This window comes from Leopardus geoffroyi, chromosome C1 (genome assembly GCF_018350155.1).
Source record: "Leopardus geoffroyi isolate Oge1 chromosome C1, O.geoffroyi_Oge1_pat1.0, whole genome shotgun sequence".
In the NCBI taxonomy this organism is placed as follows: domain Eukaryota; kingdom Metazoa; phylum Chordata; class Mammalia; order Carnivora; family Felidae; genus Leopardus; species Leopardus geoffroyi.
The window spans coordinates 104908781-104965742 of NC_059328.1; the positions used below are offsets into that span (position 1 = coordinate 104908781).

At 42.6% G+C, this 56962-nt stretch overlaps 1 protein-coding gene across 1 annotated transcript; it reads right to left on the minus strand.

Moving 5' to 3' along the window:
* Positions 1-344: 344 nt before the first annotated feature.
* Positions 345-55502, minus strand: OTUD7B (OTU deubiquitinase 7B). Its single transcript, XM_045478990.1, has 12 exons — positions 55259-55502; positions 25238-25387; positions 20321-20509; positions 18279-18506; positions 16721-16822; positions 15787-15914; positions 11940-12052; positions 9678-9805; positions 9224-9373; positions 8518-8632; positions 6186-6270; positions 345-5207 (listed from the first exon to the last, which is right to left on the minus strand). Exons 2-12 carry the CDS (start codon positions 25320-25322, stop codon positions 3999-4001), a joined length of 2532 nt encoding a protein of 843 aa, XP_045334946.1. The 5' UTR covers positions 25323-25387; positions 55259-55502; the 3' UTR covers positions 345-3998.
* Positions 55503-56962: the final 1460 nt, after the last annotated feature.

Genomic DNA, 56962 nt, shown 5'->3' on the forward strand with positions numbered 1-56962 from the left:
AGGACACAAAGTCCAGAGTAACTGGTGTCCAAGGAACGCAGGGACAATCATCTTAGAATCTCTAATGGGAAAGATGAAATGGGACGAACCTTAGATGTGTGGTTGTTTAGAAAGGAGCAAGAATGGCAAAAGCTAGGTTCTCAGAGATCATTCAGAACCAGCTCCATTTTTCCTGCCTAGGTGTCACCTCCCAAGTGCATAATACGAAGTCATGGCTGATTTTTGTTTTATTGGTCTGTGAGCTTTAGTTTCTCTTAAGAAACTGAGCCAACAGGAGAGGGCTCTGTACAGCACCGAGTTTAACACCATCCCCACTCCATGAAGAGATTGAATCTTTAAAAAAATGTTTTTATATAATGTTTTTATTTTGTTGATAGAATCCTGTATGAGGGAAAAACTTTTGATTAAATTTTTTAACTCTCAACAAAATGAGCACAGATTAAGGTAGGAATCTGGAGGCCTATCCTATAGTATACTTGCTGCATCAGGGCTGGGGTGGAGAATGTAGGGTGGAGGGGTAGCGCTGTCTTCAAAGGGGAAAAATAACCCTAAGTATTTCCCTTCTCCAATAAAAACCTCAGTAGACACCCCCCGTGCCCTGGATTAAAGGAACTAAGTGCACTTATTTAAGCCTGAGAGATACCATCCCTCAGCGAGGGTTACGGGATCTGCCTCCCCCTTCACCCACGTACCCTTCCTTAACCAAGGAATTCTTGCTCATTTTGGGCCAACGTCACGGACCCCTCTCCTCCCTTCTCCTGAGCACAGTAATTGCATGGGCCTACCTCTCCCCCACCCCCTCATCTTCCCAAAATACCACAAACCAACCAGAGTCTGTTTTCATTCCCCAGGCATTATTCCTTCACCCTCCATCCCACACAACCACCTCAAAGAATAAAGCAAAAACAGTCTACTCATCCCTATAGAAAAACATCCATGGACTCAGGGTCCCTCATCCTTAGAATGGAGAATTTTTTTTAATGCCTCAATAAATAGTTACCTTCCCAAATTAAACAAAAATAATTTATTTCTGAATAAAAAGCCATAGGGCCTAAATAAAGCCCTGTTTTACCATACTCACCCCTAGGCCACCCCCAGAATTTCCACGGTTTTTATTTGAAAAGAGGCCAAAAGGAATTGAGATTGGTTAGTTTATAAATCAAAACAAAAACAAACATGACACAAAGTTTCTGTTTTTGTTCATTTGTCCTCAGTTTTTAAAAACAAAAGTATTAACTAGAATCTAATAACAAATCAAACCCAAACACAGCAGTCCAGTGGAGAATCAAAACTTTCCTGGTTTTATTCTCTGGGAAAACCCCTGGTCTGTTTCCACTTTTATTGGTCCAGGCCAGAATCCTATGCAGTAGACGGCACCTATGGGAAAGCAGGGTGAGTGTGCAAGGTGTGAGCTGGAGCCACCTGTTGTTCGGGTGCCCTCAGGGGACAGTGTTTCACGAGGTGGTAGTCTCACCAGTGTTGTTCTAACCCCAGAGACGGAGTGAGGTGAGCAAGGCACTCACTTTGGGCACAGAATTTAAAGGGTGCCCCAAAACTCAATAAACCAACCTACTATCTTAGTGCAGTATTTTTTGAAAATCAAGACCAACGTAAAAAATCCACAGTATCAAATCCACTAAGTACCAAAATTTTAAAGATAGGATTCAACCTGCTCAATTCAGCTTATTTCCCTCACCCTAATCTCAGTCCCGTTGGATTCTGTCTTCAAGATTTTGGTATTTTATTCATTATGGATATTTTTGCATTATTTTTGAAACACTGTGTTAAAACAGTATTCGTCTTAATTACTGAGTTTTTCAATACCCCTTGCATTTTGTACCCAAGGGAAGCGCTCATCTCCTACTAGTCCCAGCCCTGCCCAGAAATATATACATCCCTTCCTTTGGAACCTATCTCCTTTGACCTCATTGCTTCTTTAAAACCATCCTATTTTCAAATAAAAGCCTAAGTATTAATAGCTATAGGAAATTATTAAATCAACAGACATCAGATTTAAAAAATAAGTGACCTTCAAGTTTGCTGAGGAGAGAGTAACCTTGCTAAATTGTGAGCAGTTCCAATGAAGAGGATGGTCTTGATGGGCTTTGTTACCAAGGGGTACAGTGGGATGACAACTTTCCTGATTGGGCAGAAGCAACATATGGCAATTACAGGTCTCCAACACACACATCCAGCCCTCGTCCGGTTTAGAGCAAATGTGGGGATTACAGTCCATGAGATGGGTTAGGAGTACATATCTCAAAAGAGAAATCCACGTACAGAAAAATAGCCCCAATTAACACTCTGGACACTTAAGTACACTTATTCCCCTTCTTCGTATGCACCCAGGAGTGTATACAATTGCATAGTTGATTTTTTTCCCCCAGAAAAAAAAAGAAAGAAAAAGGAAAATTGGCCCAGGATAGGTTCTCCAGTTTAAAGCTCTTAGAAATGGTGCTGGCCAGAGTGAAGGCTGGCGAGATTTGTGCTTTGTGCAAAACGCAAAGGGGCTTCCCCTTCTGTGTCCATAGGCCCACTCCACCCCCTGGGGAAAGGGGTTGAGTCAGGGGAAGGGGGAAAACCCAAAGAACATATCAGCTCATTGGGAGGAATCTGTGATCTGTGGTTACAGTTCACTAAAATATATTTCTCTAACTACCTTTTTTATAAATTGCCCCTAACCCCTACCCCCCACGTTTTAACATCAATCCTATTATCAAAAATATGTCTTCTTACAAAGTATTTTTTTTAATTATTTTAATAAACTAACCACAGATTAAGGTCAGCTATGGCTTAACAAAAGAAGCCGGGATGTTAAGTTCATTCTCCAAAAGTAGAGAGGAAGGAGAAAGAACCACTTAAATAGGAAAAAACAAAAACAAAAACAACCACTTTTTTAAAACGTTTTTGCTCACTGGGGTCTTTTTCTTTTCCTTAAAAACAAAAAAGTCAAAATAAGTTGCTTTCTACAGAAATGCAGCAGCAGAGGATGGTAGTGTTCTATTTAGGTTTTTGGTTTTGTTTAAAACAGTCCGGCCAGAGGTCTGTCCTGCTCCCACCCTTCCCGGGGTGCACTCAAACCTCACTGTGTGGTTATTGCTAAGTAGTTTACAAAAGGATCACCTGTGCACCCGCTGCCTGGCGAAGATTCAGCCCACACAGCTGCTCTTCTTGTCACTCCTCCCTTCCCCAGAGGGAACTTTTTTTATTTAAATAAAATTAAAGTCGTTTAAAAAAAAAAATCACAATCTTAACTTAGCTGAGGCTCAGCCCTCAAAAAGGATGAGGAAAAGATAGAGGGCGATCAGCAAGACTGTTTAGAAGGAAATAAAACTCGAGAGGAAAAGGATTCCCCTTTTAAGTTCTTCCCTTTCCCATCTCAACAAACCAATTTCAACTAACCCCCTCCTAATAAGCACCTGTGAGCACACATTACTGCCTAGTCTTTCCAGATCCTTCAGGAGGAAGAATTTATCCAACCCTAATTCCTACCTTAATTCAAACCAATAGCAAATTTATCTAATTTCCCAGTTTCCCTCCACACTCCCAACTCCACCGTCATGTGCTTTTTTCCAACCTACAAGGACTTTGGTCTGTTTTTTCTTTTATTGACTGAGAACCTCCTTTGCCTGCTCCCCCCCCCCCTTCTGCCCACCTCCCCACTCCCACACACTAAACCTTCCCCTCTTTCCCTTAGGTCCTGGGGTGTACCCAAGCAGTTATGAGACAGAATCAGCATCTCCCCGCCCCACCCCATACTTCCTCAGTCCCATCAAGATTGGCAAAGGACCAGTGGAGCCCTCCAGGCACCGTCTGGCCCTGCCCTGCTCTTGCCAGCCTGGCAGCTCTCGAGCGCGCACCCACTTCAAAGTTTCCAGCCAGGCTCCCACCAACGTTACTGCATTTGCCCCATTTGCATGGGGGCTGGGTCTTGATGAGCCAATTAGTGGAGCTTAACTCTCTTTGTTTAGCCCCCTTGCCCTCCAAGGTTCCCCCACTCAGAACCTGTGCACCAGCAGCTCCCCACCGGGTTCCCGCTCCCTCCTCCTCAGTTCTTCCCTGTAACAGCAGGAGCAGAAGTTGTTTGTCTCCGGGTGTCCATAGAAGCTGCAGTTCGGTTGTTTGCATTTGGTCTGGGCCGGAGGAAGCCCCCGGGGACCTCCAGCCCATCCATCTGGCTCCGGGGGCTCTCTGTAGCCGTTGCTATAGGAATCAGCCACGCGGAAGGGGAGTGGTAACAACGCACCCCTGTGACCGCCATCCTTGGAGTGACTGCCTGGCTCCAGAGAAGGGATGCAGTCCTGATGGGGGTAGGGTCGCCCTGGAGGGCACTGTCTGGGGAAGGTGGCATATGGTGGTAGGCCTCCCCCACAAGGACCCCCTGCCAGCTGCCGCCGGGGCTCCTGGCAGTGGACCCCAGCCCCTGTAGACCGAGGGACAGTAAAGCCCCCGGGGTAGCCAGCAGAGAATGCCATCGCCTTGGACTCTGCTGGAGGGGCAGTCAGCAACTCCTCCCCACCATCTGGCTCTGGCTTTTTGGCTGGAGGAGGCCCGCCGCCTAGCCCTCCATTCAGGAGCTTCCTCTCTGCTTCCTTCTGCTTCTGCTCTGCCAGGAATCGCTCTTCGGCATCAGAAAGGTAGCGCTGGATCATTTCCTCCTGATACTGATGACGGTGACCCATCTTCAGGGTTCCAACAAAAATAAACTTCCCCTCCCCTTGCATTGCAATCCTCATGATGCTCAGGCTTTGCATCACCTCCTGGCTATACTTGCTCCCTCCGTTACCGACAGACTCTGCCGTGGGCTTCTCAGACACAGGCCCGTCCCCAGCTGCCTCCTCCTTGCCCCCCTTCCAGCTCTTCAGGGAGTTCTTCTTCTTCTTCTCCAGTGTCTCAGTGCCGCTGCTTACCCCCGCCCCTGCTCCCATCCCTCCGGGTTTAGAACCCTTGCTGTGCATCAGGCCGCCCATGTTCTTCTTGAGCTTGCTGCCCAAGGTTTTGCCAAAGCTGCCCAGTTTGTTAGCCACGGAGTCTGCTCTCTTCTTGTCTTTCTCTCGACCTCGTTTTGCCTTCTCTTTCCGCTTGCTGCCCTCATTGCTCGTGGAACTGCTGCCGACGGACTCTTTGTCTGATTCCCCAGACTCAGGAGTGGACCGGGGCTCATCTCCAGCTGAGGCTGTGGGGGACTCAGGTTGGGCCAGAGGAGCCTGAGGGGAAATTAGAGCAGTGTTATGGTTGTCCCATTGGTCTGGTTGAGGGAAGTCCCCGGGGACCCCTAGCTCATACCTCTGGCTCATGGGGCTCGCTGCAGCGTTGCTACAGGCATTAGCCAGGTGGAAAAGGGCTGCTAACCCCCCTATAAACCCCATCCCTGGAGAGCCTGCCTACTTTCAGAGAAGGGCTGCTGTCATGGCAGGCGAGGGGTTACCTAGGAGGACACTGTCCTTTCTCAGCTCCAGTCAGCTCTCCCATGGACCAGGGAGCGATGTGTCTACTAGCTAACTTTCACCTCGCCCCCGCAATTTGACTCCCTCCTGTAATAAGGAGATGTCAAAGTGAAGCCTGAGGCTCTTCTGCAGCAATGAGCAACTAACACAATACACGGCCTCTGGGTAAGGAGGAAGAATATCCATAGACACTAGAGTGTGTCCTTTGTTATAAATTTCTCTATACCAGATTCTGCCCAGAGGTAATCTCAACAAAGTCTTGACTAACCATAGCCAGGTCTGACCATTCTGCATCCCCCAAACTTTTAGACAGTCAGCACTGGAGTCCGTCAGTTTTCCTTTGCTCCTGTGTTCCTGCTCTATGCATAATGATGACAGCCTCCGAACCTCCTGGATCGAGATCTCTTAAGCTATTCTGTCTCCTCTTGTACCCACCACCACAGAGGTCTATATATACAAGGCTTGGGACAAAGTAATGACCATCTCAAGTTCACCAAAGTATCTAGGAAACTTTTCTTGAAGAATGTGTTTTAGTATCACAAAGTAGAGCTTGGCTGGAGAGGAGCTATGGAAAACAGAGGGCACTAACAGAAAGGAAGGAAAAAGTGTCTTTTGGAACTTACCCAGTTATTCCTAACCTTGAATTACAAGCTACCATTCGGAAGGGATTCAGAAGGAGACCACCACCAGGTCTCCTTGGCTTCCCTTCATTGCAAATGAGGGCACAGAAGTCCTCACCTGTGCATCAGAGGACACTGGGATCCACTTCACATTCATGTAGCCATGCAGCAGGTGCAATTTGACCTCTAGGGACAGGATTACACTGTGAGGAGGAGAAAAAGAATTAAAAACATACTGTGACCTTTAAAAGGCAAAGCAGTATGAGCCAGCTGGGAGATAGGATGGGAGAGGGCTACATGGCTTGGGACTCTGATGAGGTTGGGTTTGAATTCTAGGTCCACCAATTAGTGTTTCTATGGCCCGGAGGCAAGCCACTTCACCCTCCCTAAAACTCAGTTGGGGTTGATAATGGGTGTAGATAACATCTACCCTGTAGGGTTGTTATGAAGATTAAAACAGTATTTGGAAAGGACCCAGGATAATGTCTGGAATACAGGAAATACTAAACAGTAGCCATTATTACTGCTGCTAGAATAAATATGAAGAGGGAGTTTTTGATAGGTAGGTGAGAACATACTTTAAAAGCCATAAACTCTGAATTTTTCAATCAAACCCTCTCAATTGGATCCCCAGGGTCAGGGAACCCAAAGAAGGAAACACTGTGTCAGAGGGAAGGGCAGAACTTTTTTTTTTTTTTTTTTTTTTTTTAATTTTTTTTTCTTTAAATTTTTTTTTTTTTTTTCAACGTTTATTTATTTTTGGGACAGAGAGAGACAGAGCATGAACGGGGGAGGGGCAGAGAGAGAGGGAGACACAGAATCGGAAACAGGCTCCAGGCTCTGAGCCATCAGCCCAGAGCCTGACGCGGGGCTCAAACTCACGGACCGCGAGATCGTGACCTGGCTGAAGTTGGACGCTTAACCGACTGCGCCACCCAGGCGCCCCTAAATTTTTTTTTTCAATGTTTATTTATTTTTGGGACAGAGAGAGACAGAGCATGAACGGGGGAGGGGCAGAGAGAGAGGGAGACACAGAATCGGAAGCAGGCTCCAGGCTCTGAGCCATCAGCCCAGAGCCCGACGCGGGGCTCGAACTCACGGACCGCGAGATCATGACCTGGCAGAAGTCGGACGCTTAACCGACTGCACCACCCAGGCGCCCCAGAACTTTTATATTCATACACTGTTCCCTGGAAGCTGTGGAGGGCTCAGGTAGAAGACTAAACCCACTGGGGGGCTTGGGGGAGGGTGACGAGCAGGGAGAACAAATCTTTCTGGCTATTTAAATTCCAGAAAGGCAACAATCCAGAGCAAACCACTTTGGCCAATTATTTAAAAACCCCTCTCATGGGGCACCTGGCTAGCTCAGTCAGTACAGCCTGCGACTCTTGTAAGTTTGAGCCCTATGTTAGGTGTAGAGATCACTTAAAGGGTAAAATCTTTAGGGGCGTCTGGGTGGCTGAGTCAGCTGAGTGTCCAACTCTTGATTTCAGCTCAGGTCATGATCTCATGGTTCATGGGTTTGGGCCCCGAGTTAGCCTCTGCACTGGCAGTGAGGAGACTGCTTGGGTTTCTCTCTCTACCTCTCTCTGCCCCTCTCCCATTCACTCACTCACTCTCATAAATAAATAAATAATCAATCTTTAAAAATTTTTTTTTAAAATAGGGGTGCCTGGGTGGCTAAGTCGGTTAAGCATCTGACTCTTGATTTCAGCTCAGGTCATGATCTCATGGTTCATGAGATCAAGCCCCGCATCCAGCTCTTCGTGGCATAGGGCCCGCTTGTAATTCTCTCTCCCTCTCTCTCTTGCCCCTCCCACACTCAGGCACAGGCACGCTCTCTCTCTCTCGCTCTCTCAAAATAAATAACCTAATTTTTTTTTTAAATAAATAAATAAACACCCTCTCACTTGGGCTAGGAAAAAAGTGTGATTTGATTTTTTTTTTTTTTTTAATGTTTATTTTTGAGAGAGAGAGTGCTGTCGGGGGAGGAGCAGAGAGAGGGAGACACAGAATCCGGAGCAGGCTCCAGGCTCTGAGCTGTCAGCACACACCCCGATGCGGTGCTGGAATTCAAAAACCGCGAGATCATGACCTGAACCGAAGTCAGACGCTTAACCGACTGAGCTGCCCAGGCGCCCCATGATTTGATAATCTTGATTTTCTGATCACTGTTTGGGAGACTGTGGGGTGTAACAGCAGAACACCCTTCATAGTATAAGGAAAGACCAAGTTGAGATCCCAGATTCCCATCTCTTTCGTGGGAAGACAAGGCAAGCTGCATGTTGCAAGACTCCTGGTGCCCAACACGTCCCCCACTTTTCCATCTTCCCCAAAACACTGGAGTCAAGATGTAACTGTCTTCCCTGTGGGCTGAGGAGAAATTCCCAGGGAAATGGACGCTTTTTGTGGAAGAGACTGCAGCCACCTAGGAGGTGGGCCTGCCTCACCTGGCCAATCGGACGTTGTCACTGTCATCTCTGCCCCACTCCCAGCCCTTTCCAGGGTCCACAGCAAAGTGCAAGGGCAGCAGCTTATGCTCCGAATCCGTGAGTGGGATCACAGCTGGGGAGGAAGAAACATGTCGTCAAGGAGTCTTCTTGAGGAGAGAGGAAGGCAACTGAACACAAACGAACTTCATTAAAAAGGAGGCTGAATTGTATCACAGGTCTCTAATGAGCTCGCTTCTCAGGTTTCACAAGTGAAATCCCCAGGCATTAAAAATGAACAGACTGGTTTCCCCTTACGAGCCAGCACACAATTTAGGCCACTAATCTCCATGACTCCCCAGCAGTCAGTCAAGGAACACTCACGATGTTCTTGCCAGTTAATGTGGGTTCGAGGAATAAGGCAAATACAGCAAAGCATCACTTGGAAGTTTCTGTGTCCTTAATACATTCACTCTTTACTCCAGAATGGGGAGCAGTAAATACAGGCAGGTTACTGTGTTCTCCCCAAAGCTGTTCTTAAAAACAGTATTTATTTTTAATTTAAAAACCCCGGTTTATCTTTAGCTTAGTAAAACCATATCAATGTGTGTGGTCTGGGTTTGTGTGTCACTTAATTCTTTCCTGCTACATTCTCTCCCATTTCAGTTTCTCCAAGTGAGAAGAAAGCACCAAAAGACACCACAGACACCAACACTGCATTCAGCACCTTGTTCCTTGGTGGTCTCCTTCTGCTCCATGGACACAAGTGCAGAAAAGTGGGCCTGATCATAGGCGAGCACCAGAGGGGAGCGGTGACACTGGCTGGCTGGGACCTCCAAAGGCAGATAGATTCCCCCAAAGGGAATAGGGGCAAATGCTGCAGCAAACCACAAAGATTGTTATTCAGGATGTGTTCCTGCCTACAGGGTAATCCCCACACCCACTCTACCAAGTGAGTTCCCCCCTTTCATTAATTCTAACCCCTTGTTCATCATTCTTTCCTAAGAAGCCTCATCAATTAATCCCAACCACTTTGCTCTTAATCTCTTGAGAGTTTTGCACTGTTCTCATGTATACCTTGCTTCTCCCCAGGGGTCTACGTAGCCCCTTCCTTCCCTCCTCCCACTGCTCAGCCAAGGCTCTGCAAACAGAAGGTGCTCAGGGCATGAGGACTGACTCACCTTCCCCACCAGAGTCCCTCAGCATGGTGTCGGCCACAACAACTATGGGCCTCCTAAGTACATGGGCAAGGACAAAGACGTGGAATTCTTCTAGGCTCTCATACACGGGCTCCTCTGAGCTCTCCACCCTAGAGTTACAGAAGAGGAGATTGTGGAGGGGAAGGGGAAGAAAACACAACAAGACGCCCTTGAAGATCAGTTGTGCAAAGACAAAAAAGAGCTGGTTTTCTCATCTTAAGGCTGCCACGGACATACCTGATTATGTTATGCTACCATGGCTATTTCTAATCCCATTTCACAGATGGGGAAATCCAAGAAAAGAGATCTGAAGGCCCTAAAGTTAAAGTTGTATTAGGAATCTGGAGGTAATCCCTCTGCTAAAACCAATCTTGTTCAACAGCCTTCCCCAATTCGCTTTACGCTATAGCTCAGTACACAGCTGTGTAGTTCCGCTTTACCCACTACAACCACCCACATACCATATGCATCATGTCCTACACAAACAAAAGAAACAAAAATTCCTCTTCCAAGGTCCATTCCGTGAAGAACAGTATCTCACTTCACCATCTACTAGTAGCCTAATCAGAAATCTGGGAAATATTTACCCTTTAATCTTCAGTTAATCACCTGTCTTGACCAATTCCATCTCTTCCGTGTCTCTTGTATCTACCTCCTCTGGCCTGTCTGCAGTCCACTGCTTAGTCACACCCATGGCCCTCTCTCCTGGATTCCCACAACTGTACCCAGTCTCACTGCCCTCCACTTCTCCACCCACTCTGCTGGCAGTATGTTCAAATACACGACTTTGGCTCCCGTCACTCGCATGCGCACAATACAGTGGCTTCCTGCCCCCTGAAGCAATGTTATTCAACACTGGGTGCTTGGGACAGATGCAGATTTCTGGGCCTGAGCTCAGTCCAACTCAACTGGACTTCCTTAGAGTGAAGGTCCCCAAATCTGCATTTAAAAAAATTCTTTAACGTTTATTTATTATTGAGAGACAGAGAGAGACACAGCATGAGCAGGGGAGGGGCAGAGGGAGGGGAAGACACAGAATCTGAAGCAGGTTCCAGGCTCTGAGCTGTCAGCACAGAGCCCGACGCAGGGCTCGAACCCACAAACCGTGAGATCATGACCTGAGCCAAAGTTGGATGTGAGTCACCCACCCAGGCGCCCCTCCCAAATCTACATTTTAACAAGTCTCCCAGATTATTCTTATGCACAATAAAGTTTGGCTAGGTTATCATTTTTAACTTTGTGTTTCAGAAAATTTCAAAATTTTAAACATTCACAACTAGAAAGAATATTACACCTAGACTTTCATGTGTCCATCACCCAGCTTCAACAATTATAAAACACACGGTCAAGGTTGTGTTCACCTAGACCTTGATCTATTTCCCTGTTAACTCCCACCCACACCCCCACCCCACCAGATTATTTTGAATCAAATCCTAGACATATCATTTCATCCATAAAATCTCCAGTTTCTATCTCTAAAAAATAAAAGACATTTAGGGGTGCCTGGGTGGCGCAGTCGGTTAAGCGTCCGACTTCAGCCAGGTCACGATCTCACGGTCCGTGAGTTCGAGCCCCGCGTCGGGCTCTGGGCTGATGGCTCAGAGCCTGGAGCCTGTTTCTGATTCTGTGTCTCCCTCTCTCTCTGCCCCTCCCCCGTTCATGTTCTGTCTCTCTCTGTCCCAAAAAAAATAAATAAAAACGTTGAAAAAAAAATTTTTTTTTAAAATAAAAGACATTTAAAAACAACCACACAACCATAAATACCACATTTCAAAATTTTAACAATAATCAAACATGTAGACATTGTTTACATTTCCCCAACTGTCATAAATGTCCATAGGTTCCCACTAGTTGATTTGTCTAAGTGTCTTTAAACTTAGGTTCCCTTTCCCTTTCTATTTTCCTTGCAATGTATTTATTGAGGAAAGAGAGTTGTCTGTCCTGAAGTTTCTCAACATCTGGATAGGATATGGTTTTAATTCCTTAACATGGCACAACAGAAACCTCAGCATAGCACACGAAACTGTGGTTACCCAGCCTAGTCTATCACTCTATACTACATACTCTGTATTCTGGTAACGCCAAACTGCTTGTAGTTCCTAGAACATACCATGCTGTTACACCCTTCTTTGCCCTTGCAATGGCCCCTCTCTTTCCTTCTAACAATCCTCTTAGCCTCAAGTTCTTTGGACACTGAGGACTCAGTAAAGATTATTTTCTACTCCCCCACTTAGCCATACTTACCCACCACAGTTGGCTCCGTTGGTACCTAGATGCATGCGGGGTTCACTCGAGGCAAGCTTGATCAGCTCATTCCATTCCTTCTGCCACTCATCCTCTGTGTAAACCAGCCCTGACTGTGTGAAAGACAGGCAGGAGAGATGAAGCAATTAGAGGCTAGGTTCTCAAGGCAGTAGCTGTTCAACTCAGTCACACTGTCCCACTGCCTATTCTCTTGGCCTTGGCTTATAATGTGTACTACAAAGTCACAACTCTTCTCCCTTTCCTAGTCAAGATCCACAGAAGTTTCGGCTCTCTCTCACACTTCTTCTTCTTCCACTCTTTTCCAGCCCATTGCGGTCTAGCTTCTGTTTCTTTCCTCAGCCTACACCCCTTACCCCATTTACATGACTTCACCTAACCAACTCTGGCAAAGGATAATGACCTTCTAATTCCCAAATTCAGTGGATTCTTTGGTTCTCATCTTTCTCAGCCTTCACACAGATTTCAACTCCTTGTTAAACTTCCTTTTCCTTTAGCTTCCACAATACTACTTTCTCCTATCTCTCTCAACTCTGTCCACCCTAGCAATATTGGTGTTGTGTCAACAATATCAGCAGCCTTGCTCCCTTCTGGGTGATTTCTTCTACTGCCATAATCTCATCTACTGCCATCTATATGCTCAGGACTCTAAAATGTCCCCTCCAGTCCAGACTTCGTCTTAATTTCTATATTCATATCCAGCTGCCTACTGAAGATGGCTACCTGCCCATGACTATCTCAAACTCTATGGAGTCAAAACTGAACTCCTACCTCTTCCAACACCACACTCTTCCTCCTGTATTCCTGCCTTAGTGAAGAGCACAGAGTAACAGCCAAACACCCAAGCTAGAAACCAGGGAGGGTACCAAAGACTCCCCTCCTTGTACCCACTCCACACCTGGATTCCTTAGTCAACAATTATAAAGCATGAACTACTGTGATAGACCCTTAAATGGTATCACTACTCTAGTCTGCATTCTTCTCATCCACCTCCTACAAGGCTAACAGAAAGATTTTTCCAAAATTAAAATCTGATGTTTGCATCCTGTCACAAATTCTTTTCAGAACTATCGTTACCTACTAGATATAGCTCAAACTCCATAAGCATAGCATACAAAGTCCACTTCCTGGCCCCTACCCACCTCTTGAAGGCATCATTTAATTATCTGTAATTCCTTGAATGCACTGTGTTACTTTGTGCTTGAGCCTTCGTCTAGCTTGTTCCTTCTGTCTGGAGCAGCCTACTCCCTGCCACCTGGTGAACAGTTTCTCCACTGTCAGGACAGAATTCAAGTATTTTCTTCTCTGTAGCCTTTCCTAAATCTTCTGGGTAGATCCACTCCTGCCTTTGTGGTCTCCCTCCTCAACTGCTATATAGACTTCATCACAGAAACCATAACCTGTTACCTTGGTGCAATTATGTATTTACATGTCGGTCTCCTACTACTACTCTTACGGGCCAGGAGCACATTTTAGGCAACATGCTAGTGCCTATGATGTGATCAGTAATCGAGAAATGCATGCTGAATGAAACTATAATTTTTAGCAAAGGAATGGGAGAAGTGATACAAATAATTTAAAAATATCATTTGGCTTTAGAGTATACATGATAATTTGGGAGATGAGTCTGTGTTGTTAATTGTATTTGGCTTACGCTAATATTTACATGAGTTTATACTGCTTAAACGCACATTGACAGAGTAGAAAGAATCACACTGGAAACATGAAGGGCATGAGGAACAAATTTTAGAATTAAAGAGCTGTTATAAGCACATTTAATCTTAATTAACAAAAAAGTGACAAAGCTATTTTCTGTTTGTAAAATTCTGTAACAAAGTTTTCTATTAAAAATAAAAAGAACAATGCACAGGCAATATATACTGGGTGCTCTGGTTACTCTCCATCTTCTTCTCACCTATTTCAGCTTCCTGTTTTTATACACACAGCCACTAGATGGTGTACCCTTCTAGCCTGAGAATGTACTTACTGGTTTGTTTGATTTTTTTCTTTTTTTAAGTCTATTTATTTAAACAATCTCTACACTCGACGTGGGGCTAAACTCACAGCCCTGAGATCAAGAGCCACATGTTCTACTGACTGAGCCAGTCAGGCACCCCATCCTCACTGAATTGGTTGACACCAATTTCAACACAAAACAAGAAGCCCTGAGAAATCAAAACCAATTTAGTTTGTGTGGTATTTGGTCCTGATTACCCCCCAGTCCCTCACACCTCCCTCCATTCCCACGTCCAAGATGCTGTATAATACTTTAAATGGTCTCAACTAAAACACTTTTCTAGGCCACATTTTCAGTATCGAACTTTTACTTAATAGCTAAATGCTCTAGTCTGGCCTTTTCTGGACTCTGGAGTAGGCAAATGTAAGGTTCGGGTATGGAGTGAAGCCAATGGTGAAGAAGGCCAACTCGAGACCGGTTCTGGCTCAGGCCAAAAGAGCTCTCCACGAGGTCCGTGTCAGCTAACCAGGGAGCGTGGGATTCGGTGGTAGTGAAGAGGGCCGTCCACTTGGCCTCGCCCCTGTGCATCTATTTCCCCTCAGGAATCCTCTGGGGAAGACTGGGTGATCAAAGACAGCACTCTGATCTTAATACTATCCTAATTTTAACGACGGTTCTTTGTTTTTAAGAAAGAAACATGACACGTTCTACCTACATATTTTCATCTTCAGGACATAAAATTCTAATAACTAAAAACAAAACAAAACAAAACCTCTTAGTTCTATACAATGGCCAGTTATGACACAGCAATAAAAGGTGACAAGAAAGAAGATGGAAAGAAAAAGGAAAGTTTCTGAAAAGACAATCCCATATTTAGGCCAGAGCACCCAGCCATAAAAATGGCAAAAAAAACAAAACAAAACAAAAAAGACACACAAAGAGCATGAGATAAACACAGAAGACAGAGAAAACCAGAGGAAAAGGAAAGAGGGAGACCTGTTATCTTTATGGAAATGTACAGAATCATTATTATATTAAAGTGAGGGGTTGGCAAACTCTTTCATTGTTCTGTCATAACTGCCAGTCAATCTTTTAGGCTTTGTGAGCCATATGCAACTACTCTATTCTGCTGCTGTTCTAGTCTACATGAGGAAAGCACTTAACATAAACAAACACACATAAATGAATGGGCAGGGCTGTGTTCCAATAAATTTTTCTTCTTCTTTTTTTTGTGTTATAAAACCGTGGGTGGGATTTGTCCCATAGGCCATAGTTTGCCCAACCCCTGTTATGGGGATGGAAAGTACACAGAAAATACAAACAGTCCATTGTTACTTTCTTATACAAAAGCAGTCTCAACATCTGCTGAACCCCTGAAAAGTACAATTAAAACTCAATTTAACAGGCATGTTTTTAAGATTTTCAAACAGAGTACATGAAAAGCAAATAGTACATACAGCCAACAACATTTTTAAGCATTTACATTTTTATAAGGATTGAAAACATAGAAGTCCTTAAAAATTGGTCTAGCCTTATTAGAGGCCAAAAAACCCAAAACAATACAAAAATCCTGTGGACTTGTCATTATCTTATTTTGCAAAAGACTGCTACTGAAGGCTTCCTGAGCACCTACCCGATGAGAAGCACAACATTAGCTACCTCCTCTATAGGTCTCGGCTCCCCACACTAGTTCTCGTGACTGTATCAGGCAGGCATCGGCCCTATGGCATCGTCTGCATTTTCTATAATTTCCAGGATTACAAGAGGAGCGCCAACTGATTAAACCCCAGAAGACACTGCCTACTGGGAAGCACAGAGCATTTTGTGTAGCTAACTCTGGGGAGTAAGATGCTCCCACCCAAAATCCTTCACCTCCTTATTCTGCTGTGTTTGCTGCCACCTCCAGCGCCGTTTTAATGCTTCCTTCTCAGCTCCTTTCTCCATCAGTGCGTACAAAGCTTTACGCAACATCAAGTCCCGATCATGGAAACCCCACATGCCTGTGGCAAGGAAACATATCAGTAGGACACTTTACCATGACTTCACACCACTTATTAATTATGATGCACATACCCTAGCATGAAGGAAATCAGGCTGAGGGCCAGGTTCAAAGAACCCACTGTGACATAGGGGAGAGCGACTTAATCATGAAAGAAAAGATGTTCCCACTCTGAAGGTTCAGGAACCTCGAGAACTTAACAGTGGGGGAATATACCACGTCCTACAAACTCCTGATAGAAAGCCCCTTATTCCCGACGTAAGTCCAACAAACTAAAATACAGGGTAGCAGCAGATAAGACGGGTCTGGCACATGGCCATCAGCATCAAAGCTGGAGGGATGGTTGGAAAATGAAGACTTTTTAAAGATCTAAGGCAAAAGACATTGAATTATAAATAAGTTGTACAATTAAAGTAAGCAAATATCCCAGAAACCGATGAAAACACATCTTTTTCATATACCAGAAGAGTAAGCATTAAGTAGAATGATATCCACACATAGCTCTATAGCGCTTGTATGCTTGCTGCTCACTACTTCTGGGGGGCAGCTCTTGGAGCGGGACCCATGCTAAGTCCTGGCTTCTCCATATGTCCTCTGAACAAGGCTGAAAATCCAGGGCAGAGCTCTCCTCCATCCCGTCCCGCATGCCCATGTGCATGTGCACACACACTAGCGCGTACACGAGCACGTACACACGCACTGTATCATTACTTCTGCCTAAGATCAAGGTTAGCCGGATCAAGTCCTGCACATGAGATTTAATTTTATTGCTTTCGGAGGGTATGGAACACCATCTTCAAGACTCACCTAGGGAGGCTGCATGGAGAAGGCAGTTTCCATCCCCAGTAGTTGCCAAAGGAAGCAGCCTCTGGCAGGTAGGGTCCACACTCACCCACCAGTTCAAACGCCCTACAGAAAAAGGAGGAAAAGGAGAGGAGCAGATTATCCTTCCCACCCCCTTGCCCTCAAACAACTCCCAACTTGCCTCCACCCAAACTTGGGTAGGAAGCCTACCCAGAATAAAATCATCTCTGTTTGTCTTTATACCTTCGTCACTTATACCTAGTCCATCAGAAGCTGGAGAGCATGATTGGTTACATCAGCAGTTGTTACACGGGGACCACTGATCTCATCAATACCCAAGGGACATTTGGCAGTATCTGGAAATATTTTTGGTTGTCACAATTGGTAGGGGGGATGCTACTGGCATCTAGTGGGTAGATGCCAGGGAGATTGGTAAACGTAATATAATGTACCAGGCAGCTCAAACAACAAAGAATTATCTGGTCCTAAATGTCAACAGTGCTAAGATTGAGCAACTCTGCGTTAGATGAGGAGGCCAAAGTCACAGGTTGAAATCTGTGTTGGCTACTTGGTCTGGCTCTGATTCCTTCACTCTGCTCCAGAGACCAGGGAATATTGTGCCAGTGAATCTCAGCACAAACCCAACATCAGTAAAAGAAAAACCAAAGCATGTAGTCCAAGTGTCATGTAAGTATCATCTGCATATGTGACAGTCAGCGTTGTCAGCTTGTCTGCGGTATGACTTCAAAAACATGAGCAACAAGCAAAGTACATGAAACACCTAAGAAAATGAGTCTCAGTCCTGTACAGTCATCCACAATTGCCAACCCATTATTCATATGAGGACAATATTTTATGAATCATGCTTAAACGTTTTCCTGAATTACCGAAAAGTCTACAGAAAGAAAAATTGGCCTATAATGTCACTAAGCCAGATAACGTGCTAACTTTTTAAAAAAGTATAAATAGATGCACACAGTTACCGAATGAAAAATGAAAGCTTCTTACCCATGCCCCTACTTCCTAGCCCCAGTTTTTCTTCCAAGGGAGTTAATACCTGACTAGCTTTTCCCAGAATTGCCAGCAGCCCCAACCTATCATATTAACTAATTTTAACAATAATTTAAGACAAACACAATTGTAAAGGCAAATAAATCTTTTGGGAAAGGTTCATGTAAACAAATGGAACTTCTAAATTAATCACCATCGTACATCATCTATAGTTTGGGTCTTTCTGGTCACAAGGAGTTCCAGAGCCAATTGTAATTCGTTTGTATTTTTCTCCCCATGTCTGGATTTTTAGGCATTGATTACTGGGCCTTTCATGTGTATATCTGGTTTCCCTTCCATCAAACAGGAAATTTCCAGAGGAAAGTGTCTAATATGTGTCCTGAGAAGAAGCACCTAGCTCGGTGCATGTTTATCTGACTGATTCCTGACTCTGACTGCAGTCAGATCCCACACTTAGACTGGAAGCTATTGGTCAAGGCCAGCCCCTCCACGTGGCTGCCTCCAGGTGGAAAGCAGAGGGAAGGGCCTGGGAAAAGAAGCACTCACTGACCTGCCTGTTCCAAGGCAACCAACATGGACTGTTCAATAAGGTCTCTCTCTATGAAGCTGCGGAAGTCTTCGTTGTACACAGTGAGATCTGGAAGCTGGAAGGCACAGATGGGCATTTCCAGGGGGTGCTCACTGCTCCCCCCACCCCCACCATTGGAGGAGACATGGGATCGGGCCAGGGAAACAATGCTGGAGCTGGCGTGGGAGATGCCCCTAGACAGGCGTTTTTCTGCAATGAGAAATGGAGTTACCTTAGAACATACACAGCCCAGAGAACTTTCCACTCACATGGTGATAGTTACCTCTTGACAAGGGTTACCTCTTCTAGCACACAGGGGCTAACTCTGAATCTAACTGGCTGCCACATTTCCCAACCCTTTTTCTCAAGCCAAATACAAATGGAGAAATATAGAAGGTAGTATTTTTGCAAGCACTTACATTAGCACCAAATATATATTCCTCTTTCTACCCTTTTTAAGAGAATTTGCCTGAACTTCTCCCCATGATTCTATCTTCTTTCAATTCCATTTCCCAACATAATAGGGACTCATTCAGTTGGCAACTTGGTCACTGTTTGGTAGGAAAAAGAGGAAATAAGGGAAGTGGGGCTTTGGTTTGGCTAGACCGAATCAAATAATCACTCTGATAATTCTCACTGTTTGGAGAACATAGGAAAGCGTTTCCATTATAGAAAATTAATGATAAATCACCCGGGAACTTTCTCATCTACCATCAATATCATTTACTTACATTATTTACTACAACTTTTCTCGATACTCATATTTATCAGAACTGTAGAGGTACAGTCATTCTCACTTAACATGCTACAGAGAAAGACAATAACATAGACAGTGCCCCCAATCATTTCATTTGTTTCAATTACATGGCACTTACAATTCCCCAGCAGATATTCTGTGATCACAATCTGCTCAGTGTCATGTTACAATTCCTTTGCATGGCTTGAGTTATATCAAGATTATTAAAATCGCTAAAAATTATGTTGGGAAGTAGTTCTTAATACAATACTTGCCAGAGATGACACACAAAGTCAATCAAGAGTTGTCTAAAGTTATTTCATAGTGATGTTCTTTTTTAAACCATTTTTTTCAAGTATTTAAAAAGTACCAAAAAATAAAAATAAAAATAAATAAAATAAAAAAATAAAAAGTACCATAAGCCCATGGTAAAACATCAAAATACCATCAATAGGTGCAAAGTATTACAAAGAAAACTCCCTCATATTCAAAATTTCTGATCCCTTCCCCCAAAGCAAACTTTTGGATCCTTTTAGAATTTTTTATGCACACAGAAGCACATACAGCTTTTAAAATCATTTTAAAAAACACTAACAAGAACACACCATATAACTCTACCACATCTTACCTCTCTCAGTAGATTTTAGAGATGCTTCAAAAACAGCACATCAAGTTCTACTTAATTCTTTCCAATGGCTGCCGAGTACTCCACAACATAGAAGATTTTAATTTATTTAATGGACATTAAAGGCTGTTTTCAAGCTTTAACTTGTCCTTTTTTTTTCAAGCTTTCATTTCCAAGCTTTATGCTACATACGTGTATGTGTCTATTTATGTATGCATGTATATATTTATTTAAAGGACATATATATACACCCACATGCACATACACATATATGATAAATTTCTAGAAATCAAATTGAGTCAGAGTACGCATGCATTTTTAAATTTTGATAGACACTGACAAATATTAACCAAAGAGGTAAATGGCCATAATCCTTTGAATTTTACCTTTATGTACCTTATCACAACAACTAGATTGTTCTCCTTCCTCTAGTTCTCTCCCAGTATCTGCAAAGGGCCTTACTACAGAGTAATATTCAAGATGCAGTGAGACAGTGCGGTACCTTCATACAGGGTAATCCCCGTAATGCACCGAGACACACTGAGGCCACCTCAGTTTGGCAGGGGAGGAATAGGGTCATTTCCAAAGGATGACTCCATTCAGCAGTCCCCTCTCTTCCTTTCTACTCCATCTACAGAAACACCCCCTCAGTTACCCCAGTACCTTGAACGATGTCATCCTGCCGCTGTAGGGTGGGCCGGGGAGGGTGGGCAGACTCTCTATCAGAAAACCCTCTTTCAGGGGTCCTGGAGCCACCACTCCCTTCACTAAAGGGTGGCGGCAGGTTCCCAGCACGAACTTGACGTAGCTGTTCAAAATCACTGAGGGCGGCACTCACGTCCCAATTCTTTCCTGGCAGGAGACAAAGCAAAAAGGGAACTGGGTGCTCAGAGTACAGGGAGATTGAGGAAAGACCTAGAACGATCACTCAAACCACCTTCTCAAAACTAGCAAGCATGTGCTCATGAGCGTGTCCATCATTCTCCCAATCCTTACCCTGCTTTAATTTTCTTCATTAACACTTCACTGTGCGGTATCACAATTTATTTATTTACTTGTTGTCTATTTGCTAAGTCAGCTCTGTGAGCACTGACACTTTGTCTCTGGACTAAAAGGGCCCACGCAGACCTAGTGACCTTGTTTGACAGCTAACACAGAGGAAGCCTAAAGAAAGAATGAGCTAGTCTGCACCAGGGACAAGTACAACGAAAGCCCAGGTCTCTTAGTTCTGAGATCCAGAGAGTTCTTAGCCTAGACATGCTCTAGGACGTCCTAGACCATCTGAAACTGTGTATGTGCATTCTTCTATAGAAGGAGCTGACAGCTGTCATCAGCTTACCAAAAGGAATTGTTAACTGCCCCTAAATTTAAGAATCACTACTCTACTGAAGAAAAGACCCTAAACGGTAGATTTGTCATAATAGATTTTTCTGCTGCTTTCTCCAGTTGTATTACTCAATAAATCACATTGAGACATAATCGTTCACACTTTTTTCTCTTCTATTCCATCTGCTACCCACTTAATTCAATTCCTATCACCCAGTGTCCCATCAATCCACTCTAAAGTATCCCATGAGATTAATCTTTTTAAAGCACAGTTCTTTTTTTGTTGTTGAGAGAGAGGGCACAAGTGAGCAAAGGGTGGGTGTGTGTGTGGGGGGGGGAGAGAGTGAGAGTGAGAGTGAGAGAGAGAGAGAGAGAGAGAGAGAGAATGAACCAGGGCACACCTGAAGTGGGGGCTCGTGGGTTTTTTTTACCCAAAGTGGGCTCATGTTCACCTGAAGCGGGGCTCGAGCTCACCCGATGTGGGGCACAAGCTCATCCAATGTGGGATTTGAACTCATGAACCATGAGATCATGACCTGAGCCAAAGTCAGATGCTTAACGACTGAGCCACCCAGGCGTCCTAAAGCACAATTCTGATCATTTCAGTTCCACAATCAAAATCGCGAATTTCTTGCCACTGCCTACAGAATAAATTCTAGACTCCTGTGTCGGACATTCAAGGCTTTCTATGACCTGGCCTCCTTTTTTTTTTTTTTTTTTTTTTTAACACTTATTTATTTTTGGGAGACAGAGCGAGACACAGTATGAGCAGGGGAGGGGCAGAGAGAGAAGGAGACAAAGAATCCGAAGCAGGCTCCAGGCTCTGAGCTGTCAGCACAGAGCCCAACGTGGGGCTCGAACCCACAAACCATTGAGATCATGACCTGAGCCGAAGTCGGACGCTCAGCCGACTGAGCCACGCAGGCGCCTCTATGACCTGGCCTACTTTTCCAGGTTTTTCTCTGTGCTTCAATTTCCCTGACTATGAAAATGGAGATGATTCCATGCAGGGCTGTTATGAAGATAAATGAATTAAAAGCCCTGGTACACAGAAAGCTTTATATATGTATTTATTGCTGTTGCTGTGATGTCTTGATATTATAATTCTCCAGTTAAGCTGCATGAATCATTAATGCCTAATGAATTTACTTCTGAACCATTACATTCACTATTTCTTCCAACTCCCTTTGCTCACACTGCGTCAGTCATACTGGCCTCTGTGCCGTTCCTACAAACAGCTAAGACTGCTCCCACCTTTAGACTTTCCACCAACTATCCCCACTGCCTAGAAGGCTCTTTCCTCAATTTTTTCTACACAGACAACTCCTTATCTCCTTCTGGTATTTGTTCAAATGTCACATTCTTAATTAGGCCTGCCTTGACTACCCAAGTAAAAATCACAACCTATCTCACCATTTCCCTTATCATTTTCCATAGCACTTCACACCTTATACTTTCCAATGACTTGGTTATCATGTTTATTATTTATTGACTGTGTTTCCTGCTATAATATAAGGCCAGTTTTGTTTTATTCAAGCACCTAGAACCTGGCACATAGTAGGTATTCAATATATATGTGTTGAAGAACGAGGACTTTTTTCCTGACTCAACAAACGAACGAATGAAGGTTTACCACACAGTTGGAAATACAGAACACTGTACTGAACACTGACTCTGCATTTCCAACTCTGTGGTAGACTCCTTAAAATCAGATCCTCCTAACAATCAGCTTGTCCAAAACTGAATGTTGATCCTCCTCCTTTTTTTTTTTTTAATTTATTTTTTAAGCATTTATTTATTTTTGAGACAGAGCATGAGCAGGGGAGGGGCAGAGAGAGAAGGAGATACAGAATCCTAAGCAAGCTCCAGGCTCTGAGCTGTCAGCCCAGAGCCCGAGGCAGGGCTCGAACTCATCAACCACGAGATCGTGACCTGAGCCAAAGTGAGATGCTCAACTGACTGAGCCACCAACCGAAGGCGCCCCCCTTCATCATCCTCCTTCCTAAGACTTGCTTCGTCTCCTTCTTCTATATTCCCCAAATCCGTAATGGCATCACAAGCCCTCCAGGCCAGAAACTGGCCTCGTCTTCAGCTCCTCACTACTCAAACCCGACTCCTCTTCCCTCACTACCTAGTCAATGTTTGCGCTCATGACACATCTCTCAAAATCTGTTCTTTCTTGCCCATCTCTATTGTCACTGTCCCATGCACGTCTCACGATCATCCCCTGGTCTTTGGGAGGGGCTCAGCTAGTCTCTCTTCTGCTAATATCTCCCCTCTCAAATCTGTTCTTTACACTACAACCAAAGCTAGCTTTTAAAGAAAAAGCAAGAGAGAAAGACAAAGGCAGGGGGAAAAATGAGGATCAGCCCTTTGATTTCCCTTCGAAATCCTATCTTAAATCCAACCACTTCTCTCTCTACTGCCACCACAGCACCACTATCATCTCCCACCTCAACTGTGGCAACAGACTTAACTGGGTCGACCACTTCTCTGGCCATCTTCCGATCCTTTCTATAGCCTTCACCCAAAGCTCAAATCCAATCATGTCACTCCCCTGACTACAACGCTTCACCAGCTTCCCACTGAACACAGAATGAAATGGAAACTTCTTACCACAGTCTACAAAGGCCCCCGTATTCTGCTTCCTGCCTCTCTACTCATTTCCTACCACTCTTGCTCCACTCCTCCTACCTCGTGCCAAACTCTCTTTCACCTTGGGGTCCTTGCGTAAGCTTCTGTATCGACACTCTCTCGTCCATCCCTTTGTCTTGCTACCCTCACGTGCTCTTCCGGGTTCAGCTCAAATGTCACTTTCTCAGAAAGGCCTTTCTGTATCCTACATCTAAATTAGGTTTCTCTCTTATACTTCCATACTACCCCCTCAACTTTTCCTTCATAACACAGAAGTGTGTGTGTGTGCGTGCAGCGGGGGGGGGGGGGGGGGGGGGGGGGGGGGGGGGGATTACATCAATATTAATTGTAACATAATTGTGAAGAGCCAGCCTCTGAAACCAGATTGTCTGAGTTCAGATCCTCCTTAACTTCTCTGAACCTCAGTTTTTAAAACTGTAAAGTGGGATAATAAAACCTATAATGCAGAGTGACTTTAAGAATAAAATAATCTTATCTCAAGTACCTCACACATATTGAATGCGTACAGCATTCAACACATGTTACAAAAGGAAGAGGAAGCCTTTGAGCTGAATCCTGGAGGATGAGGAGAATTTGGGGAGAACAAAGGAGGAAGAGACACTGCAGACTTCAAAAACAATGTGACCAGGGAAAGGTGACAAGTGGGGCCAGGCTGAAACATAAGAAGGTGGCAGGAGATAAAACTGAAAATGCCAGTCAAGGGCAGAGTCATCCTGAATTAGCATACTGGAGTTTAAACCCAGACCTTCCATCTCCTAATTAACAGGTAGAAGCAAATGTCAAATTGTCACACCTTGCTAAGGCTAACAACCTAACCTGCCCCTTCCTCCACAGGCTTACCCATTTGTATCATTATATACTTCCATCGTCAAAAAACATCTGTTAATTATGACTCTAAGCAAAGGATCCTACTGACATGATTCCAAGCCTTGAGGATCTTAAAGTCTAGAATGTTCACATTTATGGGTATATACAGATATAAGTAAACGAAGGCAGCAAAATGAAAACATTAACTTAATTCACTCTACAAAGAACCATCTATACAAATTAGGGAAGAAAAGAAACAAAACCACGGATGATTCCAAATACAAAAACCCAAAAGTCATTTTTATAAAGAGGAAACCTTACAGATCTAGAATTACGCTCTTAGTGGACTAATATAAAATTTCACTTGCATTACCATAGCACAAATTGACAGTGGAGAAAGCCACCCCCAAAATTCAAGGTAAAAAGGGGATTTTGCATTTTAAAATTATGGTGAGTCATACACAAAGTCATCAGAAGCAACTTAAATGTAAGGCCTGCCATACACAAAGTACCTTTCGGATCACTTTAAACTGTTCCAAGTCATCCTAACAATAGCATTTTATTCATTTATGTTTTATTTTTTTATGTTTATTTTTGAAAGAGAGAGAGAGAGTGTGAGCAGGGGAGGGCAGGCTCCAGGCTCCGAGCTGTCAGCACAGAGACTCAGGGCTCGAACTCACAAACCTCGAGATCATGACTTGAGCCAAAGTTGGACGCTTAACTGACTGAACCACCCAGGCGCCCCACTATAGTCTTTTACCTTCTTTTCATGCTCCCCTCATGACTCCTTACCTTCCAGGAGATCTCGGGCCAGCCCAGGCTCTGCGCCTGTGGAACGGACAAAATCCGACAGGACAGCATCCATGTCCAGGGTCATGTGATCATTAAGTACTTTCAGGCAGCTGAGATAGGGTGGACATAGATCAAAACTCAGCCCTCCACCTGAGGAGGAAATAAACACATAAGGCTCAAATTACACTGAGACAGGATGATCACAGCCCAATTTCCGCAGCTTCCTAACCAAAGGGGGAAACTATCCTGCCTCATTCATTTCAGTTGAATTTATTATGAAGAGCAACATTTACTTTCCTAATTCCCCATTAATTTCTTAACTACTAAATTAATCACAAAACTTAATGTCACTCTCAATGCTTTTCTTCTGTCTTTCTAGAGTATTCCATTTCCCTCCATCAGTTTGCTTACCCAAACTAATGGAAGGAAACAGCAGACTACCCACCCTGAAGAACTCCCCACCTTGTTTATTTCCTTCCTGGCATTTGCTATACCCTGAAATTATTTTAATTCATTGCTGTCTAGTCTCCTCCTCTAATATTTAAGTTTCTTAAAAGCTGAGTGCTTGTGTGTCTTGTTCACTAATGTATCCTCATCATGTATCACTTGGCATGGTGCCTGGCATACAGGCCTTCAGTAAATATTTGCTGAATGAATACTATACACTGAATAACTTTAGAGCTGACTAGTGTTCTGAGCCTGGCTGTGGACACGGAAGGGGCAAACTGACAGCTAAAACTACTCAAAATGAAACAATAAGCTATTACACAAAGCAGAGTAGAGATCCCAAAAGTACACAGAGTTCATTTTTGTCCATTGACTTCATGAACCCAGGAAACATGCCTTTCTCCACCCAGGACAAGTGAACCAAATAAGTTCACCTGAAAAAGATCTCCTCTTTCAGACTTGACTTTGGCAGAAATTCTGTCCCTGACCTGATAGCCTGGCACCAATCCACATTCCTCTGAAGTTGGCAGTCCCAGCTGAGGAAGCAATAACAAAGTGAAGAACAATCTCTAACCAAATTTGGCCACAGTAGACAGGTTTAGCTCTCTGGAGAAGACGGCTTGTTCCTACAGTAACCGTAACACACCTGTCCTACCACACCCACCAATCCCTTGCTTTTTTGGGGAAGGCCAAAAGTAGAATTCTCAAAGGTAAAACGTGACTCGGGTGACTCTCTTCAGAAACATCTTCTCCTAAACAACCTGAAGTCTAAGGGTGACTCAGATACTTTTTCTTCAAACGCCCCTTACCCCAGGACACAGCTTGTTCAGTGGTATGATCAGATCCTGATTTTCTGCATTCCTTAGAAATATTAAGGCAAATAAACAGCGATGATTTGTGGGTCATAAAGCCAGTAGGTCACTAACTTGGTGACACCGAATTTTTTGAGAGAGAGGGCAAAATACAAAGTATTCTCTCTTGTACAATTCCAGTAGTACAAGAGATCCATGAGTGCAGGGGCGTGTTTTATTCATATTTGTAGCCCCAACACTTAGCACAGCACCTACAATATTGTAGGCAGTCAGTAAATGCCTGATGAGTAAAGGATTAAATGACTGAGTGAACCTCCACACCAGCCACCACCAAACCAATCAATTTTCGGCTTAAGTTAGCAGATAAGAAATTCCAGGGTCCTTCATGCTTCATATAATCCCTCTATTTCTAGATGGTCCTAATCCATCTTCCCAAGTTTCAGAAACTCTCCTTTCTGTTACTACTTCCACCACCCTCGGATCGTATGATTTTGACCTACACCTGTGTATGTTAGCTGGGTGGCTTTGGTCAAATTACTTACAGGGTTTCAGTTGCCTCTTGTATATCCTAGACTTGCATTTGATGACCTCTAAGATCCTTTCCAGGGTTAAAAAAAATGAACTTCAGTTCACTACAGCCTGACATGATCCTGACATTCTCTTTCGGTCTACATATTATCAATGTCTAATTTCCTTCCACTTCAGTATCACAATTGTGAGAAAAGGCTGCCAATGCATAAGGAATTTTTGGCCCAACATACCTCAAATTCAAACTGTTAAGTTATAATTAGTTTCTTACAATTTATACTTAAGAGTTAAATCCCTTCAGAATTCATAAATGAATGAGTGGCTTCCCCCTCCCCTGATACAGAGAAGAATTTCTTCTCCAAGACCATTTTAGTCCTTGTCTCAGAGGTCACAGGAGATGGGTGCAGCCCAAATAACTTAAAAGCATGACTAATGCTAAACCAAGAGCAAAGCAGCAAAATGAATTTCAATTTTCTCTCTTAAAAAAAAAAATATGCAAAGGAACTTAGGAAAGCCACTCTAATAACTTTCTGAAAGAATGTGGGAGATGTACAATAAACACACAAACGGCAGTCAGCAATAAGAGACAAGAGTTGATTAAGCCACACACGTGTAGGCAATTTCCCACCCAGCCAGATACAGGCTCCTGTGACTAAGAAACCAGTGAAAACCATCAATGCCATGCCATGGCATTACAGATCTCATTTGCCAACATAGTAGGTCATTCTTTTCAAAAATTAGTTTTGGAAAGTAATGTAGAGATCCAAGTTTATCTAGAATTACTTGCTAAAAAATTCAAATCACTAAACCAAACTTCTTGGCAGCACATTGTTGTACTTGATGCCTCCAGGTGCAGCCACAGACTCCACCCTAACCCCACCCACCAGGTGAGGACAGTAGCTTTTGTTACATCACCAGCAACACGGGGCTTGTGCTTCTCAAATTCCAAATGGGAAATATCCACAACACAGACTAAGACACACAGTCCTGGGCTCTGTCTCAGCACACAGGAACGAAAAAAAGAAAACACTGGCTTCCAAACTTTCACGCAAAGCAGAGGAGGCACTCAAACATCTGTTGATTGAATCATGTATAGACAAATCTCAACTGGGGTCAAAACCCACCAATCCTCCAAGTGGACAAGACTAGTGATTACGTAATCCAGTGTCTGCCCCCATGCAGGAACCCTTCTATCACATCTCTGACAGAGAAATCAGCCCGCCTCCACATCGATACAAGCTTTGATGGAGAACTCATTCTTTTGCCACATGTCCATCTTATTGTTGGACAACTCTAATTGTGAGAAAACGCTTTTCTAAACTAAATCACCAGCCCACCTCCCTCTGTAACTTTCACATAATGGCCTTTGTTCTCTTCTCTGGAACAATAAAATCTATTCCCAAGAATGATGGCATTTTCATAGAAAAGGATTAGAGAAAGCATTTCTTCACAGAAAAATGGGTTGTTTACAAATAAACAAATATAAGGCTTAAAAAGTCAGGTGGTTGCCCAAAGTCTCAACCCAGATATTTTGGACACACGCTCTCTCTACTGCACTACACTGCCTCCCAAGGCACTGTGGCATTACTGAACCCCAAACGACCCTGATTCTTACCCACTGAATTCTAAGAAAGGGCTGAGCCTCTCGCTCATATTTATTAAAGACCTATACTCCTGCCTTATATTGCTCTCTTTAAATCCTACCATTTTCCTCAGCAATTTTGACACCCACCTGCACAATCCATCCAACGTTTCTGCCAGAGAGTTTCATAATCTCATCAAATGCAAAGACCTCCATCTCCAAACGCCCCAGTCCTGGACCCTGCCATCTCCTAAAATTACTGCACCTCTGTACTTTCAACTTCCAACACCTTACTTTGGCTACAACCTCATCTTGCTTCCAGCCTTCCCTCTCCACTACTAAACCTGCTCTCTTAATTCAAGATATCCTCACCTCAGACTAAGACATCCAATTCCTTATTCACCTTATTCACTAATTCAACAAAAATCATGGAGTGCCTACTATGTGTTAGGTACGCTATGGTCAGGATTAGAGACACAACAATGAACTAGATAGATACAATCTTTATCCTCACAAAGATTCTAGTCTGGAGGGGAAAAAAAAAAAACCCACAAAATTTCACAGAAGATTATAATAAAGAAATGCCCAGGAAATGGGTATTATCTCTTACAGGGAGTCAGAAAAAGCTTTCCCAAGGAAGTGCTATTACATCTAAGGACCAAAGAATGAGTAGAAATTGGAGACAAGCTGGGAAAGAAAGAATACCCCAAGCAGAGGAAACCTGGCTCAACGTTCTGTGGTAGGAAGAAACACAGAGGTGAGAATGGTACAAAATGAGAATTAGGAGAGGCCTAGTGGACCCTGTTAAAGATTGAGATCTCATCCTAAAAGTAACGAGAAGCCATTGAAGGGTTGGAAGTAGGGACTGGGCATGATCAGATTTGAAATATCAAAAGATCTCCCTGGTTGTAGTGAGAAGAAGAATGTGGAAGGAACACACGGATTTAAGGAAACTGGTTGGGAAATTATTGCAAAGACGTCATGGTGAGCTGGACTAGGATGACAGCAGTGGCGATGAAGAAAAATGGATAGATGCTACTTTGTCCCTTCTTGCCTAATTGAATATGAACCCAAAGACCAATCACTTATTTTCCTGTAAAAGCCTAGTTCTGCTGTCCGTCTAGTTCACTGGCCCGATATGGATGGCTCTCCCATTCAACTTCTCTGCTATCTGAGGTTCCTGAGCAAGACGAGATCACATAACCACGCAGGGCAACCCAACTACAAATTAATGGTATCCAGTCTCATTACTTTCAATGAAACACTGCTGTCTCCGCTTGACTTTGGTACAAGTCAACCCATCTTCTCGGCTACTGACCCACACCTCCACCATTCTCCTACCCAATCCTCATCACCTCCCTTACTCCTGACATGTGATCTTGCCTCTGACTTCACAGAAAAAAATTATGAAACAAGGCGAGAGGGATTCCTTCGTGTTTCCTCCCCTGTCCCCACCTGCCGGTTGCTCTTCTCCTCCATCCTGCAAAACTCCTTAAGAGCGACGACATCCACTGATGCCACTTCCTCACCTTAGGTGCAGTGCTCATCCTGCCAAAATGTGCTTCTACTGAAGGAGAGTGAGTGGCACTGACTTACAGTAAGGTCATCACAATCACCCTTACTGCTTATCTGAAGTGTTCTCTCTTTGTAGCACTTGACGCTGGTCACTCTTCCTGCCTCTCTGGCCCTGTGTCTTGGTCACCTTCGCGGACTCCTCTTCCTGTGCCCGCACCAAGGGTGAGTGCACCCAAGGCTCTACCTCTACCTCCACCAGAAACGTCATTCATGCCCCTCAGCACTCGATGCTGATGACCTTAAACGTATTCACAGCCCCAAACTCTCCACCTCACCTCCTACATGCCCTTCAAACACAGCACATAAAAACATGATCTCAGGGGCCGCCTGTGTGGCTCAGTCGGTTGAGCGTCCGACTTCGGCTCAGGTCATGATCTCACGGTTCCTGAGTTTGAGCCCCGCGTCGGGCTCAGTGCTGACAGCTCAGAGCCCGGAGCCTGCTTTGGATTCTGTGTCTCCCTCTCTGCTCCTCCCCTGCTCATACTCTGTCTCTCTCTCTCTCAAAAATAAAGATTAAAAAAAAATTTTTTTAAATAAAAATCTCATTCTCTCATCTCTGTCCTTCCCCCTTCCAAAGTACTCCTCTTCCAGTACGCCTATTCTAGCAAATGGTACCATCGCCCCTCCCCCCATCATCCAATCACAAAAGCCTGGGAGCCACCCTGGACTTCTCTTACTTTATCCTCACTCACAAATAGTCCATTATGAAGTGCTACTCATTTTCCCTTTAAAATTTCTCCGATCCATCCCACACTTTCCATAAGTTACAACTCTTATTCTCTCTCAGATTTTCATAACCTGCATTCCAGGAAACAGCTTCCTAATTTCTCCCTCCTCCTCTCTCCAGTCATTGCTTGCTTATGGAGGCTGGTCAATCTAAAATGTGAATATGTATTATATCTCACTGCTCTAACTTCTTCAATGACTAAAACTTAAGATTCCTTCACAATCTGGCTCTCCCTGACCCTCCTGCCTTATTCACCTGCCACTATTCCCCTTTCTGTGCTGGTAGTTCCCCAAGTACACCATGTGCTCACATTTCAGTTCCTTTGGCTATGTTGTCCCCTCTGCCTGGAATGACTTATGGCCTAGCAGGTGAATTCTTATCTCTTCTATAAGACTAACTCAGTACTACCTTATTTTCAAAACATTCTCTGGCTTCCCAACTTAAGTTGCCCACTCCCTCCTTGCTGCTGCACCTGCTACTCTACCACTATTATATTATTTATCACACCAGAGTACTTGTATTTATTTACACATTTGTTTCCACCACACACACACACACACACACACACACACACACTAGAATGGATGATAATCAGATAATCAGTGTTGTAAGCAGGTAAATCTAAAACAGTGGTCATTGTAAAGACATGTGCTTGTTATATGATCTTATTTGCAACAAATTTCTCTTCCTTAAACACTGTTTAACTCAGACTAATATTACATTCGGTCTGCATGGTCTGAGGGCCCAACTACTTAGTAACAGAGAAAAATGACCCAAAATTAAATACCGATTATAGATAACAGAGCTATGTTAAAATGTCTGAGAAACTACTGACCCTACATTTTCTCGTCTGCCACGTTCCCCCAAAGCGTCCACGTTCTCACATTATACCCTCTCCCGGTTCCAGTGATGCACTACAGCTGTGTCTGAGTCCCCTCCAACTCCTCCCAAAACTCACTGGAAAACCACAACACTTAAGGCTGTCAAGAATTTTCAAAGGTCAGAGACTCCTCCATGTCTATGATGTCAGTCCCAAGGAATCCAGACAGGGAGAAAGAGGAGGGACAAAAAGCCTTAGAAATTTCACACAATTCTTGATTAGGTGGGAGGGAAAAATGAAAGACTCTGTTGGCAGATTGTTTTTAATTAATATGGATCATTCCAAGTGAAAGAAACAAAATATAACCTTCTTAGAAAAAAGAGAACATGACCAAATTCCATAAAAAAGAGACCTGTGTAGACCTATGTTACAACCCAGAGATGATAAGATGGCTCTAAAAGGAAAAAAAAGAAGTGACAGGAAGTAACATGCATTAAAGCTTAAGACATTATTTCACTTTAACATCCAAGCAACACAAAGAGGTTTGTTTGTATCATTAACCCTACCTCATGGATGAAGTTGCCAAAGCTCACAAAGATTAGGGAATCCACTCAAGATTACACAGGTGAGAAGCGGCAGGACCAGGATTTTCATGAACCCAGCCTATATGACCCCCAAGACCGGACCTGGCACTACAGCACACCCCATCCAGCGCGGAGGACTGAAAAAACACGTGCCGTCCACCTGCCCTATTTCAACTCTTTTCAACACCACACTGAGAGAGAGAAATGGTTCTGGATTCAGGCAGATCTAGGTTCAAATTCCAGTCTACTACTAAGGGCTATGTTATCATGGGTAAGTAATAAAACCATTTTGTGTCTCCATTTATGTATAAAACAGAGAAAATATCTGCATTTCAGACCTCTTGGTAGGATTAAATAACCGAAGATACGTTAGGGTAGTGCCTAACACACACAGTAAGTCCTCAAAAAAGGTCAGCTGCCTTCCTTCTGCCTAACTCCCCCCACATACTCTGCCTCACTCCACTGCTACCCAATACAGCCCGTGGTATCTTTCCTCCAAAAGCTCTCACCACTCCTCCTTAACAAACCTTCCGGTCTCCCAGCAATTTCCAAGGCACAGTCAACACACGCACACAGGACCCAGTCTATCATTCCCATTCCAGTGTCTTTCAACTCCTTGAGCCTCAAAGAAAACTCACAAAGGGCCTCCTTTGGTTGTACCTTCTACCAGACGGTCCCTCAAAAATAACAGCAAAAGAAAACTATCTGTACTCTCCCGGACATACAGACACAGCTGAATAGCTCATTTATTCCCAAATTTCCAGGAATAGCAAATTCACACATATTTACTGAAACCCTAATGTCTTTAATCTACCAGTCCTTCCTCCCCACCTTTCCCCCTTACTACTCTATTCATTCCAGATTCAAAGATTTTAGAATATTCTCTTAATTTCATGCATGTTGTCTATTTTGGGGTGACAAAAACAAGTGTTTACATCTCCTCCTACTCACCCTGCACAATTCTGGATTGTTTTCTACCACCACTATAGTGTATACCCAAGGAAAATCCACTTTCTCTCCCTAAATCAAACTTAAGAGAAAAAACTCAACCCAAAAAAACTCTATCATATAATTTACCATTCCCAAACAATGTATTGGTTTACCATATGCTATTGTGTGGATACAGCCCAGTAAGGACTCAAGAATTGGTCCTGTGGCTTTATCACTATCAGTGGTACATGGAGAACAAGAACAAGATTTAACTATTTTTTAAAAAGTTTCTAGATTTTGGGGGCACCTCGGTGGCTCAGTCAGTTAAGTGTCCAAGTCTTGATCTCAGCTCAGGTCTTGATCTCAGGGTTGTGAGTTCAAGCCCCACACTGGGCTCTGTGCTGGGCATGAAGCCTACTTAAAAAAAAAAAAAAGTTTCTAGCTTTTTAAATCAGGCCCACAAATAGCAGAAATGAATCTCTAAGAGACAAATTTATTAACAGCCAAATGCTAATACAGAGATCAGGGAGAAGCTCACAGAGAACTCCTTATGAACTGGCATTTCTCTTTTTAGTGCTACTGATAAAAAGCTCTTTGGATTACAGTTATTTGGGAAATTTAATAATTTGGAAGACTTGTACAATGGAAGTGACCTTTAGAAAAATAAGGGCAGAGAGAGTCATAAAATTGGCACAACAACAGAAACTTGAATAGAAACAGAAATCATGATAATGTTTATTTTCTTAGATCCAGACCAGTATTTCTATTTACCACACACAACGAATTTTTTCTTTTCCCTTTCAGCTAGGGTCAATGATAGTTCAAGGTTTGAGTCTCATTAAATTCAACTTTTAAAAGAATAGTCTGTAAAAATAAAAGTTCTACTTAAGCCCTTAAAGATTCTGATTACTAAACTTTTGACATGAGAGAAAAAATAAATACTACAAATCAACAGAGGCTGGCATCATAATAAAACACATTCTTTCTCTAGGGTCAACCCACAAACTTTTAGTAGCTGACAATCTTCTCTCCCCTTCTTGATTCCTAATTATTGGTCATTTTGCCATCAATTACAGAACATCTATTCAAGGAGAGAAATAGCAGAAGGAAAAAAAATTTTAATTACTGAGTATCTATAATTAGTTATCCACAGGAAATTTACTCATTTTGTAAACTTCTGATAAATTAACTTCCTTCAGCACACAACTACTAAGTTTTTAAAAGCCCCAAACAATTAAAAAAGAAATTTATCTTTTACAAAATTATATAACTCCATTCAAAGGAAGATACTTTTTATTACTATCATTATGTTTAAAGTTCTCTACCTGTCCCAGCCATACCTAGACCTCATTTGAATTCCTGTAGGCCCAGTATGTGCAACATTCACTGACACTTGCTGTTATCAAATACTGCCCTGTAACATTACTTCCCGATACATCTTATCTCTCAATTTGACTATCGGTCAGTCATTCAATCAAAAGTTACCAAGCTGGGTCTGCCATGTACCAGGCACCGCCCTAGGGCTTCTTGGAGATACAAGTGAAGCTACAGCCCTACCTTCAGGGCACTCCAGGCTGCTGGAAGAAACATAAACATGTTATTTGTGCCCAGTGGGGTAGGAAGAGGTATAAGAACAACTGGTTTACCTGGATGGGTTAGGGAAGTTTCTCAAATTGGTATGTGTAAGAGATCATCAGGATGTAAAACAACATACATTCTAGATAGAATTAAGATCATTGAGGTTGGCACCTTTCTTTTATGCTTTAAAAAATTCTAGGGGCACCTGGGTGGCTCAATCAGTTAAGCTTCCAACTCTGGATGTCGGCTCGGGTCACAATCTTGCTCGGGTCATGATCTTGCGGTCATGGGATAGAGCCCCACAGCGAACTCCCTGCAGAGCGGAGCCTGCTTGGGATTCTCTCCCTCCCTCTTTCTCTGCCCCTCCCCCATGCATGCTCATGCACTCTCTCTCTCAAAATGATAAACTTTGAAAACAAACATTCTAACCAGGCCTAAAAAATTTCTTGGCTCATAGTAGATGACCAACAAATATTTGTAGTTCTAAATTATTCATGCTAGTCCATGTGTATGGATGACTGAGAACTAATCTATATCTAAAACAGGCTTGTGAATTATTTACTGGTTCCAAATGTCATCATTCACCCCACAGACACATATAATCAAGGTCTATATGAGCAAACATATTATGGCTGAATATAGCTTGCTGTGATTTGTTTTTAAAGCACTTTCACAAATATGGCCTCATTTAATATAAATTTTAAAAATTAAATACTTTTTGAGATTTTTAATCCCCTCTTCTCTGATGGAAAATACATACACACAGAGAAGCTTACAAAGCTTAAATGATACCCAGATAGCAAGGAGCTTGGACCTAGGTATTCTGAATTTGAATACAGGGTTCATATCACTTCTCCAGGGGATTATGGCAAAATCAAATCAGTCTAGCCATGTAAACTCCACAGACTAAAGAATTCTTTAATATTCTGCTATTAAAAATACTATCCGAGACACCTGGGTGGCTCAGCTGGTTAATCATCCCCTTTTGGCTCAGGTCATGAACTCATGGTTGGTGGGATTGGAGTCCCGTGTCCCTATGCTGACAGCTCAGAGCCTAGAGCCTGGAGCCTGCTTCAGATTCTGTGTCTCCCTCTCTCTCTCTGCCCCTCCCCTGCTTGTGCTCTCTTTCTCTTTCAAAAATAAATAAGCATTAAAAAAAATTTTTTTTTTAATACTACCCACGTTCATCCATACTACCGGCCACCACCATCCTCCCCACGTCCCCACGAACTCTACCAATACACACATATTTCTATTTCTGGGTTGGAATTAAGAAGCAGAAACTCCAGGGGCACCTGGGTGGCTCAGTCAGTGAAGCACCCGACTTCGGCTCAGGTCATGATCTCACAGTTTGTGAATTCAAGGCCTGTGCATCGGGCTCTGAGCTGACCGCTCAGAGTCTGGAGCCTGCTTTGGATTCCGTGTCTCCCTCTCTCTCTCTGTCCCTCCCCGACCTATGCTCTCTTTCTTTCTCTCTCAAAAGTAAATAAATAAACATTAAGAAGCAGAAACTCCAACCCAAGATATCCTGAGCATTATTGGGGTCTCTTTCATTTGTGTATGTTGTGCCTTTTGTAGTAATAATTTTTTTTTAATTTTTTTAAATGTTTTATTTTTGAGAGAGAGACAGAGACAGAGCTCAAGCGGAAGAGGGACAGAGAGAGAGAATCTGTCTCTGGACACAGAATCCAAAGCAGCTACAGGCTCGCAGCTGTCAGCACAGAGCCCAACACGTGGCTCGATCTCACGATCCAAGAGATCATGACCTGAGCCAAAGTCGAATGCTTAACCGACTGAGCCACCCAGGCGCCCCATAATTTTTCTTTTAAAAGCAACCAAGCCTCTTATATTTAAGCACATAAAATTAGTTATGAGCATATAATACAATCTGACAATTCTAGTCTATTTAGGAATGTAGACTATACACTTCTATTTTTACATAATTAACCCTTCGCATTTGGGGTTTATGTGGAATAAGCCTGGTGGTGAGGTGCAGAAAGTCAGTTTGCTTTCCTTGTTTGGCACTTTCGAATTATGACTTTAAAACCAGGACATCAGAGATCACTTCATTCCAAACCCTCAAATTACAGACGAAGGTATAAGAACCAGGTGAGTGAGATTAAGTGACTTGCCCAAAGTCACAGAGCTAACTAATGCTGTGTATGGACTATAAATCCGTTGATTCCTATACTAGTAATCTTTACCTGACTTTACATATACCGATGACTTTCGATTTTCCATGTGATCCCTTTGTGGATTTATCTATGAAAACTTCCTTTCTTCCTGCCACCCAGCTAAATCTCTCACTTCTACAGATGTGTACCAAAGAAAAAGATATATAATTAGGAAATTTAATCACTTAAGCAAGCCATATTAATGGCAATCATCTACATTAGACAATCAGGAAGGCATGCTAAAATCAAATCATCGTTTTTGTTTTGTTCATCACCACTAGAGATATAAACTGGATTTGAAAATATTCTTCTATCACTATATCCCTGAGGCCTGAAATTCTGTAGGAACAAGGTAGGATAAAATTAAGTGTTGACAAAGAGATAGATTTTCTTTTTCTTTTCTATGGACAGTTTGAAGCTATAACATAGTACTCTTATGCTGTTATGAAATCACAGCAATAACTAATTTTGAACAGAATAAAACATAAAATAAAAACCAAGAGAGAAATAAAGCATCAACTTTTAACACATTACTTCTCCTTGTCCAAAAAAGTAAAATGCCTGCAAGCATCCGAGCAATCACTTTCCTCACATTCACTTTGATTCATGTTGACCTGTAGGAAAGCTACATTTCTTCCTCCTCTTTGGAAGGGCCACCATCAGCACAACAGCACCAGGTCAGTGCAATTCTCCCGTAATGAAAACCTTAACCTCCTGACTCAATCACTCAATAAGCACTTAGCAAGGACCCACTCTGTGCCAGGCGGTCTCTAAGTGAAGGGGATGCATAAACCAATAAGCCAACAGCCTAGACATTCATCTGATGGGCTGGTTCCAGAGAAAACCCCAAGACAGGTATCAGCTAACTTCCTTTATTCAAAGATTTACTGAGTTCTAGGCACCAGAAACAGAAAAAGATGTAAACTTGTAAAGTAAGCGTCTTTCAAATTTACTAAACAACTTGCTCTTCTGAATTAAAATCACACGTTCTTCTCCAAGAAAGACAATCATCAGAAGTTGACTGTAAAGGCTTTTGATGGTAACAACTAGCCAGATAATTTGGTCAAAGGTACTGTTTCCTTAATCTTACCACTTTGGGAGGCCATACTGTCCTGGGCAGAGACATTTTATCAGTATAGGATCCATAATGGAATGTGGTTGATCTTACCAACAGACTAGGATGAATTGTTTCCTATGTAGATAGATACTTCAGTAGAATGTACGAGAAGCCTCTGAAGTCAAACATATGACAAATCCTATTTACCTTTCTTGCCACAATAGAGTATGTCTAAGTAGTATAGGCAACCCTTCATGATGACATAGCCCCATGCTAAGTTTTCAGAGTAACAGGTCTCTGCTTTTCCTTCTCTCTTCCACAAAAAGTACAAATAGTATGAATCAGTACATAAGTCATTTAGCAAATATCCCATGGTCCTGAGTTTTTCTCCTCGAAATTAATCCAGGAAATCAACGCTTGTTAAAATGAGTCCTATCCCATTAATATTTTTAGCATTATTATTGGTAGTGGTGGTGGTGATAGCAACTGCTAGCTTTGCAGTTCACAAAATACTTTCAAATGTATTACTTCATTCACTGAAAAAAATAGGGAGAATAAAAGGAAACATCATAGGCAACTATCTCAAACAGGAAAATCGAACCCAGTTTAACTGGAATTGAAAAGCAAGCAGTTTCAACTCTATCACAGGATCAAGAAGCTATTTCTATCAAGAAAGCATAGGATTGACTCCAGCAAAGCAAAATCACAAATTTCCCCTTAAATTATGCCCTTAAATGCTAGGCCTGATTGATTCAATTTGTACATGCTAAGACCGCAGTTTCAGCAAGAATCTGATATAAATCTCCAATACCCCAATCCCTTTCCCAATGTTTTACTCACAGTTAAAGGATCAATAAATATTTTTCTAAAGAAGGAATACTTACTGATGAGAAAGCTGCTGCAGAAAGACAAACTGACAACACTCACCATTCAAGTACCTTTAAAGATTTAACAAATATTTACTGTGCACCAATCAAGGACCAAGCACTAGGTTAGTCACATCCACATAAATCATCTCACTGACCTTATGTGTCCTGCACAGATATTCGTAAATCCCAACTCTTAATTGACTTAGGTCCCCAAAACCACTTCTAACACTAGCCCCCTTCACCCTATCTAATTAATCCCTAGAACTCAACTGGAACACCGCTTCTCACTCTCACAGACCTAATCATTTTTTAATGCTTCTGACCTACTAGGTAATGCTTACCACAAAACCTGTGTGCCTGTTTTTAAGCTCCTAACTCCAGAACAAAAACCATCTAGCCTAGATATGGCACCTGGTGATAATGGTCATGATCTAAAACAAGTATTCTCTTGGATCACACTAGCTAAAGAATAAACCTAGAATGCTAACAAAACTGAATTTCAGCTGGGCAGAAGACACTGGATTTTAATAGTCTTCCCAACCTCGAGACTACTTTCTAGTAAATATAGAAAGCCTTCTCTATTTGAATGAACTGCCAAAGTTTGACCCAAGAGTCCCTATTCACATACTCAACAGAGAAAACTGGGGGAAAAAGAAAAAAAAATATTCCAACTGGTATGACCACATTACAACATTAACAACATATTACTCACCATCATGTTACAAGAAAGCACTTGCAAGTGGGCAAGGAACATTCAGGAAGCCAAAGAAACAAACAAAACTCTCCCAGTCCTCAAAACACAAACACATCCAAATTCCAAAGCAGGTGGCACTGTCCAGTTTATACCCAGGTATGAGTGGGTGGAGAGGGAGTAGGAAGGGGGGAGGGGAAGAGAGGAAAAGCAGCATTGGGCAGATGTGCTTGTTGGCACTAAGATAGATTTCTTTCTTGGATTCGTGGAGAATCTTTTTAAACAAAGAAATACTAGAAGTCCCACCTATCTTTATAACTTAAGTAATCACAGAGAACATGCAATATATGTAAATGATAGCATGTTATAGTGGTTACATACATTCCCTTTGGAATCCACCAGATCTATACGTAAAGCTTAGCTCTGTCACTTTTGTGCTATGTCACCTTGGGCAAGTTATTTAACTTCTCTGTGCCTTAGCAGGGACCTCATCTGATAGTCACTGTGCTATCCTCAGCACCTTAAACAGTACCTGAATATCTTGGCTGAATTAATAAATATTTTATTAACACCATAATAAATATATAAACAAAATAAGTATTTTAGATGAATTAATCTGTAAATAGGCATAAAATATCTATCTTACTCAACTGTTATGAGTATTAAGTGAGGTGATATATAAAGTACTTAGCATAACTCACAGTAGGGTCTCACTATTAAATAGTAAAATTTTCTTCCCTTCACTTCCCTGCCAGGTCAGAAGTTATAACGGATGAGCCATGGCAAAGACTAAAATAGGTAAGAATCGGGGTGCCTGGGTGGCTCAGTTGGTTGAGCGTCCAACTCAATTTCAGCTCAGGTCATGATCTTTCAGTTTGTGAGTTAGGGTCGCATCCGGCTTCACACTGGCCATGCAGAGCCTACTTGGGATTCTCTCTCTCCCCCTCTCGCTGCCCCTCCACCCCCCAAATAAATAAATATGTGGGGTAAGAACTGTAGAAGCCAAGCACTGGAAAATGGTTATTACTAGGGCCCTAGTCATAAGATCCAGGAATATTTCATCTTGGCAGATGAAATTAAATAATAGACCCTTGTGGGACGCCTGGGTGGCTCAGTCGTTTAAGCATCTGCCTTCAGTTCAGGTCATGATCTCATGGTTCGTGAGTTCGAGCCCCACATCGGGCTCTCTGCTGTGTGCACAGAGCCTGCTTCAGATCTTTTGTTACCATTTCTCTCTGCCTCTACCCCGCTTGTGCACTCACTCCCCTCCCTCCCCCTCTCTCTTTCTCTCTCAAAAATAAGTAAATACTTTAAAAAAATAATAGTAATAAACAAATAAATAATAGACCCTTGTAGTAGGTACATAATAAATGTTAGCTGATCCAGAAAATGCTATTGTGAGTCTTCAGGTATCGGTTACCAGGCAGATAAAAGCCTGGCAGAATAGGAAAAGGGAAGGGAAAGGAAAGGAAAGGAAAGGAAGCAAGACTGAATCACATCTTAAATATACCAGACTATGTATTTAAAAACCAAATATAAATTATTTTTTAGAAGGCTATTCAGTTCTCTAAAACTTCCTATTAGCAAAAACACTCTATTGATTCACAGTATTTCCTGACCTTTTTAGGTAATAAGACCTGTGTAAGTAAATTGTTCTTAATTGCTGACAGGGGTAAATAAGCTTAAAAGATTTGGGTCCAAAACTCTCCTCCTCCCTTTACTCCAAAAAGACTGATGGGGCCTTTGAGGCTACCTCACCTACAGCCTATAACCAGAGCATCCTATCTACATGCAAAGGAAAAGACATTTCATCTTCAAAATGGAAGGTCAGAGAGTACAACACAATTAAATCCAAAATCGGAAGGAATCTTTTTCCTTGACTACGAAGAACTGAATGTCAGAAGATGGCTCTAAGGAATGCGGGTCACTGTTGCATTATGAGCCCAACAGTGTACACATTTAGTGTCTGAAGAGAAGGAAAACCTACGCAGAACTGAAAAGGCTTGTGGTTAAACCTCATCATAATGTGGTCTTTGACTTCCCATTTCACTTCCCAGGCATCTCCTCATTTTTAACCACTTGACCCACCTCTTCTTAAGCAATAGGATATAGTAGAAAGAGCACTGAACAACAGTCAAAAGAATGGGCTCTGAGCCAAGTTCTACTAACTTAGGAAGTCTGCAAACTTAAACCGGTCACTTAAACTACATATTCAGTACTGAGAATACTGGGCCAGACTCAGTCCTCTCCAAAGGCTTCCACCAAGGTATCCCTTTGCAGAGTAGATGTATCAGAAACCAACCAAACCCAGCTCCTCTACTGCTATAACCCAGACTGAGAACATATGCACTATCATCTCCCCTTACTATAAAAGCAGTTACCAAAGTCTATTTTTTTTCTTCAAAATCACTCGAATCTCTTCCCTCTCTCCATTACCATCACCCCTGTAGAGACTCCTTTTCCCCAGGACTATTATAACAGTCTCTACCTGGCCTCTCTTCTTCCATTTTACACTGCATAACTGAAATCTATTTTCCTAAAATATTCATTTACACGTACAATTCTGTGCTTGGGGATTTTTCACTGTAACTACAAACCAAATTTCCCTGCCTGAGATTTAAGGCCCTCTCCAATTTACCTAACTCTCCAACTTTATTTATCTCGTTCATCTACTTGCTCTGTCCTCAAGACAAGGTGGGCTCAGTTCACTGTTCCATGCCTTAAATGCCTCCTAAATACGCACTGCTCTAATGCCTTCCCCTCTAAATTACCATTTTCTCTCTTCTCTAAGGTCTAGGTTACCCTAAGTGTAAAATTTCCCCTTATCTACTCACTCTAAACTTCTATATAATTCCAGGGAATACCTGGCCAGCTCTGTCGGTAGACCATGTGACTCTTGATCTGGGGGTTGTGAGTTCAAGCCCCAGGTTGGGCAAAGAGCTTACTTTAAAAAAAACAAAACAAACAAAAAAAAACTTCTATATTATTCTGTATAATAGTACTCCTCACTTGACACTTAGCACCCATGACTTTGTGTTGCTATTTATCTTTCTATGCAAATATTCAGTCTTCACAACAATTATTTTTCTTGATTGACTTGAACTCTTTCTATACCGAGGCCTAACTTCTCATTGGGCAAATACTCAATAAAATGTTTGTTGTTAATGGTAACTACTACCTTGGACAAGTGAAAGTTTCTGGACCTCATTTCCCTACCTAGAAAATGATGACAATATGTAAATTTCCTTTAGGTTCTAAAATGCTGTATGATGGTATACCTACTACTTTGCAGTTGTTATTTGTTTTTCACATTTTTTCTATATACGTATTTATGTATATATAACTACTTCCCATTTAACACAGAACATGAATTCCCGAGGGGCTGATTCTCCTACTATCTGTTTATTTACTGGGGTAACACGTCCTTGGCATCTCCTTAGAGCATGTTGTCCAAATTCCAGTACACAGCAGGTATTCAGTAGAAAGGAATTCAGTCTCAACCTGGCAGCTAACATCAAGAGAAATTTGTGTAGACAATTTTTTTCATCTTAATTTCCATAATGAACTGGCATATTACAAAAAACTTCAAAGATGATGTGAGAGAGAAGGAATTTAATGTTAAAATGAGAGGTCACCTTGTGCCAAACAGCTAGGAATTTATTTTAGGCAACCAAAGAAACTAGGATGCAGCAAATATTAAGTCTAACTTTCGAATTCTATTTTCAGGATTCTGAGGAGTATGGGAAGTCTGTATCCCCAGTCACTAAACACGACCAAGTATTCTTCATGTCAGACAATTGTGTCCTTAGTAATGTCCGGAAAACTTCAGAAAATGAATGAGTACTCTAACACTCAGCCAGGTGAGCTCTTAATTCAAAGAAGATGTAAGCAAATACAAAGGAATTCATAAGAGCAGGTAAGTTTTGAAAATAGATGAGAACTCGCTGTCCAAAATATTTTTGTTAGCAGCATGATAGAATGAAAGACCATTGTCTTCCTCAATTCTTCACACGAGACTATCTTCACGTAAAGACCAAGACTTACTCATACTAAAGGCTCAGAGGGATTTTCTTTTCCTTCAATGTCATTTATTAATGATTCAAAGGACAATAGTAGACCAACTCATTTAAAATGACCCTGACTTCTCAAAGAACCATTTTTGAACACAAAACCAATACTTTCAAAGCTGAATTCTATATATGATGTTTTCCAAGTAGGTATGTGGCCTGGAGGCAATTGGGATATAGTCAAGGTACAAGGTTTATAAAGACTTGTAACAGGGTTTTGAAGGATAAGAGGAAACAGACCCTCTTTAACCTATCCTTATTTTTCCATTCCTGTTCCTCAATCCTATTCCATACTGCTAACTCCTCCTATCTTTGTGTCTTTGCTCTCCATCCCACTTCCTGAGCTCCGCCCCGCCACTCCCTCCCCCCCCACCCCCCCACCCCTGCCCCCCTTAACCTAAGAACTGTTTGGAGTTTACAAAGTAACAGTCTGGTGCTAGGAGCCAGGGCTCATACCCTCTTCCCTGCTAAGTCTCCAAATACAATCAAGGGCCACAGGTAATTTTCTCTTCCATGGTTTTCCCCGCCACCAGCTCTCCCTTATCAAGACTAGAGAGAAGACAGGGGGGTGGCAGGAAGGGCAGGGCGGGGAGGGGGTATCAGTTATGCAAAGAAACTATGCTCATTAAAGCCAACTCAATCAATTCTGCCTAACTATTGAGAGCAAAAGTTTTTTTTATCTCGGACTTACTTTTCACAGCGTACTCTAGCCTACAACCCTCACACATTTACCCACAACCTTCCCAAGTATACTAAATGTGTGCTGAAAAATATACTAAATGTGTGCAGAAAAACATTTTATTAAAAAGTTGAGCTTAAGGGACGCCTGGGTGGCTCAGTCAGTTAAGCATCCGATTGGACTGCTGCTCAGGTCATGAGCTCGAGGTTCGTGGTATCAAGCCCTGTCAGGCTCAGTGCAGAGCCTGCCTGGGATTCTTTCTCTCTCTCTGTCCCTCTCCCCCAACTCTCAAAATAAATAAATAAACTTAAAAAAATAAATGTTAAAAAATTTGAGCTTAACATAACTACAAAAGAAAAACTGGACTTGGGATTATCCACTTCAAAAAGGTCCACAATGTTCTGCAGACCAGGAGAAAATCAAGACTGGATATATAAGGTCTGACCATACACAACTGCCAATATTTGACTGCTTTTACCTAAAAACTGCAATTTCATACAGTTCCACTTAATATTTAATTTCTACTCGGCGGGGGAAGGAAGAACTTCTATGAGGCCAAAACGATGTTATATTGGGAATATACCTTCTAGAATTAAAAGCTTCAAAATATTCTGCTGAGATTCAATCTGGTTTCAATAAAAAAAGGGAAGTGTTAAAAGCATATATACGAATGGGTATATCAGACTTTCTTCTTTAGATGCCAAAGAATTCCTGGTTCTCAGCAGTGTTTATTAAGTGAACAGAGAGGCTGCTTTTTCTCAACAGCCAGTGTCCCATCTCCAGTGAGGGTGTCAAGACCTTGATGACAACAGCAGAATTTGATAGCTAGTGAAATGAGGCTGGCCACAGGAGCACAGTGCCTCACAGATGCCATCAGGATCAATTCCCAGGAGTTTCCTCATTGGATGATATCACCGATCAATTCCCATTTCATTTCTCAGGGAATGTTTGCTCTCATCTCCTGCAGGAAGTTAGTCTTGACTACTCTCACCCAATTATGTGCATTTTATGTAATTTTCAGTGCTGAATCTTTCTTTTATAAGCTCGATTTTTCATGGGGGCCCACTCTCACACTCCTAATTAAACTAACAATTCACCTACGCAAAGGATTGTCTTTATTTTTTTATTCATTAACCATTTAGTCACTAACAGTTACTAAATGCCTACCATGTATGAGTTACTGTGGCAAGCCCCAGGAAAAATACAAAGATAAAAGACACTTCTCTGCTGTCAAGGAGCTCACAGTGTAGTAGAAGTGGCATGCTAAGGGCACAAATAAGCAAAAATACAAAAATATACAACTACTACCAGACAAGTATGGATAAAATGACAGGAGAATTCAGAAGTGGGGACTCTCCTGTTGGAGAAAAAAAATCAGGAAAGTTTTCATGGAAGACATGCTTTAAACTGGGACTTTAATGGGTAGGATATTTTTTCACAGGACAAGTGAAAAAGACAATGGAGGAAAGAGGCTTAAAGATTAGGTGAGTAAATGGATTAGATCTACGTGTAGACAGATGAAAAACAATGTTGAGAGAAAAAGTTGCAAAGGGATACATACAGTTCAATTCTATTTATGCAAGATTTCAAAACAAAGCTATATGTTGTTTATGTATATATAATACATTAAAAATATAAAGTATAAAACATGAAATTGAATGATACATAGCAAATCAGGCCAGTAAGCATTTCCCAAGAAAGAAAAAAGGGGAAAGGATGCAGAGGAGGCCTTAGCTACATCTAACATTATATCTTAAAAAGAGTAAGAGATCCAAGACAAATATGACAAAATGTTAATATCCATTAAATTTCGGTTATGGGCTCAAAAATGTGTTAGTTTTTTTCCCCTGGACTTTTCTAAATATTCAAAATATCTCATTACTCAAAATTTTTAAATTAAGAAAGGGCCAGGTGACTGGAAGAATACTGGAGTCATTAACCCAAAGTAACAGTCAGGAGCAAGATGGTTTCCCGAAACTTTCAGGGAACACTCAATCAGTTCAGCTCTAAACTGAACGGGATGCTTAATATCCGGCAGTGTGCACAAAAGGCACTCAGACCAGGGCGGGGCGAAGGCTGACAGATAAGGACAAGAAGGAAGTTTTTATGGCCATCCTAAATCAGACATCTGAGGGAAGTGACAACCACGCTCCCACACAACATAAATGCCGGTGTTACCAAGTCATCTCCCCAAAACAAAGCCAAGGAAACTTCCAGTTACATAGGAATTCAGATGAAGACTCACTGTGAGTAGTTACTCTGTGCCTTCTCTCCCTCCCCCTCCCCCAAACACTCACAAACAAAAACAGAATGTACCCTTGCCCACTTGAGAAAGAATTAAGAATTGGCAGCTCTGCCAAAGTGGACGGTTTCCAAACCCAGACCCGTCTCCAGAGAAGATGGAGACAGAGCCCACAGAAAAGAGTAAAGAAATCACAACTCAGTTAAGTTTTGAGGAAGACTTATCAATGGAACGTATCCATCCTTCCACATCCCCTTGTGTCCCAAGTTCCCCCAAGGGAATCTAAGGACCTCCAAGATATCCTTCTATCCTGTTCTTCTCCAGCAAAACGACTACAATACAAAAAAACCCAAACTCTCACTTAGCACTTTAAACCCAAACAATTTCCTTTCACAAAAACCCAATGAAGGGGCACCTGGCTGGCTCAGGCGGTAGACCATGCAACTCTTGATCTGGGGGCTGTGACTTCAATCCCCACACTCGGCCTAGAGCCTACTTTAAAAAAAAAAAATATATATATATATATACACACACACACACACACACACACACATACCCAAAGAAATTAAAAACACAGGAAAGGAAGATTTAGAATACAAGTATAATGTCAAATCTTACGTTTTTTAAATAAAGATAAACATAGTTTTTAGAGGTAACCAATTTATTAGAGCCCATTTCTTCGACCAAAGTTTCATTGGCACAATTTAAAATTAAGTTTAAAAGAAAACAACTTGAAGGGAACTTTAGCAGGAGAGAAAATTACATCTGCACACTCAATAAAACAAATACCTTGACATTCTTCTACATCTGAATCATTACAGATGAATAATCCTAACATCCAATTCATTCCACTCCAGGGCACCCAACTGCCCCAGGTCAAAAGTCCCTATTCTCCCAGGTACTCTCGGGGCAGACCTTCCTCAGTCAGACCTGGGAAAATACCACAGTTCACTTTGGACTGAGAAAAACAAAAACGAACTTGAATGTCTTCTAGCACAATGCAGTGTGGCAGGACATAACAAACACTGGAATGGGACGTGAGGGAATTAGAGAGGTGAAATGACATTTATTAACCACCAACCACATTACGGCCACTGAAGACTGAATTCCAGAACAAACTATCACAAAACTACTTCTGTGATCCTGAGTAAATCTCAAGTATTCCCTTTGAAAATGAATGAGAAACAGTTCCTGTAGTTCTCAGATTCTAGGAGTCTACAAACAGGATCATTCAGTAACAAACGTGTTACTGTTAAGCATAATGAAGGTATTTAAAAAGGCTTTTGCTTTGTTCCTCTCCAATGCACCCCCTACACCACTGACAAAATAATCTTTCTAGAACATGAAACTTTATCACCCGATGCTTAAAAACCCTGAAATGCTCATCATTTACTGCAGCACAAGCTAAAGCTGTCCCAAGTTACCTGAAGAAGTCTGGCTGTTTCGTTCCTTCAAGCTTTTGTTCATGCTGTTTGCTCGGCCTGGAGTGTACCTCTCCCCGTCTTCCATAGGGTACACCCTTAACTCATCTTTCAAGACTCAGCTCAAATGTCATCTCCTCTGGGAAGCACTTTCCAACCTCTGCATGCCCAAGGCAGAACAGACCTTTAGGCCCTTAGAATCCCCCCTACATACTTCTATTGCAGCAACTACCACACTTCATTACATCTATATATTTATGCATCTGTCTCCTCCCCCTGGACCCATAAACTCCTTGTAGGTAGAGACCTTGTCTGACTCATCTGTTTCCTCGGTGCCTAAGACAGTGCTTACAAGGTAGGAAGCATTCAAAGGATGCTTGTTGGAGTCGGGGAAGGAAGAACAAGGAAGAAGTCCATTAAAATGGCCTAAAGCCTACAGAATAGTGTATTAGTGTATCGTTACCATTATCTCTGGCCTTTTGCTCTTTCCCTAAACTCTAGTCGTCAGAGAGCTTATTCATTCTCTTGGCTATAGCCACTACATCCATGCTGATGCACCACAAAACCACACTGGAAACTGTACTAACCTCGTCCTCCACTCTCCACCAGCTTCACCAGCTTCAGGCTCATCTCTAGGACGTTCCATTACCACTTTATATCCGATACCTCTTACGCTGAACTCCTCAAATTCCCTCCAAAAATGAGGAAACCTTCCTACCTTCCTTATCTCAATGTCTCAGAACCCAGGCTAAAAAATGTCATGGTCATACTTGATGGATCACTCTCCATCTGCCACATCCAGTCCTCACGGATTTCAATTTTTCCTTCACAATCTCTTTTTCCCCCTTTTCTCTCCTGATCGCACCCTCTACAACTCTAACTCAGGTCTCATCACCTCACACACCCCGGGTGCCAATCTCCCTTCCATCCCAGCCAATCTGGTTCCTACTATCATATTAGTATCCTCCTCAAAAATTCATAGTGCTTCACTATTTTCTATCCTTTAAAATCTCAACTGATAAGCCTGCCTTATAAGACCCCTATAAAACACAGCTCCAAACCAACCTAAGCACCTCATGTCACTACTGTTCACTGATACTCAGGACAGTCTCATCACTGCCCCAAGAACACCCAAGCCTGGTCCAGGCTTTTGCTTGATCCCTCTCAGCTCCAAATGAAATGGTTTTGTTGTTGTTATTTGCTTCACCTTCACCCCTTGTAACTGACACAATTTTCTTTTTTTAAGATCTGGAATAAGTTACAATTTCTCTGTGATATTAATAACTACCTGAGCGCCCTTCCCCAAGTACATTCTATGGTATGAGGTCTGTACTATGCAATCAATAATATAATTTCAGATTTTCTGGGGTGCCTGGGTGGCTCAGTCAGTTAAGTGTCCGACTTTGGCTCAGATCATGATCTCACGGTTCATGGGTTCGAGCCCCATGTCAGGCCCTGTGCTGACAGTTCGGAGCCTGGAGCCTGCTTCATATTCTGTGTCACCCTCTCTCTCTGCCCCTCCCCTGCTTGCTCGCTCTCTCTCTCTCTCTGTCTCTCAGAAATAAATAAAAACACTAAAAAAATCTTTAAAAATAATAATTTCACATTTTCTTTGTTTCATCTGTCTGGCATAATAGAGGCTCAACAGGTATTCACTCCTCCTTATACCCCTTACTCCCTACTGGATTGCAAACTCTCCAAAGGCACAAAATCGTCATTTTTCCTAATCCTCTGCAGTAACCAGCATAAAACTAAACTCAAAGCAGGTCACTAAAAATAACAGCTTAATAATTTTCCCTATCCAAAACTATTTCTTAGAGGAAATAAAAAGATGAGACATAATCCTAAAAAACACAACTGAAAATAATCCTGAACTAAACTGTATAAAATTAAGATTCCTGACTTCCACCTCTGATTTCCACTCATAAATACTACAACTCCTGACTCAAGAAGTAAATAATAATCCTGTGCTCATGACATCATAAGCACATAGTTTGGTAATGACTATGAGAAGGTAGGGGGAAGGCAGGGGTGGGGGAAGGCAGTGGTGAAGGCAAGCAAGTCAACTGAAAGAACATGTTGCAAGAACAGCCGTGTGATTTTTTTTGTTTATTACATGTGGACACTGCTCCCCATACCTTTTTTTTTTTTAATTGGCCAGATTTTCAAACAAGTTTACTTCAGGAGGAAAAACCTGACAGATTATTAGCAGAGCTGATATCTGGAAAAGCTTCTACAAAGCCCAAGTCCTTCGAAAAAGCTACCTTCATTCATCTTCAACAAGGCAACACAACACGATAGGATTCCTCCAGATATACCGTGAGTGAGGACTCATTCTGGCTACAACATAGGCATCATCTATAAATCACTCTCAGGCATAAGGTAGACAGCTTAGGTGGCCATACTGGACTTGCACAGATTTTGAAAAGAAATTCATCTTCATTAACATACTCAGTATAGTCCAGTCTTAACTATCCATTAAAGGATTTCTGAGGAAAATCTTTAAACCAAGGTGGACTCTTCTTTGCCATCAATATACCCGCCTCACCATCAGGTAACATAGGCTTAGGAATGCAAATTCATTATCAGCATTAGTATGATCCTCAATAACATTGAAATAAATCTGGTTTATGGGGTGCCTGGGTGACTTAGTCCGGTAAGCATCCAACTCTTGATTTCGGCTCAGGTCATGATCTCATGGTTCCTGGGATCAAGCCCCACATTGGGCTCCATGCTAACAGCACAGAGCCTGCTTAGGATTCTCTCTCTCCCTCTCTCTCTGCCCCTCTCCAATTCCAATTCTCGCTCTCTCTCAAAATAAATAAACTTTAAAAATAAATAAATAAAACAAATCTGGCTTAAAAAATAATGCATTTTCAAACCAAGAAATTTCCATATTAAGTTCTGAATTACATATACTAGTGTGCCCTACAATAGCAGAGATAACTGAAAGTTAAATGCACCTAAAACATGACACTGTCCTTACCATAAGCTCTTTAGGAGAATCCAGCCATAACCCACAAGCCAGTACAATAAGAGACAGGTATAAGCAGAGCTCAGCATGGTGAGTAAGGTGTGTGGACACAAAAACTTCTACAAGGAATCCTGTCTCCTGGATGGTCCCTTTACACCAAGATGGTCCAGGAGAGAAACTGAAGTTACAATGTACCGGTGGCCGCCTGACTCCTTGTCCCTCAGTTCCTGGACTAGAAGGCTCAATACTTCTCACTAAATCCATCCTTTGTTCAAGGACCTACAATGACTCTATTGACGCTTCCATCAACACCCAACAGAGTCTGGCCTCTGAGTCCCCTCCGCCCTCTTGCCTGCTCTACCCATGACTTGACCACCCACATTCTCTCCAGCCCCTCTCATTTATTCCCCAAACAAACACAGCTTAGTCATTCACATCATCACTGCACACTGTACCTTCTATACTTTCTGCCTGGAAGATCTTTTATTTTCTTTTACTCCTAACACAGAATAGCTATTTCATTTACTTGAATGCTCACATATATCTCATAGATAAGGACGGACAACTGTCCAAGATCACGCAGTCAAGATTTGAACCAAGTTTGATCTAACTCCATTGGCCATTCCTCTTTATAACTCTAATCCATAGCCTCCAAGTCCATTTCACATTTTGCTAATTCAGGGAGTGCCTGGGTGGGTCAGTCGGTTAAGCGTCTACGTTGGCTCAGGTCATGATCTCGTGGTTCATGGGTTCAAGCCCCGCATCAGGCTCTGTGCTGACAGCTCAGAGCCTAGAGCTTGTTTTGGTTTCTGTGTCCTCTTCTCTCTCTGCCCCTCCCCTGCTCACACACTGTCTGTCTCTCTCTCTCTCTCTCTCAGAAATAAACATTAAAGAAAAAAATTTGTTTTAATTTTGCTGATTCAGAAATCTTTCCTAATTGATCTCATGGACTCTTACCTTGTTACTTCAAGTTTTCTAGCCTCTACATACTCCATTTGTAGCACATTAAACTTGCTTTCATTTACATGTTGTGTTCTAAATGTTAAAGCTTATAACAGTATGCCGTCCCTTTTTATATACCCGTTGTGATGGGTATATAGAGTCCTGTCCCAAGGGCAAGGACACCCATCTTTATATCTTTTCTATATTCCCAAAGTCCACCACTGGAGTTTGGAGACAGCTTTCTCCACAAGAGTGCTCAATCTTTATTCAGCAAGTATTTCTTACTTAAATTAAAAAAAAAAAAAAAAAAAAAAAAAAACTTTCTTCTATCATATTAAAAAATCTACTGAATTCAGGCATTCATAAAACTGCCCTGCATGTTTATTCCAGTTACACAGAATTTAATTCTCTGAATTTATTGGGGGCTGATGAGAAGATTTCACAGCTCCTAAGTTCCCACAGGGAAGACATTGCTGAAGGCACACCTCAAAAGCACTGTCTCAGGATTTTCCCTCGATGGGATTGGGGTAAGAAGAGGAGGTGCTCCTTACAAGAAGCCTTACAGGAATCTGCCAGAATCCATAGCATGCTTAAGCCATGCTTGAGAAGCTCTAAAACTTTCACAAGTGGCACTTAGTATCCCCATAACAATCTAAAAATTTATTTTTAATACTGTTATTCCATCATAATTCACTGTTACATATACTGAATCAAAAACCCAAACGATGCCTTCTGCAAAATGGGAATAGTGGTAGACTACTAGGCTGCCCATTGCTTATTCCTAGGTTTATTCAACTGCTTCAATCCGCAGCCCCATCCCATCCCACCAGCCACAGAATAACAAATGTAGAAGTTGATATAAATAGATATAAACATACTTTCTGCCTGGAAGTTCTTTTCTCTTTGTATACTTCTAATAAAGAATAACTATTTCATTTGCCTGAATGCTCATACATACTTTATAAATAAGTATGTAGAAGTAAATTGTCCAAGGTCACATAGTAAAAACCATAATCAAGATTTGAACCAAGTTCTATCTAACTCCACAGGTCAAGCTTCTTTAGGACTCTAATCCATAGTCTCCAATTCCATTTCAAATTTTGCTGATTCAGAAATCTTCCCTAATTTATCTCATTGACATAAATAGAATTTCCCAGACATCACTAATACTGGCATCAACCGACTCACAAATTAAAACAATGATTAATAGTCAAAGAGGGTGTGTGTGGTTTTTAAAAATGTGATGTTACCCTCCAAATTAAATCTTTTTTCAATAGGGGTCCTAAAAGACGGAGATTAAAGATCTAAAGCTTCAGGAATGTTTCCAAGTTGTTGGTGACATAACTCTATCAAGTCCAACTAACAATTACCATTCATTACTGTTCAGCCTGCCTTATACAAGTCAACAGACAGCCCTTTCTTTGGCAAAGGTTTACTTTTTTTTCCACAAGGGAGTCTTTGGCATTAAATGAAAGGGATAAGTCAAGTGAGGCAACAACAACAAAAAATTAGTAATGGTTTGGAAATTATCGTCTTTCCATCTTTCCTTCCTGCTTGAATGCTTAATGCCCAAAGTGGATATCTGTTCAATTCTAAATTATTCATGTTAATGGATAATTATCGGCAGAAAGGTGCTGATAATCCAGAATGGAATAAAATCGAAAAGTAATCTATTTCAGTTTCGGAAGATCTTTTCAGCATATTTACTTTCTCAATTATTCCTAGCATGAGCTAATATTTGTATTCATCTGTGATCACTAAGTACATAGTAACTGGCCACTTACTCAGGGAGGAACTCTGAGACATGCCGGGTAGCTAGTGGAAATTAGAACAAGACTGGTATTCAGACGCCAGATGAGCAACATCAATTTCATTTATTTTACAGTTTTGTTCAGCCTTCAAAATATCAATAGACTAGCAGAGCAGGTTGGATACTAAACTTTAAAAGAACTGTTCAGAAAAACAATGAGGACAAAGAGTATAATATATTCGTTTGTAAATTACGCACAGCAAACGTTTAATTACAAGTGTGAGTCTCCCAAGTCACCCAGCAGAAGTCCCTGCTGTCTTCTCACCCCACCAGGAATGCAATCTCATTCACTAGGAAGGAAATTTTCTAAATATTTAAAATGTAGGATTTGCTATCCTTTTTGGACTAGCCTTATCACTCCCTCTTCTTGTCCTTTCCCACCTTAGAAATAGATTCTGAAACACAAAAGGATGCAGCCTCCTCCAAGACCTCCTAAATAAATATACTAAGTATGACAAGCCAAAGACTGAAAAATGATCAGCATCTGATTTTTCTAAAAAGCGTATTGTATACAGTTATCAAACTATAACGAAAATAAAAGTCAAAGTCCTAATTCTCGCCTTTGCGTTTATGAAAAGGAAACCCCCCGAAGAGTGTGGGGAGACTCTCAATTTCACCAGTTCACTTCTTTCAACTTAATTTCTGTATCTGTATTGTGCCCAGAGGAACCACCTAGGTTAGACAGACTACCTAGACAGAGAGGGAGGGAGGCAGGGAGGGAAAGAGACTCGGAAAGACTCGGAGACACTCAGAGCTCCGGTCCTTGTGAGCCGAGAAGCTAAAAATACGCCGGCCCAGTAAACAAATCCCATTCCATCCCGACCGGAGCCACACCGTTAACCTAGTAATTATGAGAAGAGGAGTGAGATCACGCAGCCCACGGCTTACTCATCATCAGCTTCTAAAGTTTCCATCGGCTCAGAGCAACTTTTCTTTTTTCTAAAGTTCATAAGCCTGCCCTAGAATCAATCAATCCTTCTCTCTCTCCCCCTCTCCCTCGCTCTCACACTCGCACACTTTTCGCTCCCTTCCTCCATTACTGGACGCACCTCAGTTGGCTCTCTACAGGGAAGAACAAGCTTGTTTTCTTTTCGTTGTACTTTTATACTGAGACTTTTACAATGAATTTTATCCTCCTCTGCGGGTAGGATAGGAGGTAGCCTGCACTCCAACCACCTTAAAACTCCACCATCCCTTCCCGAAAGTCTCGCTGACAAGGAGGACCGTCCACGCTGCCCAGCACAGCTTAGGAAGGGAGGCCGGGAACGGGGCCGGGGGGCTAGGAACGCGGGACGCAGGTGAAAGGGAGGAGTAACTGGGGAAAAGGTTGGGACCAAGCAAGGAACAGTCAGGGCGAGGAGAGGGTGACCGGAGGCGGTGGCTCCGGGTGAAATATCATCAGAAAGGAGAAGGGGGACAGTGGAGATCGGAGGGTCAGAGTTTGGGAGTCCTGAAGAGGCGGGAAGGGCAGGAGCAGACGGGGGAAGGTGACAGGGCAGGGGGCTCCGTTACCCTCGCGGCTCCCGGGGCAAGGCCCTAGGCCGGGGCGGAGCGCGGGGCCCGGCCGCCTCTCCTCATTCCTCGGCTGTGACCCCGGGGTCCGGCTGGCCCCTCCCCCGACGACGATGGAGGCGGAGGCGGCGGCGGAGACTGCGACCGCGGCTGTTGCTCCGCACAGGATCAGGAATCGGAGCCAGACGGCACTGATCTGGACTGGCCTCCCCCAGTGGCTTTTTGCCTCCTCCACACCCCGTCGCCACTACGGCTCCGGCAGCTGGTTCGGGATCGGTGGCTTTCGGCCGTCCGGCCGGAAACTAGCGCCAGTTTCCGGCCGGAGCGTGTTGGTGGTGACACCCAAGCCGCCCCCAGGCCTCCTCCCGCCCCGCCCCGCCCCGCCCCGCCCCGCCCCGTAGCAGCCCCGCCTTTAGTGCCGCTCCCCTGGCTGTGGTCAGTTTGGCGCCTGCCCCGCGCGTGACCCCATGTTTTCCAGGGCCGCGTTCCTAAGGCCTCGGGTCTGGAGAGTTCTTGAACCGGAGCTGCAGGAGTGCAGGGTGGGCTCTTGAGACTTTGAGGTAGAGTCAGTTGGCTCCAGCGCTTTGGGGAAAAAGCAGAAAGCGGCGAATAGTTCTGGAAAGGTGAGAGGGGTGATAATACTTTGGAACGAGAACAGTGAAGTTCTAGTTACTCGGCGCAGTCATTCTGGACTGACCAGAGGAAAGTTAACCATACTTCTTCCAGACCAGTCTCCACCCAGTTTTGCAAGTCTCCTTAAATCACTCGTGAAGTGAACATACCCTTCCCTGTGGACATGTCCGCCTCCGACTGTTAGCCCGATGGAAAGAAATCGAGTATCGCTGTTCTTGATAATGCCCTTTAACAGCATTCCAGCATAATTCAATTTAACAAATACTTACTGAGTCCCTACTATGTGCAAGATACTGTGTTGATATTGGGGACACAAAAATGTATAAGACGACATAATTCCAGGGGCGCCTGGGTAGCTCAGTCGATTAGGCATGGCATTCCGACTTGGGCTCTTGTAGTGATCTCACTGTTTGTTAGTTGAACCCGCCGTGGGGCTCTGTGCTGACAGCTCAGAGCCTGGAGCCTGCTTTGAAACGTGTGTGTAGGGTGTGTGTGTGTGTCTGTCTGTCTGTCTCCCTCTCTGCCTTCCCTGCTTGTACTCTCTCTCTCTCTCTCTCAAAAATAAATATTTAAAAAAATTTTAAAGACATAATTCCAGGCACCAAGGATCTTTCTTACACTTTAGTAAAACACATGCAACTATGTTTTATGAAACAGAACTCACATGTGTGCTATGTGAGTTACAATGGGCTATGGCTATAAGAGCATAAGCTTTGTTCTTCAAAATATAGAAGCAGACCTTCCATATTTGTTGAATGAATAACTAAATATTAGGAGAGCAGAGCCATTGAATCAATACCTCTTTATGACAAACACAAAATGAGGCCAGCCCCAGCTGTAATCTGACCAAAGAAATCCTGAATTTTAATTCAGATTCCTAACATCGTGGCACCTGATCTGCATATTCAAAATGTTTATTGTCTAAATTGCGCCCATTAGGCCTATTTAAAAACAAACACTGTAATATACTCAACTTTCCCCCTCAGTACTTCCTGAAGTCCTCAGTTTTTAAATGGGAGGGGTGGAGCATAGACCTGTTGGAATTATCCAGCTCAGGACTAGAAAATGGAC

Coding starts and splice junctions, on each gene's coding strand:
- OTUD7B (XM_045478990.1), bottom strand. CDS start 25,322: ATGACCCTGGACATGGATGCTGTCCTGTCGGATTTTGTCCGTTCCACA. Junction 15,915..16,720: donor TCTCCATGCAGCCTCCCTAG/GTGAGTCTTGAA, acceptor TCCTTGCCACAG/GCATGTGGGGTTTCCATGAT. Junction 5,208..6,185: donor CAGTGTCCTCTGATGCACAG/GTGAGGACTTCT, acceptor ATTTCCCCTCAG/GCTCCTCTGGCCCAACCTGA.